General features: G+C 36.4%; 2 protein-coding genes across 2 annotated transcripts; one reads left to right on the top strand and one right to left on the bottom strand.

Annotated features, from left to right (window-relative positions):
• Positions 1-9506: 9506 nt before the first annotated feature.
• Positions 9507-34553, bottom strand: psmb2 (proteasome 20S subunit beta 2). Its single transcript, XM_062028854.1, has 6 exons — positions 34308-34553; positions 30975-31097; positions 29043-29113; positions 11572-11734; positions 11430-11479; positions 9507-9719 (listed from the first exon to the last, which is right to left on the bottom strand). Exons 1-6 carry the CDS (start codon positions 34396-34398, stop codon positions 9621-9623), a joined length of 597 nt encoding a protein of 198 aa, XP_061884838.1. The 5' UTR covers positions 34399-34553; the 3' UTR covers positions 9507-9620.
• Positions 34554-37104: 2551 nt separating this feature from the next.
• On the top strand, positions 37105-38282 carry cdca5 (cell division cycle associated 5). The gene has a single exon (XM_062028856.1). The coding sequence runs from the start codon at positions 37274-37276 to the stop codon at positions 37982-37984; it is 711 nt and encodes a 236-aa protein (XP_061884840.1). The 5' UTR covers positions 37105-37273; the 3' UTR covers positions 37985-38282.
• The last annotated feature ends 33807 nt before the right edge of the window (positions 38283-72089 follow it).

Below are 72089 nucleotides of genomic sequence, written 5' to 3' on the forward strand. Positions count from 1 at the left end.
ATGATCTCTGACACAACATATAGACCAAAAATAAACGTCCACTGGAGTGGACATTAGTGATCTGTTTTGTATCTCGGACACAACATTTCGACCAAAAATAAATGTCCACTGCAGTGGACATTAGTGATCTGTTTTGTATCTCTGACACATTTCGATCAAAAATAAACGTCCACTTGAGTGGACATTAGTGATCTGTTTTGTATCTCTGACACAACATATAGACCAAAAATAAACGTCCACTGGAGTGGACATTAGTGATCTGTTTTGTATCTCGGACACAACATTTCGACCAAAAATAAACGTCCACTTGAGTGGACATTTGTGTTCTGTTTTGTATCTCTGACACAACAAATAGACCAAAAATAAACGTCCACTGCAGTGGACATTAGTGATCTGTTTTGTATCTCTGACACAACATATAGACCAAAAATAAACGTCCACTGCAGTGGACATTAGTGATCTGTCTTGTATCTCTGACACATTTCGATCAAAAATAAACGTCCACTGGAGTGGACATTAGTGATCTGTTTTGTATCTCTGACACATTTCGATCAAAAATAAACGTCCACTTGAGTGGACATTAGTGATCTATTTTGTATCTCGGACACAACATTTCGACCAAAAATAAACGTCCACTTGAGTGGACATTTGTGTTCTGTTTTGTATCTCTGACACAAAAAATAGACCAAAAATAAACGTCCACTGCAGTGGACATTAGTGATCTGTTTTGTATCTCTGACACAACATATAGACCAAAAATAAACGTCCACTGCAGTGGACATTAGTGATCTGTCTTGTATCTCTGACACATTTCGATCAAAAATAAACGTCCACTGGAGTGGACATTTGTGATCTGTTTTGTATCTCTGACACATTTCGAAAAAAAATAAACGTCCACTGGAGTGGACATTAGTGATCTGTTTTGTATCTCGGACACAACATTTCGATCAAAAATAAACGTCCACTGGAGTGGACATTAGTGATCTGTTTGATATCTCGGACACAACATATAGACCAAAAATAAACGTCCACTGCAGTGGACATTTGTGTTCTGTTTTGTATCTCTGACACAACATATAGACCAAAAATAAACATCCACTGGAGTGGACATTAGTGATCTGTTTTGTATCTCTGACACAACATTTCGACCAAAAATAAACGTCCACTGCAGTGGACATTAGTGATCTGTTTTGTATCTCTGACACATTTCGATCAAAAATAAACGTCCACTGGAGTGGACATTAGTGATCTGTTTTGTATCTCGGACACAACATTTCGATCAAAAATAAACGTCCACTGGAGTGGACATTAGTGATCCGTTTTGTATCTCAGACACAACATATAGACCAAAAATAAACGTCCACTTGAGTGGACATTTGTGTTCTGTTTTGTGAAGTGGCGGAGGATGACACTGCATGTCACAACGGAACTGAAGGCGGATGAAGGCTGCAACAGAGGGTGGTCTCCAGTTGTCATGGATCCATGCCACTGGATCAAGGCCCCTCTCTGCCAAGGACCGTGTGGTGGCTGCAGGCGCATCAGTCTCCCCACGCTAAAAGACGTCACGCGCAGGCGTCCTCCCGAATGGGAATCCATCCATTCTGAGGACAGTCATACTCGACTACGAGTGACTGCCGATGATGATGATGATCTCTGACACAACATATAGACCAAAAATAAACGTCCACTGGAGTGGACATTAGTGATCTGTTTTGTATCTCGGACACAACATTTCGACCAAAAATAAATGTCCACTGCAGTGGACATTAGTGATCTGTTTTGTATCTCTGACACATTTCGATCAAAAATAAACGTCCACTTGAGTGGACATTAGTGATCTGTTTTGTATCTCTGACACAACATATAGACCAAAAATAAACGTCCACTGGAGTGGACATTAGTGATCTGTTTTGTATCTCGGACACAACATTTCGACCAAAAATAAACGTCCACTTGAGTGGACATTTGTGTTCTGTTTTGTATCTCTGACACAACAAATAGACCAAAAATAAACGTCCACTGCAGTGGACATTAGTGATCTGTTTTGTATCTCTGACACAACATATAGACCAAAAATAAACGTCCACTGCAGTGGACATTAGTGATCTGTCTTGTATCTCTGACACATTTCGATCAAAAATAAACGTCCACTGGAGTGGACATTAGTGATCTGTTTTGTATCTCTGACACATTTCGATCAAAAATAAACGTCCACTTGAGTGGACATTAGTGATCTATTTTGTATCTCGGACACAACATTTCGACCAAAAATAAACGTCCACTTGAGTGGACATTTGTGTTCTGTTTTGTATCTCTGACACAAAAAATAGACCAAAAATAAACGTCCACTGCAGTGGACATTAGTGATCTGTTTTGTATCTCTGACACAACATATAGACCAAAAATAAACGTCCACTGCAGTGGACATTAGTGATCTGTCTTGTATCTCTGACACATTTCGATCAAAAATAAACGTCCACTGGAGTGGACATTTGTGATCTGTTTTGTATCTCTGACACATTTCGAAAAAAAATAAACGTCCACTGGAGTGGACATTAGTGATCTGTTTTGTATCTCGGACACAACATTTCGATCAAAAATAAACGTCCACTGGAGTGGACATTAGTGATCTGTTTGATATCTCGGACACAACATATAGACCAAAAATAAACGTCCACTGCAGTGGACATTTGTGTTCTGTTTTGTATCTCTGACACAACATATAGACCAAAAATAAACGTCCACTGGAGTGGACATTAGTGATCTGTTTTGTATCTCTGACACAACATTTCGACCAAAAATAAACGTCCACTGCAGTGGACATTAGTGATCTGTTTTGTATCTCTGACACATTTCGATCAAAAATAAACGTCCACTGGAGTGGACATTAGTGATCTGTTTTGTATCTCGGACACAACATATAGACCAAAAATAAACGTCCACTGCAGTGGACATTAGTGATCTGTTTTGTATCTCTGACACAACATATAGACCAAAAATAAACGTCCACTGCAGTGGACATTAGTAATCTGTTTTGTATCTCTGACACAACATATAGACCAAAAATAAATGTCAACTGCAGTGGACATTAGTGATCTGTTTTGTATCTCTGACACATTTCGATCAAAAATAAACGTCCACTGGAGTGGACATTAGTGATCTGTTTTGTATCTCGGACACAACATTTCGATCAAAAATAAACGTCCACTGGAGTGGACATTAGTGATCCGTTTTGTATCTCAGACACAACATATAGACCAAAAATAAACGTCCACTTGAGTGGACATTTGTGTTCTGTTTTGTGAAGTGGCGGAGGATGACACTGCATGTCACAACGGCACTGAAGGCGGATGAAGGCTGCAACAGAGGGTGGTCTCCAGTTGTCATGGATCCATGCCACTGGATCAAGGCCCCTCTCTGCCAAGGACCGTGTGGTGGCTGCAGGCGCATCAGTCTCCCCACGCTAAAAGACGTCACGCGCAGGCGTCCTCCCGAATGGGAATCCATCCATTCTGAGGACAGTCATACTCGACTACGAGTGACTGCCGATGATGATGATGATCTCTGACACAACATATAGACCAAAAATAAACGTCCACTGGAGTGGACATTAGTGATCTGTTTTGTATCTCGGACACAACATTTCGACCAAAAATAAATGTCCACTGCAGTGGACATTAGTGATCTGTTTTGTATCTCTGACACATTTCGATCAAAAATAAACGTCCACTTGAGTGGACATTAGTGATCTGTTTTGTATCTCTGACACAACATATAGACCAAAAATAAACGTCCACTGGAGTGGACATTAGTGATCTGTTTTGTATCTCGGACACAACATTTCGACCAAAAATAAACGTCCACTTGAGTGGACATTTGTGTTCTGTTTTGTATCTCTGACACAACAAATAGACCAAAAATAAACGTCCACTGCAGTGGACATTAGTGATCTGTTTTGTATCTCTGACACAACATATAGACCAAAAATAAACGTCCACTGCAGTGGACATTAGTGATCTGTCTTGTATCTCTGACACATTTCGATCAAAAATAAACGTCCACTTGAGTGGACATTAGTGATCTATTTTGTATCTCGGACACAACATTTCGACCAAAAATAAACGTCCACTTGAGTGGACATTTGTGTTCTGTTTTGTATCTCTGACACAAAAAATAGACCAAAAATAAACGTCCACTGCAGTGGACATTAGTGATCTGTTTTGTATCTCTGACACAACATATAGACCAAAAATAAACGTCCACTGCAGTGGACATTAGTGATCTGTCTTGTATCTCTGACACATTTCGATCAAAAATAAACGTCCACTTGAGTGGACATTAGTGATCTGTTTTGTATCTCTGACACAACATATAGACCAAAAATAAACGTCCACTGGAGTGGACATTAGTGATCTGTTTTGTATCTCGGACACAACATTTCAACCAAAAATAAACGTCCACTTGAGTGGACATTTGTGTTCTGTTCTGTATCTCTGACACAACAAATAGACCAAAAATAAACGTCCACTGCAGTGGACATTAGTGATCTGTTTTGTATCTCTGACACAACATATAGACCAAAAATAAACGTCCACTGCAGTGGACATTAGTGATCTGTCTTGTATCTCGGACACATTTCGATCAAAAATAAACGTCCACTGGAGTGGACATTAGTGATCTGTTTTGTATCTCTGACACATTTCGATCAAAAATAAACGTCCACTTGAGTGGACATTAGTGATCTGTTTTGTATCTCGGACACAACATTTCGACCAAAAATAAACGTCCACTTGAGTGGACATTTGTGTTCTGTTTTGTATCTCTGACACAACAAATAGACCAAAAATAAACGTCCACTGCAGTGGACATTAGTGATCTGTTTTGTATCTCTGACACAACATATAGACCAAAAATAAACGTCCACTGCAGTGGACATTAGTGATCTGTCTTGAATCTCTGACACATTTCGATCAAAAATAAACGTCCACTGGAGTGGACATTTGTGATCTGTTTTGTATCTCTGACACATTTCGATCAAAAATAAACGTCCACTGGAGTGGACATTAGTGATCTGTTTTGTATCTCGGACACAACATTTCGATCAAAAATAAACGTCCACTGGAGTGGACATTAGTGATCTGTTTTATATCTCGGACACAACATATAGACCAAAAATAAACGTCCACTGCAGTGGACATTAGTGATCTGTTTTGTATCTCTGACACAACATATAGACCAAAAATAAATGTCCACTGCAGTGGACATTAGTGATCTGTTTTGTATCTCTGACACATTTCGATCAAAAATAAACGTCCACTGGAGTGGACATTAGTGATCTGTTTTGTATCTCGGACACAACATTTCGATCAAAAATAAACGTCCACTGGAGTGGACATTAGTGATCTGTTTTGTATCTCGGACACAACATATAGACCAAAAATAAACGTCCACTTGAGTGGACATTTGTGTTCTGTTTTGTATCTCTGACACAACATATAGACCAAAAATAAACGTCCACTGGAGTGGACATTAGTGATCTGTTTTGTATCTCTGACACAACATTTCGACCAAAAATAAACGTCCACTGGAGTGGACATTAGTGATCTGTTTTGTATCTCGGACACAACATTTCGACCAAAAATAAACGTCCACTGGAGTGGACATTAGTGATCTGTTTTGTATCTCGGACACAACATTTCGACCAAAAATAAACGTCCACTTGAGTGGACATTTGTGTTCTGTTTTGTATCTCTGACACAACAAATAGACCAAAAATAAACGTCCACTGCGGTGGACATTAGTGATCTGTCTTGTATCTCTGACACAACATATAGACCAAAAATAAACGTCCACTGCAGTGGACATTAGTGATCTGTTTTGTATCTCTGACACATTTCAATCAAAAATAAAGGTCCACTGGAGTGGTCATTAGTGATCTGTTTTGTATCTCGGACACAACATTTCGATCAAATATAAACGTCCACTTGAGTGGACATTTGCGTTCTGTTTTGTATCTCTGACACAACAAATAGACAAAAAAATAAACGTCCACTGCGGTGGACATTAGTGATCTGTTTTGTATCTCTGACACAACACATAGACCAAAAATAAACGTCCACTGCGGTGGACATTAGTGATCTGTTTTGTATCTCTGACACAACATATAGACCAAAAATAAACGTCCAATGCAGTGGACATTAGTGATCTGTTTTGTATCTCTGACACATTTCAATCAAAAATAAACGTCCACTGGAGTGGACATTAGTGATCTGTTTTGTATCGATCTGTTTTGTATCTCTGACACAACAAATAGACCAAAAATAAACGTCCACTTGAGTGGACATTTGTGATCTGTTTTGTATCTCTGACAAAACAAATAGACCAAAAATAAACGTCCACTGGAGTGGACATTTGTGATCTGTTTTGTATTTCTGACAACATTTTTTTAACCAAAAACAAGCGTCCACTGCAGTGGACATTATTGTTCTGTTTTGTATTTCTGACACAAGAAATAGACTCAAAACAAGCGTCCACTACTGTGGACATTTGTTGTCTGTTGTGTATTTCTGATAAAAGAAATTGACCAAAAACAAGCATACACAAAACAAATAGACCAAAAATAAACATCCACTGCAGTGGACATTAGTGATCTGTTTTGTATCTCTGACACAATATATAGACCAAAAATAAACGTCCACTGCAGTGGACATGTGTGGTCTGTTTTGTATTTCTGACAAAAGAAATTGACCAAAAACAAGCGTCCACTGCAGTGGATATTTGTGGTCTGTTTTGTATTTCTGACAAATAGACAAAAAACATTCGGCCACTGCAGTGGACATTTGTCAATTGTTTTGTATCTCTGACCAAAAAGAAATGTCCACTGCAGTGGACATTTGTTGTCTGTTTTGTATTTCTGACCAAACAAATTGACCAAAAACAAGCGTCCACTGCAGTGGACAGTAGTGTTCTGTTTTGTATTTCTGACAAAACCAATAGACCAAAAACATTCGGCCACTGCAGTGGACATTAGTGAATCGTTTTGTATCTCTGACCAAAAAATAGACCAAAATCAAACGGCCACTGCAGTGAACACTTGTCATCAGTTTTGTATTTCTGACAAAAGAAATTGACCAAAAACAAGCATCCAATGCAGTGGACATTTGTGAATCATTCTGTATCTCTGACCAAAATGAAACGTTAATAAACACTGATTACGTTATCAAATAAACCTTTCAATGAAATCCTATTTGTTACATTTATTTGTAAAAATTTAAGCATTATCGATCTAGGCGTTAACAGTGTTAATGAAACAAAATGTTAGTGATGGGAAAATGCTGTCTCCGTGAGTGTGTGGCACACTCATTAACTGTATTGACACTGTTTTGCTGTTTCCCCAACAGCCAATTAGTCTCTCTATTTGTCTTTCAAATAAAATGACCAAATATGTATACATATTTTCAGAAAAATGCATCAGCGCTTCAGTATCGTCCTGAATATTAGGCGACCTCTTAAAAAAATGCAATGTTTTCAATAAGAGCGAGATAAATGTTAAGATATGCATCCTGATCCAACTGTTTCACTTTTGATATGACACCAATTTTGAAGCCTCGAGTATTGGCCGATACCAATATTGATACGATACCGGCATGAATCAAACATACTTTTATTTTGTAGCGTGAAACACCAGAAAAAGCTACATCCGTCATGACCTGTCACATCAGGTCATGTCTTGTTTTGTGTGGGTTGTAATTTTCCTATGTTAAACTCTATTTCTGTTTCAGCGCTCCATCTGTTGTTTACACTCTGGTTACTCGGGCGCTGATTCATTTCATATGCCTCTGATTAGTGATCGGGGAGGCTCACCTGCTCTTGATCGCTAATCTGAGAGCTTTAAACTTAAGTTGCTAACTCAGTTTTTCCGTGCGCTTGCTGGCGGCACATTATATTTGTTTCTGCCTTGTACATGGAAGTAAAAGACTCTTACCTGCAGAGCTGCTGCCTCTTCCTGTCTTTCGTATCCTGGGAATGCAACCGGGACCTAACAGAATCAACCTGCCAGAATGAGTGTATCTTGCAGAGGAAGAGAAAGCGCTGAAAAAGAAATAGAATTCAAACAAAGGAAAACTATAACCAACACAAAACAAGACTATTGCAGATATGATATAAAAACAACTATTAACATACTGGAATTGATTTATGCTATCTTTAAAAGTTGAAGAGGATTGATATTTCTAGTAGACGCAGTCATTTATCAAGTAAGCTAAATGATGCGGACACGTTTGTTACCGCATACTTCCTAATACAATAACATCCTTGAGTGCAGACTTCTCCACTGCATTCCACATCCTGGCTGACAAACTGCCAGCTCTCTTTCATCTGGATGACCAGCTGATCCTGTGGATAATAGAATTTTTAACCAACAGATCACGGAGAGTTCTGGTCAATACCACCTTCTCGGACCTCCAACACACCTCAACCGGCTCCCCTCAGGGCTGCGTTCTCTCACCTCTGCTTTCTGCAGAACCACACGACCTAACCTATGATACAGTTCTCTTGTCTTTGCTATGAAGATTTGCATACACTTTTTTTTGTTGTTGTTTCTTTTACTTGTGCACAGGGTTGTACGGTATACCGGTACTAGTGTTGTCTTGCGGTACTAATGAATCAAAAATGGTACTATACTCTGTAAAGTACCGGTTTGCCATATTTTTTTGTTTTACAGGCATGGTGGCGAGTCGTCGTCACATTGTGACATTGCTGGCTTTACGAGCAGAGGAGCATGTTCGGCAGCGCACAATCACAGAGTACTTACAAGCAGACAGTGTGTAGACAGAAAAGGGAGAATGGACCCATTTTGGCTTAAAAACTAACGATAAAGGTGACGCTATAACACTGAAACGCCATCAGGAAGAGGTGTTTTAAGACATGGCTAGCGAGCTAGCGGCTAACGCCCAGTCGCAGTCTGCAGTGTTTTAGCTACTTCTAAATCACTAATCCTCATCCAAGCTGGATGAGGAATAGCTAAACATGCTTCACTACACACCGTAGCTCAATGGCGTCACAATGTAAACAAACGCCATTGATGGATCTACACCTGACATCCACTGTAATGATACCAAGTACAAGAGCGTATATGGTCGATACTACTATGATAAAAGACAAGTTGTCTAGTACGTTCACTATTTTATTTAAGGACAAAATTGTTTTCTTCGATTGCAATAAGAAACATGCTTAATGTACCCTAACATTTTTTGTTAAAATAAAGTAAATAACGCCATTTTTTGTGGTGCCCTTTATTTAGAAAAGTATCGAAAAGTATCGAAACACATTTTGGTATGGAGACAACCCTACTTGTGCACAAGCATGAACAACTGTCCATGGCGCACACACGCACAGTGACGGACTCCAAGTGCAAAAGTACACAGCCAGGAGCGTGTTCTCCTTCCATGTTGCAGATGAGTAAACGAGAGAGCGAGCAGAAAAGCACCACAGGGACAAAGAGCGTATATATCTCAACTGCGCGTCACTTTTTATTGGAACAGAAAGAACAAGGAGGTCAGCGGTAGGAAAAAAAAAAAAAAAAAAAAGATTGTGAGTGCCGGTAGCTAAGCGGGGAACGGTCACTTGTTGGGAGTGAGCTTCTCCAGGTCATGGATGCCCTCCTTGTCAATCAAACGGACGCTGAAGGAGGGAAGGTTCAGGATGAAGCGCGTGTTCAGCTGGAGGAGAAAAATCACAACTTGAGACATGAGGGACAAACAGTACAAATAGAATAACCCCACCAAAAACAGCAATTAGTGGCTATGTTGACCTCTATCTTGCATGAGGACGTTAGTTGTTGCTATGAATATGTTTTGCTTATTTAATAAATTACAACCCCTTGAGACTTGGGATAAACTATATTTGTTTCATATATTAACAATGGCCTGGAAACATTTGTTTAGACTATAAACTGTTATTTCCAGTTAATAGCAGAGAACCAGTCAAGGTCAGCACCTCTCAGACGCCGACATAAGCGATTGTCGACAACACGGAAATCAAAACTAGCTTGGATTATCACATTTCATTGTTCATTTCGCCACAGACAAAGAAAATGGCCTATAAATGGCCTGTATTTGTTGACCATTTTTGCATTCTTATTTTGATTCTTCTGTTTTAATGTGATATTTTATACTCCTATTTAACAGAGCTAGCTACTGCGATAATTCAGTTGTATTGCCAACATTAACAATGGCAGCTAACAATCTAAATAAAAAAATGTAAATTAATTGAGTGAAATTGTGTTAGTTAAGGTTGAATCTGTTGACAAATACAATTATATAACTATATAATAATAAATAACAATTGTGTCAGAAATAAATGAATACAAACTTAAGGAGTTTTGTGATTTCTAAATGAGTGCAAAACACAGGGGGTTAAATCACCAAAAATGATTCCAGGGCGCGGCCACCGCTGCTGCTGCTGCCCACTGCTCCCCTCACCCCCCAGGGGGTGATCAAGGGTGATGGGTCAAATGCAGAGAATAATTTCACCACACCTAGTGTGTGCGTGTGACAACCATTGGTACTTTAACTTTTAACTTTAACGGGGCCAGGGACAGTGTGCGTGTGGGTTGGCAGGGCGGCTGCATGTGAGGACAGTTAGCGAGTTGTTGTTTTGGCTTTGTTATTAAATAGAAAGTTCATCCATCACCCCCTTCTTATGTTTCTTTGATATACAGGACTGTATAGCACTTTGTATTGTGTTCAAAGTGTACAAAATATGGACTTTTGGTGAAACTGGAACTTATTATTCATGTTTACATTGTTTCTTATTTGCTTCAATATAGAATAGAATAGAATAGAAAGTACTTTATTGATCCCTGGGGGAAATTCAGCACCACAGTTCGCTCACAATAGACAATAATAATAATAATATAAATAATATAATATACTGTATATAATATATTATATATATATAATATAAATATATTCTACATATACTCTACATTTATACAATATACAAACTTTTCTATTTACGAACCCTGTTAAAGACCCAGTTAAAGTTCATAAATTGAGGTTCCTTTGTACTACCATGCTTTTGTTTTGAATCTTATTTTGCACTGGACAGGAAGTCACTGTGTGCACGTTTTAATGCTGTGTAACTTGACAGTAGTTGCACTTACTGGTGTCTTGAAGCAGGCATTTTCTTTAATAATTGAAAAAGAAAATGGTGGCTTCACTGTATATGAATATCCTTTTCACAACCAATGTCTGCAGAGGAAATTTTTTTGTCAGAGTTCCTCATTTTGTTATGTTAATATTTAAATTTTCCTGAAGGAATCAATAAAGTACTATCTATCTATGTGCAAAAACTGTCCATCGCAGAAAACACTGGCTTTCATGACGTTATTCAGAATCTTAAGCAGATGAACAAAAACTGTGACTAACTTCGTTAATGCACTTCTTCAGGATCTCCACTGCTTCATCTCTGGTCAGATCTGGAAAAGAAACAAGGTCAAGATGATGCCTCATGGAGAGACGACCACAAATGTTTTGCAGTGAGCGTGGGTGAATTATGTGGAAGGCAGACCTGGTCTGTAGTGGCGGTCGAGGATGGTGAGCGTGAGGAAGGCCCCGTAGCCGTGGGCGGCGAAGGGTGCCTTGGCCAGCGAGGACAGGTAGTCCATGTAGTACAGACCCGGACCGTCTGCGTCGTCGTAGCCCGCCAGCAACAGATTGACGTTATATGGCGTCTGCAGGGAGATGAGATGGGAGTGTGAGGGTTATGGCGGCTATAGCGACGGATAAAAACAATGTAAGAAACCATCATGCAGCAAACAAGGGAGATGAACTGCGGTCGAGGTTTGTTTCAGACAAAAATAGCCTTGTTATGCAAAACCCATGTCCACTGCAGAGGATGCTCGTCCTCAGGAGGTTCCACTGTAATATCATACTTTTTCGCATCGATGCGTCACATCATCAAGCAACTTGAGGGTACAAATCCAGGTTCTGCCATCCTTGTCACTGCCGTCCTGTCCTTGTTCAAGACACTTCACCCAATGGATGCTTGGTGGTGGTCGGAGAGGCCGTTGGCGCAACTGACAGCCATGTTTCCGTCAGTCTACTACAGGGCAGCTGTGGCTGCATATATCGCTTACCAATATCTAACGGTGAATGTGGAGTTCTCAGTGTAAGGCGCTTTGAGTCACGAGAAAAATCTAACCCCGTTATTATTTAGCTAGTAAAATACAACAAGTATATAAACAGTATTTTTTTTATTTGAAATCTCGTCTTTATTTAAAAGTTTGGACATTTAAATAAAGATCATTTACAATCAGGGTGATTTTGTTATTTAGTATACAACAAATAGGCCTATATATGTACAGTGCAGGCCAAAAGTTTGGACACACCTTTTCACTCAATGCAATTTCTTTATTTTAATGATTATTTACATTGTAGATTGTCACTGAAGGCATCAAAACTATGAATGAACACATGTGGAGTTACGTACTTAACATCTTTTTAAAAAAGCCTTTTTTTTAGAAATATGTGTGCTAGTTCTAGCTATTAGGCTATTCTAGTTTTTATTTTATTTTTATTAATGCACTGTAGCACTTGGGGGTTGTTTGCTCAATGTAAAGTGCTTTAACAAATAAAATCTATTATTATTATTATTATTAACAAAAAAAGGAGCAAAGGGTGGCTATTTTGAAGCAACTAGAATATAAAATCTGTTTTCAGTTATTTCACCTTTTATTGTTAAGTACATGTGTTCATTCATAGTTTTGATGCCTTCAGTGACAATCTACAATGTAAATAGTAGAGCTGCAACAACTAATCGATTAAAATCGATTATAAAAATAGCTGCCGATTAATTTAGTCATCGATTTGTTGGATCTAGGCTATGCGCATGCGCAGAGGCTTTAAAAAAAAAAAAAAAGTATATATATTTATTTTTATTTTTTTAAAATAAATCTTTATTTATGAACTGCAACATTTACAAACAGCTGAGAAACAATAATCAAAATAAGTATGGTGCCAGTATGCTGTTTTTTTTCAATAAAATACGGGAAAGGATAGAAATGTAGTTTGTCTCTTTTATCCGATTATTAATCGATTAATCGAAGTAATAATCAACAGATTAATCGATTATCAAATTAATCGTTAGTTGCAGCCCTAGCCCTAGCTGCAACTAACGATTATTTTGATAATCGATTAATCTGTCGATTGTTACTTCGATTAATCGATTAATAATCGGATAAAAGAGACAAACTACATTTCTATCCTTTCCAGTATTTTATTGGGGAAAAAAACACAGCATACTGGCACCATACTTATTTTTATTATTGTTTCTCAGCTGTTTGTACATGTTGCAGTTTATATATAAAGGTTCATAGAAAAAAATTAAAAAACATTTTTAAATAAATAAATTGCCTCTGCGCTTGCGCATGGCATAGATCCAACGAATCGATGACTAAATTAATCGCCAACTATTTTTATAATCGATTTTAATCGATTAGTTGTTGCAGCCCTAGTAAATAGTCATGAAAAAAAAAGAAAATGCATTGAATGAGAAGGTGTGTCCAAACTTTTGGCCTGTAATGTATGTTACGGAAGTATTATTTTATTTTGAAGCTTACTTCACACTGAACAGGAAGTCACTGTTAATTCTGTGGAACTAGACAGTAGTGGCTGATGCCTTTTCACACTGCTCAGCAATGAGGAAGTTAACACACGTCAACATAAACAGACCCAATCTTTTTTTAAATGACACCCCAAATGTTTTGTCGACTATGTACTGTATCTCCATGTTTGGGGAACAACTTGCAGCGAATAAGTCACATTCGAAGGAGCTATTAGCGATATAACTTGTCCTCTTCATGGTCCGACAATGTAAGCTACGCCCCACTAATACACAAAGCAAAAGGATAACGCAGCAAAAAAATAAAGTTATGTTATTTCACTCACCAGTTTAACAGCAATATAGCAACCGTTTTTAAATCTCTTTTTGAGACAGGCTCCCAAATCAAATGTTGTAATGCGCCATTAGTAGATAAATGCAGTGTAACGACGGTGAAAGAGGGTCACAGGGCAAAGGTGTGTATGATAGGGGGGTTAGTCACTTGCAGTGTGACATCTGCAGGAAGTCAGCACCCCCGTTGACTTTCCTTCATGGCGCCCTCCCTCCATCTTCATTTCTTTTCTCCCTCTCTCTCTCTCCACTCTCGCCGCCTTCACCCCGTGCCCCCGAGTAACGCCAGGGCTCATTAAAAACTTCTAAAGTCGTTTCTCTTGCAGCTCACCCCCCACCCCATCTTTAGAAATTACATCTTCCACGCTCGCAGCCTCTTCTCTCCCTCCAGTACACTAATTTATCTCCTTCTCAATTAAAAGAAACACAATTTGGAGGCCTTCAAAACAACCCCGAGCCTAAGTGCTTGACAGACAAAGACTTTGCAGAGTTTTTGATTAGAACCCAACAGGAAAAGAAGTCCATTATTACATTGCAGCAAGGCAACAATGATTCATATGGCGGCAGGCTGGTTGTGATCTCCACACCTGCCCTGCCATTTCAATTTACCTCACATTTGACCTGCTTATTTCTCAGACTTGTGTTGGCGTTATATTTGCCACGAGGGAGATGATTGCTATATCCCCTGTGGGGAGGGCTTTAGTGTGAGTGTTAACGATGGCCTCACTAGAAAGCAGAGAGTTGGTGCACAGCAGGCACAACTGAATATCATGTGTGAGTGTGTGTTTGTGCATGTACTTTTACTCCTCTGTGAGCCTGCCAACGCCCCAGTGGCATCACCCCCACCCACCAGACACCTGCCTCACTGGTTACAAGGTAACAATAATACGGACCTGGCATCAAAATAACCTTCCCATGTCACCTCGTATAGGCACCTTGTTAACCCCGCCACCTGAACTCACACCTAGATTCACATTAACAAACAATATGCATCATCTTTATCATCTACTCCCGACTCACGTGCATACGCACACTTTTACGACGCACAACGACAAACAAAAGGCTGAAAGTTCTATGAAACAGGAAAAAAAGAGACAGCATCCTGTTTGGCTTTTGTACTGTGCAAGAATCTTGATCAGGCCCACTTTAGCTGATTCAATCTGCTTCAGTTTGGTGCAGACCAGGGGCCGTATTTATCAAGCTTCTTAGAATTACTCCTAAGAAGTCTGCTAAGAGTTGACTTATGAGTAAAGAAATTCTTCGCTGAAAGCTGCACTTAAAAGTTAGTTATCAAGCGTCTTACTCACACTTTCAGCGAAGTGTAGGACTGAATCTTAAGTGTCACACTCAGAGCTGAATTACGACATTACTATGTGCCGTAAACGGAATTTTAGGTGACGTCATTTCTGTGTCCATAGAAATGACCAATCACGGAAGGGAATCCATTGTCTAAGAATAAAGAAATATCTTAGAAATATTTAAGTGGACAATGGTAGTGTATATTTTGACAATAAACTACAAAATAATACAAAACAAAAAAACAATATTGGCAATGAATCAAAAATAAACGTTTGCTTTTCTTTCCTTTTTCTTTTCCAATTCAGATATCGAAGCATTGTGATGACCTTTAGTTCTGCTGTGAAAGCTCTGCTGCATGATGTTGCTGATGAGATGACGCCCCTTATTAAATCTGTGACAAAAATAATACCCGCTCTGTCTAAACGATACCGTTTGATCAGCTGCTCGTCATCAAACAAAGCCAGGACATCCTTCCGCTCTCTGAACGTTCGCTCACATCTCTCTCGCCTCAGTGCCATCCCCCGCTGGCAACTCCTAACCACTCAGGACACCTCTGAAGGTCTCTTAAATATCGTGGAGAGTAGGAGTGATTCTTAGACTTAAGAAAGTTGATAAATAGCTTTTATTCTTAAGTTTGAGAGTAGGACTAAATTTCGCAAATTCTCAGGACTTAAGTGTAAAATGGCACTCTAAGACGCTGGATAAATACGGCCCCAGATACTCAAATCGCTTTGCCAAGTTGGCAACACAATCGGTCATGTTTTTTGAGGATTTCTTTCTTTAATTCAATTAAAGGCCTACTGAAATGAATTTTTTTTATTTAAACGGGGATAGCAGATCTATTCTATGTGTCATACTTGATCATTTCGCGATATTGCCATATTTTTGCTGAAAGGATTTAGTATAGAACAACGACGATAAAGATTGCAACTTTTGGTATCTGATAAAAAAAAGGCTTGCACCTACCGGAAGTAGCGTGACGTAGTCAGTTGAACATATACGCAAAGTTCCCTATTGTTTACAATGATGGCCGCATGAAGTGAGAGAGATTCGGACCGAGAAAGCGACAATTTCCCCATTAATTTGAGCGAGGATGAAAGATTTGTGGATGAGTAAAGTGCAAGTGAAGGACTAGTGGGGAGTTGAAGCTATTCAGATAGGGAAGATGCTGTGAGAGCCGAGGGTGACCTGATATTCAGCTGGGAATGACTACAACAGTAAATAAACACAAGACATATATATACTCTATTAGCCACAACACAACCAGGCTTATATTTAATATGCCACAAATTAATCCTGCATAAAAACACCTGCGTGTTTGTTATGCTAGCTCCTAGCTCCTCTGCTAGCTCCTAGCTCCATAGAACACGCCAATACAATTCAAACACCTGATCAACACACACAATCACTCAGCCCAAAAGACAGTTTACCTAACCCAAGGTTCATAAAGCTTATATATTTTTAAAAAGTTACGTACGTGACGCGCACATACGGTCAAGTTATCGAATGTTTAGCAGCCAAGGCTGCATACTCACGGTACCTGATATTCAGCTGGGAATGACTACAACAGTAAATAAACACAAGACATATATATACTCTATTAGCCACAACACAACCAGGCTTATATTTAATATGCCACAAATTAATCCTGCATAATAACACCTGCGTGTTTGTTATGCTAGCTCCTAGCTCCTCTGCTAGCTCCTAGCTCCATAGAACACGCCAATACAATTCAAACACCTGATCAACACACACAATCACTCAGCCCAAAAGACCGTTCACCTAACCCAAGGTTCATAAAGCTTATATATTTTTAAAAAGTTACGTACGTGACGCGCACGTCCGGTACGGTACGTGTTATGCTAGCTCCTAGCTCCTCTGCTAGCTCCTAGCTCCATAGAACACGCCAATACAATTCAAACACATGATCAACACACACAATCACTCAGCCCAAAAGACCGTTCACCTAACCCAAGGTTCATAAAGCTTATATATTTTAAAAAAGTTACGTACATACGCAAAAAAAAGCCAAAGCTGCATACTCACAGTAGCACGTCTGCGTCTTTGTCATCCAAATCAAAGTAATCCTGGTAAGAGTCTGTGTTGTCCCAGTTCTCTACAGGCGTCTGTGTATCCAAATCAAATGTCCTCCTGGTTAGAGTCTCTGTTATCCGAGTTCTTCCATCTTGACTGCATCTTTCGGGAATGTAAACAAAGAAGCGCCGGCTGTGTACTGTTGTGGCTGACTACGTTCGAAAAATACGTCCATTTCGCACCGACAACTTTCTTCTTTGCTTGCTTGGCTTCCTTCTCCATAATGCAATGAACATGATTGAAACAGATTCACGAACACAGATGTCCAGAATACTGTGGAATTATGAAATGAAAACAGAGCTATTTCGTATTGGCTTCAATGTGGAAGGCATACCCGTGTTCGCCGGGCTACGTCACGCGCATACGTCATCCGCAGAGGCGTTTCGAACCGGAAGTTTAGCGGCAAATTTAAAATGTCACTTTATAAGTTAACCCGGCCGTATTGGCATGTGTTATAATGTTAAGATTTCATCATTGATATATAAACTATCAGACTGCGTGGTCGGTAGTAGTGGGTTTCAGTAGGCCTTTAATATTAGTCACTTTTTCTTATCCCTGTCCTTCACATTCACTTTCTTCCTTCCCATGATTGGAAAAACAATCCATCCCTAGCTATGAGGTAATGTTAGCGAGTAAAACCAGTTTTGGTCGGATCTTTAGGGGTTCCCTCTGGTGGCATTTGCTACGCCAACTAATAGTGGAGATGCTTGTAACTCAAATGTTTGCTTGCAATTTAAAGCATAACAATAACAATTATTATCTCAAAACGCTTAAATTGGGGGACTCTTAATGGGGAACTGCACTTTTTTGGAATGTTGCCTATTGTTCACAATCATTATGAAAGACATGACAACGGATGTATTTTTTTGTAATGTATTTTAACCTAAAGGAGCCATATGTAATAATTTCACGCCAAATCATCATTAAATGGCCCCGATATGTTAAAAGGCATTAATAAATCATGTTCTTTTCAAATGCCTCTGTAGTTTCCTAATGAAGCCTTAGCTTGACAATCCTCTACTTTCTCCTGTTCCGCTTGCTGCGGCAACAACAAACAAAACTCCAGACGCTCCTCTTCGTTTTGTGTCGTTTACTTGTCAACTTAATCATTCAAAAACGTCAAACAATAACGATGTGGGAACAAATGAATGGCAAAATAAAGCGAGTGTGTTACAGTAAGAAAGTAAGAGTAAGGTCCAAAAACTGTGCGGCTCGATTCCACCATACCTGACTGCCATTACCCATAATACATTGCGTCCAAGCCATATTACCACACAGATCCTTCCGCCATATATGCAATTAAACAGTTACATAATCTTCACTGTATTAAAGCAGTATAAAATTGTATGTCATCAAATTATTCGGACAAATGTAATAATTACAAATAAAGTGTACCTTATAATTATTCTAAGCATGCAATATATACATTTTCGTATTATTTAAATTAAGTAAATAGTCCCCTTTTGTCTGAATAAACGTAAAGTTAAAGTTAAAGTTAAAGTGCCAATAATTGTCACACACAAGCAGGGAGGTAATGGGTCCCATTTTTATAGTCTTTGGTATGACTCGGCCGGGGTTTGAACTCACAACCTACCGATCTCTAAGCACCTTCCATAAAATGTAAATGAACTTAAATAGCATTTAGGCTCCTACAGCCTCTATAACTGATAACAGTAGTAGGATATGCTCATTTCAAAATTAGATTTACATCCTCGAAATCGTGTTAATGTTTTCATTTCGATGTCCCGCCCTCTACTGTTTGACCAATTAGAAAGTCCGTGAGCGTGTCACATCCAGGTTGCCAGTTACCTTCGTCTAGCTTATTGCCACTGGTAAAGGTAAGAAACATGTCAGACCATAGTAAATCTAAAAGGCGTTGTTACGATTCTCAACTTATCCACGACAAAACCAGGAACAAAACGAGGATTTGTATCGCGGATGCCTTTGAAAGATGGAGACGATTGAAGGCGGAGAAGATTTTTCATCTGACGCCAAACTTGCTAATTTCCTCCTTGATAGGTAAGTAAGGCATTTACGTTTTCTTATTACTTGTAATAAATGGAATTGGACATTTCGTATGTAAACTATATTGTCCAATACAGTCTATGATCTTGTCTAACACAACTAGTACGTTCATGCACCGAATGCTTAGCATGCTAGCCCGGTCAATGACACATCGACATATAGGCTAACGGGGAAATATAAACCCATTAGCCTGTATGTCGATGTGTATTCGAACTGACAGGGCAAAATATATTTTCGACAAATAAAACCTGTGTGGATATGGGTAGTGTCGGTGCCTATTTCGTTCCCAATATGCTGATACGCCAAGGAAATGGGTTGCAACATTAGCACAGCTGTCATCATGGCAATGTGAAACGTATGATACTGTCCCACTGTGTAGCTTTTCAACTTACGTTTCCACTGATAAAAGTTGGTTGTTTCATTTTTACATGCATTTCTTGAAGAAAATATAACCACACAACCTTGTGCAAGGGTGGGAAAAGATGACCACCACCAACAGGATACAGCGGTTTGCACGACGACATCCTTTTCAAGCAGTATTTGCAAATACTACAATATATTCGGCATGAAAACAAAGCTCCGGAAGGCAGCGGATTATACGGCCCGTCAGCTTTGAACTTTTTGTTTCTTTCTGCACCGAATCCTCATTACTGATGCAGCATCGTCAAGGCCTCAGGTGATCATGTGTTCTGCCAATTTTATTTGTCTCCCTCCTTGCGCTCTAAAGCTTGGAGTCAATGCAGTACTCTGGAGGTTAATAACGCAGCCCAGTTGTTTTCCTGGGCGGCGGGTTAGTAAGCACACTTCAATATGAACAGTCTCCGGCTTCCTCGGCTCAGACATGCTCTGCTGACTAGAGTTAACTACACCTCCCGAAGGTCGGCAGCCACTGGAGTATGACATCTTTCAGACTATAAAACTCATCTGTAATTCATCCTGCGGGAAAAGGAACGTAGGAATTAACAATATAGCTCTGATTAATTTATCAGCCAGTAGTTTTTAACCTAAGGGTTTGGGCACGCTGGCAGTGCGGGATCATTTTTAGGAGGGGGAGCGGCACTTAAAAGATGACAAGGATTGAGGAGAAACAATTGGGATAAAAAACAAATCATTATCTTGATGAATCCTTCTTTTTGGCTTGGCCTTGATATTTAATCAAATTAATTAAAACCAATTGCAACATATCTGGCACAGTTACCCAGACAACTGAACAAAAGCTTAGGACTACAGGCATTTTACATAAATAGATATTTTACGATGTTTTGTTGTGGGAACGGTCTTAAACTCAAGGATAGATTAGTACATTAGATGATGCACATGTATAAAGAAGTCCTAAAATATTACAGTTCATTTGAGGTTTTTTTATGTTCTCAACTTCTAAACTGGATTAGTCTGGATAAGTCATCAACAGATTGATGAGCCAAAATTAGACCAAAAAGAAATCTGATCATGAAATTGTGTTCTAAAATTGAAAGACCGCATACTGAAATGGACTGAAGGAGAACAGGAAAAAAGGCTGTTTATACAACATCATTTGCAACTCTTGGGGTCTGATGAGTGTGAGCGCAAACATAGCTGGAGGAAGGTGTGGGATGCGGATCGGAGAAAAAAAAAGTGCAGGTTTTCCGCACTCTTGAGAACGAAACATTGATAAATCCCAATTTAACAAAGCCAACGCCGTAACCAAGAGGCACAATAATAAAGATTTCCTTGCAGCGTATGACAAATATGCATAAAAATGTATTTCTCCTACAACATTTGCAACTGAATAAAAACGATCTGGGTCCAGTAGGTGTGTGCAAAATATTTGAGGCTTGTTTTGTGAGCTTTTGGCATTTCCACAATGATGTTAAAAACATTTTATTGCATTTCCATTGTAAAATGTCCCAAAATATCTAAATTGCATGGTTCTAGGGCTGCAACTAACAACTACTTTGATAGTTGACTAATCATTCACTATCTCAAATATGATTTGACTAATGAGTTTATAAAGCGTATACCTATTCAGTGGCTCTTATTTAGCCATGGGCTTTTTAAATCTAGTTTGAGATATGGGTCAGCATGTGAAATAATGAAAATGACTACTTCATAGAAAATATTCATGAACCCTGTTGTTTATTAGTTTGCTACAAAAATAAACTATTAAAACTTTTGTCCATAAAAAATAAAAGGACTATAATTTTTAAATGTAAAAAAAGGAAAGTCAAAATAGCAGCAAAATATACATAAAAACACCACTAAAGCTATCTGGCTTCTTAAAAAAGAAAAGAGCAATTGTGTGACAATAAGATATGTTTAGAAAGTTTATAGACCAAGTTTAAGCAGGCGGACTTGGGCTTGAGTTAGTTTAAGCTATTTTTCTACACAACTGCGTCTCTTTGTTAGGCAACTCGGTAACAAGCTCACTATCTTACAGAGGAGAATCGGAGACCACATCCTCCAGATGTCCGACACAACACCGCTTTAATGCTCCCGCATCATAGACGTACTGTCATGAAAAGCAAGGTCGCTTTGCAAATGAAGCCAGTTATTTAAAGTATATTTGACTTGTTTGAGTTTAAATGTTCCCATTCTTTCTATGTTTTCACTTGCCATGTTGTTGGGAGTGGCCGCAGCTTCTTTTTTTCCCCCTGTTGCTTGCCGGTCACCGCTCGCACTGACTCGCGCATGTTTGTTTTCGTTCTGACAAACACGAGCGATGTCACCAACACTTATCCTGTAATTGTTCTACATTTCAGTGTTCATTTCTTTAAAGGTCAGTACCCAGCAGGTTTATTTTCTCCGTTTAATTTATTAGCAAGTTTATTGCGTACACACAAGCATTGTACGACTTAGGGGTGAAATGGGTCACAAAATCTACTGTAAAGCTCTTAATACGATTTTGTGCCAGGTTTTCCGGTACATTTTTGTTCTTTTTATTTATATTTATTTATTTTATTTTTTTAATTCGGAAAAAAAAAAAAATATATATATATATATATATATATATATATATATATATATATATATATATATATATAAAGAGAAAACCTTGTTTGACAGCTTTGTGTTTCAGTTGACAAAGCATGTTTTTTTAGTATCGAAATGTCCGTTTTTTCTCATTACATTATGTTTTTGCTCTTTCTTTTCACTTTTTGACTTAAAACACTGTTGCCCAGTTTTTCAAGTCAAAGCATAATAATGTTGTAACATCATAATGTACCAATAACAGCTTTAAGATGACATGCTTTAAAGGGTCTGTTTGGAATTTTCTCAGCCTGTGACATTTTTTGCATCGATGACATCAGCGGATTATCCATACTGTATTTAGTATAAATTTACTTTGAGTGCTTAGCACAAGTCCACCATTGTAGTCATTAAGCTCCTTATTTTTCCTCTATCCTCTTGTTGCGGGGCAGACTGGCTCGTACAGGCACATGCATCCTGCGCTGCTGCCATTTCCAATACAAAGTAGCATATAGTTCTAACTTATATCGGTCAGTAGACTCACTACGGAAGCACTAAAAACTACAACATGAGTGACGGGAGAAGATGCTGTCCAGGTGGAGGTACGTCATTAAGACCGCCCACAAAACGGCTCATCATGAAGAGACGGTGAAAATCCCGGCTTGAAGACTATCTGTAAAACATAATTTATGCTAAATATTGACCAAAGAACCACCATCACATTTTATGTAGACCACAAGGAAATATTTTAAATGTTGAAAAAAAATCATGATATGACATCTTTAAAGTATAAGACAGCACTTAGGTCACATGAGTTAAGTGCAATGGTGAGTTGTTGTTTTTTTTAGCAATTTGTAATTTTCTTAAGTTATTTTTCATGCCGCTCATCAAATGATGGTAGCCCTCTTAACAGTGCTATCAACATGCATCCTGACTGATACAATTACATGTTCACACTTCACCTTGTGATTGGATCTCACTTCGCAGCTCTATTATGCAAATAAAAACAAAGCCGAGGCGACAATGCACATGCACCTGTGCCCAGTAATTAAGATAAGAAGCCAAGAATAAAAAATAAAGACTCACACAAAATAGTTGGACCAGTTGACAATTCTTCTTCTGGAAACCAGGCTAAGATGTAGAAGTTTGGATTGATATAATAAAAAGACAGATCCCCTCTTTGCTGTAATGGACATGGTGGTACATATTGATTTGGATGTTTTTTTAATGCAGCATTTTCAATCCACTTAACATTGTCTAGTACAGGGGTATCCAAACTTTTTCCACTGAGGGCCGCACATGGCAAAATTAAAACATGTGGGGGCCGTTTTGATATTTTTCATTTTCAAACCATGACAAAATATATGGATTTTTTTTTTTTTACCTTTAGGTGTCCCGGGGACCATAAAGGGTCTCCGTCATTACCATGTTAAAAATAAGTCAAATTATTATTATTATTATTATTTTTTAATGCTTAAAGTAAATCTCTATATCAACTTCAGGTTGATATAAAGTTAAAAAAAAAAGAAGATTTTATGCCTTTTCAGTCAAAGACAACTTTGTTTTTTTATAGTAAAACTGAAATATGCAGTATTTCCCCCATTGCCCAAAACATTCAGAAAGCAATGTTTGATCTGAATTAATTAGAGCCTTAAAAAGATCAATAATGCAGGACACCATTGATTTAAATGTATTATTATTTCTGAGTAATCACAGTGAAAAATAAATAAAATCCCAATAAATATCTTTGGGATCCAAAAGGTCCCTCACTCATAAAGTGATACATTTTTATTATTATTTGTTTTACTGTCAACACTTAAGTTATGAGATCAACTTCAGATATATCGGTCGATTTTACGTTTGAACTATTATTTTGTTTGTTTTATGCACTTTTATCAAAGAAAACGTTTTTATATGGCAACCACACAATATATGCAATATTTTCCACATTAAACATTTTAAAGTGAAATATTTGAAGTAATTGGAGCCTTGAATAGGTCAATAATTCATTATAACATTGATTTTTTTTTTTAAACCTTTTTTTTTTTTTGAGCAATGGCAATAAAAGCAAAATAAAGAAAGACAAAAGAAAAACAAACAGCCTGCATGGCAGCAATGTGTCAACATTGCAACTTTTCCTCGTTAGATTTCACCTCATTCCACTTTTTTAATGTTTTATTTTTATTTTTGCAATAGCCGCAAATGGCCCCCGGGCCACACTTTGGACACCCCTGGTCTAGTACAACTTATTAGGCAAAACTGGTTTACAGTGATCGTAACGGCAGCCTGCACATGTGAATGTCAAGTCATGTGTACATTCAATCCTACTTGTTCTCACACTCAGTCAGTGCAGTGTGGTCTACTGGGTATTCTTGTGCCCCCCAGGGATTCCCACAGTCTCTCCACACCTCCCTCCTCCCACTTCTCCACCCCTATCCCCGCCTCAATGTGTCCCACATTCCCTTCCCTGCCACACTAATTGTTTTTTGTAATTATTTTCACCCTTCTGCTATTGTAAAAGGAAGCAGCTGCAATACTCTTAACAAATTAGTGCGAGAGTCATGATGCATCGTTATGACGAGACATCTGCAAATGATCCTATGAGAGTCTAATTTCTTGGCCTAAATATTAAGCTAAAAGCCTCAGTGTTTTTCAGAACTAAGAACATCTACTTAGGTGTTTCTTAAAAGGGGACAGGCTTCTTTTAAATCAGTCAAAATTCATCTTCTTGCTGAGTACAAATGTTTTGATGTAATGATGGATGTGGTTAATGACCACTGAACTACCCATCTAATCACCAAGATTAAACATTTTCTCAACATTCAAGATGAGCATTACTTAGATTTGAATAAACAACCCTACCTTTGATTTTATGCTCCATTGCATTAGTAGTGTGCGTTGTTGAGGATTACAAATAAAACAAATGCAAAAAAATATATACTTAATGGCTAAATTTGTTGTTCAGTAGTTTAAGTGTAAACACTCTTTTGTACACTCAATAAAATATCTACAAAGTCTTTGTTTATAATTTAATTTCCAGTGTATCGACCAGATGTATCACCTGTATCAGGTTGTTCATGTGTGAACCTCATCTTGGCATTCCAGGATTAGTTTTTGACAAAAACCCTAAAAAAAAAAGGTATACCCAAAGCTGCAATTGAACTATTCAGAGTAGAGAGGTTTATTTGAACTCTTTTGTAAGCTATCAAAATGAATGTTCAACACTGACAGAAACTGTATTAGTGCTACTGACTGACTGGAATAGGTGTTTGAATACACTTTAAAAAAGGATTTTTGGGGGAGGTTTGCCTTATATTTTTACCAAAAAATGTGTTCAGTAGTATGCACTGGAAGGCCACATCTTGAGTCCTACTAATCTACTCCCCATTTCAAATTTGACAATGATACAACAAAAATGTTGTCCTTTACACAGTTTTTTCTTAAGCTAGTATCAGACATTCCAGAGGTTTTCCATTCGGTCACTTGGTCAAAGTCTTCACCAACTCTATGCAAAGCTACAAGGATTTCTGACATCGGATTTTGTCTTTCAACACACTTTTTTCATTATTGTTCGTAAAATGAAGTGGCTAATGCAGCCTCGCTAACCAAATTTACGATCAACAATATGTGAAAAATATGTGCCTCAGACAAAAGTTTTCAGATTGTGCAACAGCGCTTGTGTCTTTTTGGACTAAGTCTGGGTGTGGACTAACTGTTCTCAATCACTCTCATTTGTTGAACTTTAACGTGCATCTGCTATGCTAGGAAGCTCTGAAGGTGAGTTGCATTCATGCTAATATTTGTGACTAGTCCAACTATTGTGTTGACGGAGTTGTAACAGTATCCTTGACTGGTGTAGATCAGTCAAATCTCAACAAAATAAGCTGTCTATGGTGTATTACAAATAAGGGTGGCATAATATTCCTGTTTTATCATGAATGTAGTAGACGGCCCGCTGACAAAAGGGGTTGAGTAATGCCAGGTGAGACGTGATTAATCACGACTGTACCATAGTTTGGCCAATAAACTGTAGGTAAGGGATGTTCCGATCAGGGTTTTATGCTGCCGATTCCGAGGTTGGCCAATACCAATCACATCACGTAATTTTTGAAAATGTGTTTATGGTGAGTGCTATTGAGAGTCTAACAATATCAACACAATATTTCAACCAGTTCCTTTTTTTTTTTTTTTCATGACGCACAATTGTATGAACAAAACAAAGTCAATAGTACACAACAACTAAACAAAAGCAAAAACTGCTACCTACAATTTATTTAGAATAGAATAGAAAGTACTTTATTGATCCCTGGGGGAAATTAAATTTAAATGATTTGTTTGCCCTCCTGTGTCCAGGAAATTAGACTGTAAATATTAACAAAAACTACAAAAATTTGATTTTTGTGCAAATAAAAATATTGATCTAATAACTCTGGTGTCGATCATATACTGATCCTTCTCTTGGCAGCAACACCACCGATTTATGGATCGATTCACTCTTACCTTATGTGTACGACATCAATATAATACAATAGTTACTGTAATATTATCCTCTGTAGACTCTTAATTAAGTCTACTTGTTAATTTCCTGTTAATAGCTGCTTGCTTACTGCTGCAACATGGTTACATCTAGGGATGATGTTTGATAAGAAATTATCGAGTTCGAGTCTATTATCGAATCCTCTTATCGAACCGATTCCTTATCGATTCTCTTATCGAGTCCAGATAGGTTGTTGTATATGGAAATAAACACACAATATTTGGTTTAACAAAAGCTCACTTTTATTATATAAGAAAACAATTTAATCTAATAAATAAATAAATATTGACTGTTACCCCCCTAAAAAAATAAAATAAAATAAATAAACATTGACTGTTGTTACCCAAAGTATATTAAGTGGGATTTTTCAGAAAAACAAATATATACAGTAACACAAAAACAACCTGTCTCTGTGATCACTATAGGTGTATAAATAATAATATAGTGTTAAATAAAATCAGTGCCTTGGGCACAAAACTGGAAATAATACAGCTCTCCAAAAAGTGCAATTCTGCTGCTATTTGACATAACTGTTTATGATGCTTTGACATTTTTGCACTTTAAAGAAAGAAAGAAAATTCTATGAAGAGAAAAGTTGTTTGCAAATGTGGTTACCATGCTAAAAAATGAAAAGTTAAAGCTAAAAAAAGAAATACACTTTATTGAGTTAACATTATTTCTTTATAGGGGGAAAGATGTTACGAGCTAGGGAATATAACAACTACACTACCCATCATGCAACGGGAGTGACGAGCATGCGCGGTAGCCCCGAAAAGTGTTGTTGCATGTCGTCACCCGTGAAAGTAAACGTCAAGAACTCAGCAAACACGCCTCGTCTGCATTATTTATAATTAGACAGACAACACATATACAGTGTGAAAAACAAAAGTTAAAAAAGGGAGATGTGTTGTATATATATGTATGTGCTGCGGTTGCTTTAAGAATGTTGCGCCAGCTGCCGTAAAGGAGGTGCGTTGCTAGCCTGGTTGCTATGTTTCCGGTGGGTCGTAAAAGTGTTCTTCATGAGTTTGTACCCTGCTCAAATCTCTCATTAAAGTTATTCATTGGATTATACCTTTTGTTTTGAACTTTATTACACCTTGGAGCGCTTTTTCCCGTCCATTGTTTTCCTGCTTTCGCTATCTGCGCCTAATGACTGAGCTACGTGACTGATTTATTGTGATGTCACACGGAGCATTTCTGGTCGGGACGGGATTTGTTCCGAGGGATTCGAATAAAGAAGCAACTCTTTTTCTTTACTATAGTGGTCTCGATAACGGGTACCGGTTCTCAAAAAGGGATTCGAGTCCGAGGACTCGGTTATTTTCTTATCGAACAACCGGGAAAACCGGTTTCGAGTATCATCCCTAGTTACATCGACACTTCTGAAAGCTTATTCAGCACTTACTTCTTATTTCAAGCTAGCTTAGCGGCTAGCTTGCCTATTAGCATGCTTGCTCCTGGCTTACTCTCAAGTGTGTAATGTGTTTAGCCTTGTCCTCCAGTGACAATCTTACCTAAGCTAATAATAAACGCAGTTCATTTGCCGCAATGGAGGGGATGATTATTAACTTAAGGGAGCAGCAGTTAGCGGCTAGCCACTTCGGTCAGCCGAGGGACCAAAAATAAAGTATCACCTGGATTTTTTGATTGGCATAATCAGAAAATTGGTCAGTAGTGATAAGTGTAGCTATTTTTAACTGTAAGTCGCCCCTAAAACATGCATGTAATCTTGAACAAAGACATTTATACGATACCGAAGTAACAATTTACATAAAATGGGTTTGTTACAGTCTGGTAAAAAGTGTGTGTTACGTCTTACAGGTCGTTTTTACTTATACTTTTAACAATTTTTCCAACTTTGTAGAATACTTGTGTTGATGTCCTACTGAGAGCCAGCGTCCTCTGCAGTGGATATTTGTGTTTTGCAAAACAGGTTCATTTATTTTCTTTGAAATCTGTAACTCTGTAAAAATAAATAGACTATCTACTATGATAGAGGCTATATATTGCATTTCTTTTTAGACAAAAACTGGGATATGGCTTTCCGGTAAACAAGAAGACCATGCGGATAGTTCACATTCAGAAAGGAAATCTACAATTCTCCTCACAAATACTAAAACCAGGCAGTAATGTGACAAACAATATATGATTGAAGTTTAGCATTGTGATGTGTGAGTATGTTTACCCTGCTTCGAAGGTAGTCTGCAAGGTTCTTTCTCGTGAAGTTTGCTGCTGCTGCTGGACTGAGTTCATAGCCTGCCAAACAATGAATAAAAAAGACATTTAGCAATTTTCTTAATTAGAATCCTCATAGTGTGACAATGTGTTATAAACTAAGGCTGCAGCTAACGATTATTTTTCTATCGATTAATCTATAGATTTTTTTTTTTCGATTAATCGGTTAATCTATAGATTATTTTTTCGATTCATCTATAGATTATTTTTCCTTTTACCGATTATTTTTTATTTTATATTATTTAAAATGAAGATGAAAAAATAAAAGTAGGCCAGTTTTTTCAAAAGGCATGGCTTTTATTTACAAAAAAAAAAAGTATGGCCACTCAGTCAACATTGACAACAACATGACAAAATATTCTGTAACAATGTTAACATTTAAAACTTTTAACATTTAACAAAATTAAAAGTAGCTTATTTGCTTTTTAATGTGCAAATATAAAAGTAAACATCCAGTGAAAATCTTAATATTCTGCAGTAGTATAAGCATTTCAAAAGTAAAAGTATTGCTTATTTTGCTTTAAAATGTGCAAAAATAAAGATAAACATCCAATACAAAAAAGTGCAAAACGAAATATTCTGTAACAACAGTGTAAACATTTCAACAAAAGTGAAAGTATTGCTTATTTGCTCAAATGTGCAAAAATAAAGATAAACATCCAATACAAAAAAGTGCCAATCTAAATATTCTGGAGCACTGTAAACATTAAGTATTGCTTTTAAAATGTGCAAAATAAACATCCAGTCCAACACAGTACACAATAACCAATTCTACTCATTCCAGTGAGTGACTAACAGTTGTAATGAAGAAAGGTTAGCATGTCTACTTGCTTTGCTTCTTTTCTTGTTTACAATATTCCCAGCAGTTGAAAATAGGCGCTCAGAAGGGGTCGATGTGGCTGGAACTGAGAGGTAATTAGCCTTCACCTCAAACCAGGACTGCGAGCGAGCTGAGCTGCAGTTTAAGTTTCTAGTAGGTCAACGGGCTCATAGTGATGTTACTAGTAGTTGACTGGGAGGTGTTTATTATCATTTGGGGAGAGTCCGCTGCCTGATGCTCACCTGCTAAACACCTATCTGCTCGACGCTGAAGCGCTGACTACATGCGCTATGAATACGCACTGCTGATTGGCTGATAATGCTTCGTGTGTACCAATCAGATGGTTGTGTGGGTGGGACAATGCTGCGTGTGTACCAATCAGATGGTTGTATGGGTGGGACAATGCTGCGTGCTGAGACAGAGGCAGAGGAGCAAAGCAACTTGTTAAGACTTTAGCAGCTAAAGTTAGCTTTAGCTTAGAAACTCGTTCGGTACACCCCCGTACCGAACAGAAAGCCCCGTACCGAAACGGTTCAATACAAAACACATACCGTTACACCCCTAGCAGATACAAATGACACATTCATGTTTTTGTGTAATGATGACAACGTATGCTCACGCGGACGATTGACTAGTTGATGGTTTTCTTTTCAAATGTTCGTTCATAGCCGTTGTGCTGCTATGATAGGCCATTTCCGCTCGACACAGTGTGCATACAACAACATTATTAGGCTGTGTATTGAAATACTCCCACACTTTTGACGACTTTTGGCGTGCGTTTTTCCCCTCGCTCGCACAGTCTGCTTTGCGCTCCGCCATGACGGTAGTGTGACGTAAATATGCGACGCGTCGACGCACAAAAACGGCGTCGACGTATTTACATAACCGATGACGTCGACTACGTCGACGCGTCGTTTCAGCCTTATTATGAACTATGATTTGTTTCAGGAATGATATTACCCATCATGAGTTGTTGAAACAGTTAAGTGGTTAAGCTTGTTGATACCAAAATATGTCCAAACTGACATAAATGTAGACTAACAAATAATTGAATGCGCTCACCGTTTCTCATTTTGTAGAGCTGAACGTTCTTCTGAATGTACTCCGCAAACTGGACTGTGTCTCCCGACTCTCCCACACACAGTAACAGAATCTTCTCACTCAGTTTGAACATCTTGTCGTAGTCTGAAACACATTCAAAAGTGAGTTGATAAAGTGAGCGTTCAGCCATCAAAAAGTCAACCGCAGAAAAGCAATGACTTGATAAGGGTAAAGGTTTAAGTTTATTTCAAACATGTATACAGATAGAAGTGATTCATCATATAATCTACATTTTATAATTTCTCTTTACAACACGTTTGAAAAGGAAGTAGGAGAAAGTAAAACTTATTCAATCCTACCCCTTTTAAGAATTCATAGTAATTACTAAAACATTTGTTCACTTTCTGTACTCATCTTGTAACACAATTTACATCAATGACTTCTAAATACAACTGATCCTCTTAATAGTTAAGACAGTTTTAACTGGCACTAAAAAACATGAACACATTACCCCCATTTTAGAATCCCTTCACTGGCTCCCAGTTCATTTTAGAATTAATTTTAAAATATTGTTGTCTATTTTTAAATCTCTTAATGGATTATCGCTACAATATATGTCAGACCTTTTTAAAAATGTACACCCCCACAAGGTCTCTGAGGTCAGCTGATCAGTTTCTTCTTGTCGTCCCAAAAACCCGTTTAAAATCCAGAGGTGATCGTGCATTTTCTGCTGTGGCTCCAAAACTTTGGAACAATATCCCTCTTGCTATTCGGACGACTCCCTCTTTAAATCACGTTTTAAAACATATGTTTACTCTTTGGCTTTTAAACCAGCATGAGAGTTGTGTGATTTTAGTCTATTTTATTTTCTCTGATGTATTTTATGTATTTACTCTTTTAATAGTTAAATGTTTTATATTACTGACTCTTCTAGTATGTATGTCTTAACTTCTGTGCAGCACTTTGTGAAACTTATATTGTTTTTTTAAATGTGCTATACAAATAAAGTGGATTGGAGTTATGATTCACTTGATGAGATGTATAATATGTCATTTTGAACAAAGTTGAAAATGTTTATCAAAAGTATTCTTCCTTGTACTTTGCAAACATTTATAGTTTGATAAGTTACTTCAACTGGATCATATTTGTGTGATTTATTTGCTTAATCCATTCCAAAATACAAATTCCACATATTGATATGCTATAGGTTTTAAGTGTTATAAGTGCATACAAATGTTTAAAGTTAGATGTTCTTCTAATGATCCAGTTTAAGAGGCTGTTCAAACTAAAAGTATTTACAAAGCACAATAAAGAAGAATTTTAATAAACATCTTGAACTTTATTGATCTCATATGTGAATCATAACCGATTTAAATAATTATTATAATTATTAATAATAATTATTATCTATCATATCTAGTTACAGAGTGAACATACAGGACAGGCCAAAAGTTTGGACATTTAATGGGTTTTCTTTATTTTCATGACTCTGTGGGCTCTGTACCGAGGATTTCGTTGTGGCTTGTGCAGCCCTTTGAGACACTTGTGATTTAGGGCTATATAAATAAACATTGATTGATGATTGATTGATGACTATTTACATTGTAGATTGTCACTTAAGGCATCAAAACTATGAATGAACACATGTAGATTTATGTACTTAACAAAAACAGGTGAAATAACTGAAAATATGTTTTATATTCTAGTTTCTTCAAAATAGCCACCCTTTGCTCGGATTACTTTTTCGCACACTCTTGGCATTCTCTCGATGAGCTTCAAGAGGTAGTCACCTGGAATGGTTTTCACTTCACAGGTGTCATAGTTTTGATGCCTTCCGTGACAATATACAATGTAAATAGTCATGAATATAAAGAAAACGCATAGAAATGAGACTGTGTCCAAACTTTTGGTCTGTACTGTATGTGTTAGTCAATTGTGATGAATATGAAAGGGGTATGATTAAGTAAGCATAGCTTCTTCCTACTCCTTTTCGAACTTGTGAAGAAAAATGTAAATTAAATGATATGATACACTTATATGAAAATTACATATTATCTAATGTGAATCATAACCGATTTAACTAATTATAAAGCCAACTGCTGTATTTCATTGATGTAAATTGTGTTAAAAATGAAGTTACAGAGTGAACATACAGTACAGGCCAAAAGTTTGGACACACCTTCTCATTTAATGTGTTTTCTTTATTTTCATGACTATTTACATTGTAGATTGTCACTGAAGGCATCAAAACTATGAATGAACTTATGCAGATTTATGTACTTAACAAAAAACAGATGAAATAACTGAAAATATGTTTCATACTTAGTTTCTTCAAAATAGCCACCCTTTTCTCGGATTACTTTTTCGCACACTCTTGGCATTCTCTCGATGAGCTTCAAGAGGTAGTCACCTGAAATGGTTTTCACTTCACAGGTGTCATAGTTTTGATGCCTTCAGTGACAATCTACAATTATTTTAGATATTTTTTTGTAGATAGTAAGATTTTTTTCTAAATAATCTTACTCATCTCACCATATGAAATGCAACTTACTTCACCGAGTATTATTTATTTATTTATTTTTATTGTGATTACTTATGGAGTATATTATGAATACATTGAGAACAGGAAGTGAACAAAAGTTTTAGCAACTGTTATGTAAAAGAAAAGGGGTAGGATTAAATAAACTCCGCTTCTTCCTATTCCTTTTCGAACATGTTGAAAAGAGAAACTGGAAATTGTTATGTATCATGTTGTATGCTTGCATGTTCGAAATAAACTCAAACTCAACAACGTAAATGGTCATGAAAATAAAGAAAACGCATAGAAATGAGAAGGTGTCCAAACTTTTGGCCTGTACTTTATATGTTAGTAAATTTCTATGAATATGAAAGGGGTAGGATTAAGTAAGCTCAGCTTCTTCCTACTCCTTTTCGAACATGTTGTAAAGAGAAATGTAAATTAAATGATATGATGCGTCACTTTGAAACGAACTAACCATAACCATTTTCACTTTCGCTATTCGTTTTTTTATACTTGGGTGTTTAACTACTTAGACACTAGCCTAGCGCTGACGACAATTAAATATGCAGATAACACAAAATGCTATTTTAAAAAGAGAAACTCAACCCACTTGTCATTTTTAAGCGGTGTTTAGCTTAGCTAACCAGCTAAAGACATTCGGCATTTGACAACTTTGAGAAGAAACCGAAGCCCGCATTATGACTTACATATTTATAACAGTCCATACAGATATTAGTTAATTAAAGTTTTCTTTTAAAGTCACTATTTTAGAATATGACCAAGACGGCGGCTTTAGCCAGTGCTAAATGCTAAGCTAACACATTGTCACTTGCCTTGTTTCATCTGAATGATGCTGTTGGCTGCAACATTATCCGCAGCCACCACAACAAAATCCTGTCCTTGTATGCCGATTAAATATTCCATTCCCTCCAACAAGTGCAACTTCGATGGCTAAAAAAAAAAAGGTATGCAAACAGCGTTACTCTTCGTAGCTTGGTCAGATTACACAGCAAAAGTTGCAAGTCGTCGGCGCCTGATTATTACGTCACCGGAAACGGAGCGACGTTTTTCGTGTGCGACTTTTTCCTGACGTGTGTCAACGATACTGTGGACTGAACGTAATAATAAGCTTTTTATTCACATACAGCAAAAGTTGCAACATTAATATTTAGTATTACGTTGAATATTAAACATTAATATTCATATAATATATTAACTCCATGCAGAGTTAAATTGGGATTATTGCTCTCTGTGCAATAATCCCCTCTTGTGCTTTAAAGTTGTGTGAATTTTCTTCCAAGCTTTTGTGGCTCAACGAATGAATGTTATACTTTTTATCTTTACTGTCTTCAAACTGTGGCAAATATTCTTCACGTCTTTGCAAATTCCATCCATTCATTTTTTACTGCGAATGCAGCTGGAGCCTATCTCAGCTGCATTCGAGCGGAAGGCGGGGTACACCCTGGACAAGTCGCCCCCTCATCGCAGGGCCAACACAGATAGACAGACAACATCCACACACACATTCAAAGACTAGGGCCAAGTTAGTGTTGCCAATCAACCTATCCCTAAGAACATAACCTAAATAATAATAATAATAATAAAAAAATAAAAATAAAATGTATTTTCATAAATGTTTCATTTTGCATGAGTGAAACTAAAAAAAAAAAGAAGCAAAAGTTTTATTTTTTTGAATTTTATAAACCTTTATTTATAAATGTCAACATTTACACACAGTTGAGAAATAATAATCAAAGTAAGTACAAAAACAGTACAAAACAGCGCCAGGGGGTTGTAAATTTAAAGTAACTAAAATAGAATGCATATATATATATATATATATATATATATATATATATATATATATATATATATATATATATATATATATATATATATATATATATATATACAACAAACAAAGTGCAAAGCCATATAGGCTCTCTCAATTTCAGTAAATAACTTAAATTTGGGAAAACAGTACAAAACAGCGCCAGGGGGTTGTAAATTTAAAGTAACTAAAATAGAACGCAATATATATATATATATATATATATATATATATATATATATATATATATATATATATATATATATATATATATATATATATATATATATATATATATATATATATATATATATATATATATATATATATATATATATATATATATATATATATATATATATATATATATATACAACAAACAAAGTGCAAAGCCATATAGGCTCTCTCAATTTCAGTAAATAACTTAAATTTGGGAAAACAGTACAAAACAGCGCCAGGGGGTTGTAAATTTAAAGTAACTAAAATAGAACGCAATATATATATATATATATATATATATATATATATATATATATATATATATATATATATATATATATATATATATATATATATATATATATATACAACACACAAAGTGCAAAGCCATAGGCTCTCTCAATTTCAGTAAATAACTTAAATTTGGGAAAAGAAGCAAACTATTTTTTTATTTCTTTTATCTAAACCTTTATTTATAAATTTCAACATTTACAAACAGTTGAAAATAATAATCAAAGTAAGTACAAAAAAAGTACAAAACAGTACAAAAACAGTCTAAAACAGCACCAGGGGGTTGTAAATTTAAAGTAACTAAAATAGAATGCAATATATATATATATATATATATATATATATATATATATATATATATATATATATATATATATATATATATATATATATATATATATATATAAACAAACAAAGTGCAAAGTCATAGGCTCACTCAATTTCAGTAAATACCTTAAATTTGGGAAAAGAAGCAAAGTTTATATATATATATATATATATATATATATATATATATATATATATATATATATATATATATATATATATATATATATATATATATATATATATATATATATATATAAACCTTTATTTACAAATTCAACATTTACAAACAGTTGAAAATAATACCAAAGTAAGTACAAAAAAAGTACAAAACAGTACAAAAACAGCGCCAGGGGGTTGTAAATTCAAAGTAACTCAAATAGAATGCAATATATATATATATATAATAAACAAAATGCAAAGCCATAGGCTCACTCAATCTCAGTAAATAACTTGAATTTGGGAAAAGAAGCAAAAGTTTTTTTTTTATGTAAACCTTTATTTCATGCCACTATGATACAACATATGTGTTATAATCCTTGAACAAAGTAAGAGTGAAACTCAGGTGAATAATCACTGAATGGAGAACTGGGGGTGGGATTAAATAAATTATCTTCTTCCCACTCCCTTTCAGGCAAAACTGGACAATCATGCATTACATACTATACATTACCTTTTGGACTATATTAATTAATATTATTATGTGTTGTCAACTTTGTACTTTTTTATGTTATTGCCTGAAATAAATAAATAAATTTCAACATTTACAAACAGTTGAAAATAATAATCAAAGTAAGTACAAAAAAAGTACAAAACAGCGCCAGGGGGTTGTAAATTCAAAAATCTCAGTAAATAACTTAAATTTGGAGCACAGCATCATCGTTTTCACAGCTTTTTGGTTGTTAGAGGTAGAGAGTGTTTTAACGTAGAGTTCTAAAAGAAGCAAAAGTTGCAAGTCGTCGGCACCTGATTAACACGTCACCGGAAACGGCGCAACGCATTTCCTGTGCGACTCGGGCGGGCAATTTGAGCGGCCTTTCTCTGACGTGTGTCAAGGATACTGTGGACTGGACGTAATAATAAGCGTTTTTATTCACATTTTACAAACATTTTAAACGACTGGAAGGCGGTATGAAGGGACGAACACCTCCCAGCCAGAAAAAAACGACGGACGCCGTTTGCTTGAATGGCTCTTTTCAGCAAAGACGCTCCCCGCGGTTGACTTCTCCTTTGGTAAATACTAACAGCAACATGGCGCCCGGGAGCGTCGCTGTTAAGCGTTCGATCACCGTCAGGAAAATAGTAGCAAGGAAAACCACGGCCGCGTCCGAGCAAGACAAAGAAAACACACCGGTTCTTGCCCCGGTCTGCAAGCGGCCCTCTGGGGCAAAGAAGCAGGCCGCCATGCCGTCACCGATCCTCCCTCCGGCATCGCCACCCGCCCGGCCTCGGCCCCAGGAGGCTCCAGAAGACGCGGTGTGGTCGCAGAAAGTACGCCGCTCCTACTCCCGGCTGAGCGGCAAGTCCTTCAACAGCCCCAATTCCCGGGAAACTCTTTTCGGCTTTGATAAGATGCAGACGCCGGAAGTGGGACGAAGTGTCGGGCGAACCATATTAGGCCTGGAGGTCTCCAGCAGCTCATACTCGTCTATGATGGACGCCGAGGACCGCGATCCCGATTTGGCCGAGCCGGACGCCAACATCCCCGGGGTGGCTTTGGTCAAGCAGAAGAGGAACCGGAGGAAGATGAAGAAGATGGATGTAAAGGAGCTGGACACGCTCGCTGACCAGATGAACGCCGAGTTTGAGAAGGCGGAGGAGTTTGAGCTGGTGGTGGAGTAAATACAGACTGAGACTGAGGAACACTGGACGTTATTTTAAAACGTTTTGTTTTTTAATTTCATTTCTATGTTTAAATATTCCCCTGCTGTTTCCTGTTATTAGGACTGGCCATTGTTGTAATATAAGTGAGTCAATGCCATAATATGTTATGTCAAGCTGATTAGATCTAAATAGATGTTGACATTTGGACATTTTTTGCTGAAATAATGTTTTTCACTTTTAGTCATAATGTTGAATTTATTGTCTTCAAACTCACTTGTTACATAATAACTGTATATAATAAATTGGTAGGATAATGTTTGAAGTCATTATTCATTGTATAATTTTTTTTTCATTTTCATTCATTTATTTAAGGCAATGACATAAAAAAAACTACAAGGTAGACAACACGTAATAATAGAAATTAATATAAGGTGGCACAGGGGTTAGTGCTTGTGCCTCACAATACAAAGGTCCTGAGTTCAATCCCGGGCTCGGGATCATTCTGTGTGGAGTTTGCATGTTCTCCCCGTGACTCCGGCTTCCTCCCACCGCTAAAAACATGCACCTGGGGATAGGTTGATTGGCAACACTAAATTGGCCCTAGCGTGTGAATGTTGTCTATCTGTGTTGGCCCTGTGATGAGATGGCGACTTGTCCAGGGTGTACCCTGGCCTCCGTCCGAATGCAGCTGAGATAGGCCCCAGCGACCCCAAAAGGGACAAGCGGTAGAAAATGGATGGATGGATAATGCAAAAGGTAATGTAAACATGATGGCCCAGTTTTGCCTGAAAGGGAGTGGGAAGAAGATAATTTATTTAATCCCACCCCCAGTTCATCCATTCAGTGATTAATACATTGAGTTTCACTCTTACTTTGTTCAAGGATTATAATACAAATGTTGTATCATGGTGGCATTACCACAGGTAACAATAATTTGTATCAACTATGTAGGAAGAATGAATACACCAACAATGGTAGTAGACAACATAGCAACAAAGGTAATAGACAACACAGCAATAATGGTAAGGAAACATTGAGCACATGTTTCAGACAGAGTACAACAGCAGGTCAAATTAAAGACCCTCATCTCTATTTTTGAACCAGACCCCATGTTTGTATAATAGTTTAAATCGATTAATAGTTTGGCATTGCTTGAGTTGTAAGTCCAGTTTGTTCCATAGTTTTACTCCGCATACAGACACACAAAAACGTTTATGAGTGGTTTGAGCTCTCGGCAATGAGAAATATCCAAAGCCTCTCAAGTTATGAGCCTGCACTCGTCTTATAAAAAAAAGTTGTAGATTAGGCGGCATTAATTTGTTAAATGCTTTATATAAGATTATTGCTGTATTATATTTAACAAAGTCATCAGAACAATGCATAAATTAAGTGTACAAAGTGCAGCCCAGGGAGCCATTTTTGCCCCGGAAGTGGGTTTTTTGGGCCCTCTGCATACAGTATATCTAGAGCAGTGGTTTTTTCGCTAAGTACCACCTCAAAAAACCCTAGTCTCTACAGGTCCTGTCATAATGACTCACGTTAAAATAAAGTGGAGATAGTCTCCAGCACCCCCGAAAGGGACAAGCGGTAGAAAATGGATGGATGGAGTCCCCATGTTGAATTTATTGTCTTCACACTCACTTGTTGCATAATAACTGAAATACTATATGTAGAATATTGGTATGATAAAGTTTGAAGGCATTATTCATTGTATCATGAGAATAATAAAACACGTGGTCCTCTTCTGCATAAATAAAGTGTACAAAGTGCAGCCCGGGAGCCATTTTTGCACCGGAAGTGGGGTTTATTTGGCCCTCGGCATATATCTAGAACAGTGGTTAACAAACTTTTTTCACTAAGTACCACCTCAAAAAACCCTAGTCTCTCCAGGTCCTGTCATAATGACTCACGTTAAAATAAAGTGGAGATAGTCTCCAGCACCCCCCGCGGCACCGAAAGGGACAAGCGGTATAAAATGGATGGATGGAGTCCCCATGTTGAATTTATTGTCTTCACACTCACTTGTTGCATAATAACTGTAAAATACTATATATAATAAATTGGTAGGATCATGTTTGAAGTCATTATTCATTGTACCATCAGAATAATGGAACACGTGGTCCTCTTCTGCATAAATTAAGTCAGTGTTTTTCAACCTTTTTTGAGCCAAGGAACATTTTTTCATTGAAAAAATCCAGAGGCACACCACTAGCAGAAAACATTAAAAAAAAATGAATCTCAGCAGCTGATATTGACTGTAAAAAGTCGTTCTCGCAATTGTTGGATATAAATTCAAACCATAACCAAGCATGCATCACTGTAGCTCTTGTCTCAAAGTAGGTGTACTGTCACCACCTGTCACATCACCCCCTGATTTATTTGGAGTTTTTTTGCTGTTTTCATGTGTTTTAGTTCTTGTCTTCAAAGTTCTACAATTTCCTCTTTTTCACCTGATTGCAATCGCTCCAACTTCAAACTGTTCAGCCTATTCGGGAATCGTGGAATTTCCATTGACAAATTCAAAGAATTCCCAAATTTCTCAGAATTCCAGGTTTTCCGGGACATTTTTCCCATTTAAAATGAATTGGCCATTTTTCAAATTTCCACTATTTCCAAATTTTTCAACCTATTCAAACCATTCTACCTTCAACACATTCCACCATCCTGAAAATTCAAACCATCATTTTTCCAAGTTCAAAAAAATTCCAGGATTTTCCAGAATTCCTGGTTTTCCAAAGCCCTATTTCCACCCTTTTTTCTGACGACTACTCCTCACACATTTTTCAACCCACTTCAACCGTTCCACTGTCCAAACATTCCTCTTAATCAGGACAAAAAACAAGGTTGTTTTTTGAACTGGAAACATTTTTGGTATTCCCAAAATTCCAGGAAATCTATAATTCCATTTCTTAATTCAACACGTTACTACTTAAACATTTCTCGACCGATTTGAAACATTTCAACACCAACAATTAAGACCATTCAAGTATTTTAACATTTTCCCAAAAATTCCCGTTTTCCCGAAATTCCCACATTTTTTGGATATTCCCATTTAAATCAATGGGACATTCTTCAAAGTTTCAAAGTTCAAAGTCCAACATTTTTCATCTGATTCAAACCATTCCAACTCCATAATATTCAGCCTGTTCAAAATTGTGTGGTCCCCTTCAACAATTTAAAACAATTCCCGGATTTCTAAGAATTCCCAGTTTTCAGGGACATTTTTCCCATTCAAAATAAATTGGCCATTTTTTAAAATTTCCAAATTTTTCAACCGATTCAAACCATTCCACCTTCCACATATTCCACCATCCTGGAAATTCAAACTACCCTTTTTCCAAGTTCCAAAAAATTCCAGGATTTTCCAGTATTCCTAGTTTTTCAAAGCCCTATTTCCAACCTCTTTTCTGGCGACTACTCCTCCCACATTTTTTCAAACCACTTCAACACCAACCATTTCAACTCATTCAGACCATTCAAGTCTTTTAAAATTTTTCAAAAATTGCAGCTTTTCCCGAAATTCACAGTTTTTTGGGAAATTTCCATTTTAATTAATGGGATATTCTTCAAAGTTCCACAACTCCCTTATTTTTCATCTGATTCCAACTTTTCCCACTCCGAAATATTCAGCCTGTTCAAAATTGTGTGCTCTACTTCAACAATTTTTAAAAATTCCCAGATTTATAAGAATTCCCAGTTTTCAGGAACATTTTCATCCCCAAAATTCCAGGATTTTCCAGAATTCCTGGTTTTCCAAAGCCCTATTTCCAAACTTTATTGTGGCAACTACTCCTCCCACATTTTTCAACCCACTTCAACCGTTTTACTGTCAAAACATTACTCTTAATCAGGACAAAACACAAAATAATTTTTTAAACTGGAAAAATTACAGATTTTCCCCAAATTCCAGGAATTCCGTAATACCATTTCTCAATTCAACATGTTACTTCTTCAACATTTCTCAACCGACTCATTCAGACCATTAAAGTATTTTAACATTTTCCCAAAAATTCCCGCTTTTCCTGAAATTCCCAAATTTTGGGGAAATTCCCATTGAAATTAATGGGACATTCTTCCAAGTTCCACAATTCCCTTATTTTTCATCTGATTCAAACCGTTCCAACTCCAAAATATTCAGTCTGTTCAAAATTGCGTGCTCTACTTCAACAATTTGAAAAAAAATCCCGGATTTCTAAGAATTCCCAGTTTTCAGGGACATTTTCCGCCTTCGAAATGAATTGTCCATTTTTTAAACTTCCACAATTCCCACATTTTTCAACCTATTCAAACCATTCCACCTTCAACACATTCCACCATCCTGGAAATTCAAACTTCCCTTTTTCCAAGCTCAAAAAAATTCCCGTATTTTCCAGAATTCCTGGTTTTCCAAAGCCCTATTTCCACCCTTTTTTCTGGCGACTACTCCTTCCACATTTTTCAACCCACTTCAACTGTTCCAATGTTAAAACATTCCTCTTAATCAGGAAAAAACACAAAGTTGTTTTTTGAACTGGAAAAATTCCCGGTTTTCACCAAATTCCAGGAATTCCGTAATACCATTTCTCATGTTACTACTTCAAAATTTCTCGATCGATTTGAAAAATTTCAACACCAACCATTTCAACTCATTCAGAACATTAACATTTTCCCCAAAATTACCGCTTTTCCCAAAATTCCCAAATTTTTTGGAAATTCCCATTGAAATGAATGGGACATTCTTCAAAGTTCCACAATTCCCACATTTTTCATCTGATTCAAACCGTTCCAACTCCAAAATTGCGTGCTCTACTTAAATTTTTTTTTACAATTCCCAGATTTCTAAGAATTCCCAGTTTCCAGGGACATTTTCCCCATTCAAAATGAATCGTCCATTTTTTAAACTTCCACAATTCCCACATTTTTCAACCTATTCAAACCATTCCAACATCAACACATTCCACTCATCCAACTAACACTTTCCCAACTTCCAAACCAAATTCCGTTTTTCCTGGAAATTCACACTCTTTAACATTCAAACCATTCCAACATTCAAACTATTCTTACATCCATACTACATTCTGTCAGCGTTTCAGTTCAACTTCAGCATTGGAGCATTCACACACAATTCCTTCAGGAATTGCCTCATCTAATTTAAATTAACAGCAGTTTATGCATAATTTAAACATACACGCCAGCATAGATTATTTGAATCATGGTTATTTCATATGGAAAATATGTTTACTATAGTATAGATCAAATCAATCCCTTGTGTCTAAATTATAGCATGTCCAGCTGAGACTTGTTAGACAAATGGAGCACATTCCATCTCGCTGCAATGGTCTCCGGTGATTATGTCAGTGAGCCATCAGTCTGCATTTAACGAGGGGCGAGCAGGTAAAACATGGCCTCTCGAGGCTTTTAAACGTCTGAACGGAGGCGTTGTGTAATTTGCTCTAACGCGGAGAGACGCGATCTGTCAACATCTGCCTTTTTAAACGAGCGGCTAGGTGTCTTATGTGCACGCCTCATTGTTTTTCAGTCACAATGCTTTTAGCTTGACAAGCCAATAGGCTTCTGTGGGAGTAACAGGACTGAAAGTAACAGTGAGTGAGTTTTTTAGCGTAGAATTAGTAAATGTATAAATTATTGCCACATGTCATTTATGATAACAGCATGTTGACCCTAAGCACATTACAGTAATTCCACATTTTCAGAGGGGGTAACAGGACTGAGAGTAACAGGTGTGAGTTTTTAGCATTAAAAATAATAATAAATGAAATATAGCCACATGCATTATTCATGCTAATATCATGTTGACACCAAGCACATCACAGTGATTCAACACAAAATGTGTTGTAGAAACCAACAAACAACATCAAAAACAATGCAAGTAACAGGATTGAGATGAGAGTTTGAGTAAACAAGTAGAGAAAAATAAATGAGTGAACTTACTTTTTGGTCTTCCCATGGCCTACAGATGTAACTTCATATGGACCGTTTCACATTTTTCAGAGGAGGCAACAGAACTGATAGTAACAGGAGTGAGTTTTTAGTGTGGCCGTAGAATGATCAAATACATGAAATATTGTCACATGGCATTTGTGCTAACAGAATGTTTACATTAAGCCTATTTGACAAAAAATTTACCGTACAAAATAACAAATAACATAATAAAAAAAAACCCGCAACATAAGTAACAGGACTGAGTTGAGATTTTAATATACAGAAATATAAACGAGTGAACTTACTTTTGTCCTTCCCATGGCCTGCAGAAGTTCTGAATGATGCAACTTCCTGTAGATTACTCTACATTTTCCACAGGGGGTAACAGGATTTAAAGTAACAGGAGTGAGTTTTTAGCGTAGAATGAAAAAAATACATGAAATATAGCCACATGACATAATAGCATGTTGACACTGAGCATATTACAGTTATTCCACAGTTTCACACAGGGGCTAACAGGACTGAAAGTAACAGGTGTGAGTTTTTAGCGTAAAATAAAAAAAGAAGGAATATAGCCACAAGCGTTAACTTATGCTAATATCATGTTGACACCAAGCACATCCCAGTGATTCAACACAAAATGTTTTGTGGAAACAAACAAACAACATCAAAAACAATGTAAGTAACAGGATTGAGATGAGAGTTTGAGATACAAGTACAGAAAAATAAATGAGTGAACTTACTTTTTGGTTTTCCCATGGCCTACAAAGAATCTGAATGATGTAACTTCATATGGACCATTTCACATTTTTCAGAAGAGGTAACAGGACTGAAAGTAACAGGAATTAGTTTTTAGTGTAGCCGTAGAATGATTAAATACATTAAATATTGTCACAGAATGTTTACATGAAGCACATTTGACAAAAAAATGTACTGTAGAACTAAGCAAATAACATCAAAAACGCAACATAAGTAACAGGACTGAGTTGAGATTTTATTATACAGAAAAATGAATGAGTCAACTTACTTTTGCCCTTCCCATGGCCTGCAGAAGTTCTGAATGCTCGGGAACCAAACCCAGGACCTTCGTATTGTAAGGAACGTGCACTAACCCCTGTTCCACCGTGCTGTGGCTAGAAATAGCTCTTTCAGTCAAATTAGAACTGCCCTGACATTCATTAATTGACATTTTACATGCGCCTATTCATGCAAAACGGGGCCCTGACCTCACTCCCCGACACCTTAAGAGTTATGCTGGACAAAAGCCTGGCTTTTAGCCTGCTGGCTAAAATAAATAAAAAAATTTAAAAAACGCATGTAAAAAAATAAATAAAATAATTATATATATATATATATATATATATATATATATATATATATATATATATATATATATATATATATATATATATATATATATATATATATACAGTCGCGATCAAAAGTTTACATACACTTGTAAAGAACATAATGTCATGGCTGTTTTAAGTTTCGAATACTTTCTCCAACTCTTATTTTTTTGTGATAGAGTGATTGGAGCACATACTTGTTGGTCACAAAAAACATTCATGAAGTTTGGTTCTTTTATGAATTTATTATGGGTCTACTGAAAATGTGAGCAAATGTGCTGGGTCAAAAGTATACATACAGCAATGTTAATATTTGCTTACATGTCCCTTGGCAAGTTTCACTGCAATAAGGCACTTTTGGTAGCCTTCCACAAGCTTCTGCTTGAATTGTTGACCACTCCTCTTGACAAAATTGGTGCAGTTCAGCTAAATGTGTTGGTTTTCTGACATGGACTTGTTTCTTCAGCATTGTCTTTGGGAAGGCCATTCTAAAACCTTCATTCTAGCCTGATTTAGCCATTCCTTTACCACTTTTGACGTGTGTTTGGGGTCATTGTCCTGTTGGAAACTGTATATAAATATATATATATATATATATATATATATATATATATATATATATATATATATATATATATATATATATATATATATATATGTATATATATATATACATATATATATATATATATATATATATATATATATATATATATATATATATATATATATATATATATATATATATATATATATATATATATATATATATATATATATATATATATATATATATATATATATATATATATATATATATATATATATATATATATATATACAGTCTTCAAGAGGTGAAATGGTTTTCACTTCACAGGTGTGCTTGAAGCTCATCGAGAGAAAGCCAAGAATGTGCGAAAAAGTAATCAGAGCAAAAGGTGGCTATTTTGATGAAACTAGAATATAAAACATGATTTCAGTTATTTCACCTTATTTTGTTAAGTACATAACTCCACATGTGTTCATTCATAGTTTTGATGCCTTCAGTGACAATCTACAATGTAAATAGTCATGGAAATAAAGAAAACACATTGAATGAGGAGGAGGTGTGTCCAAACTTTTGGCCTGTACTTTATATACAGTATAAATACACATTTACTATATATGTGAAGTGAAGTGAATTATATTTATATAGCGCTTTTCTCTAGTGACTCAAAGCGCTTTACATAGTGAAACCTAATATCTAAGTTACATTTAAACCAGTGTGGGTGACACTGGGAGCATGTGGGTAAAGTGCCTTGCCCATGGACACAACGGCAGTGACTAGGATGGCGGAAGCGGGGATCGAACCTGGAACCCTCAAGTTGCTGGCACGGCCACCTTACCAACCGAACTATACCGATATATATATATATATATATATATATATATATATATATATATATATATATATATATATATATATATATATATATATTTACGTTAGGTCAGGAAAAAACACAAGAGGTTATATCATATCATCCCTACAAGCCTGTTTTGCAAGTTTCTCTGCTCGTCAGGGGATTTTATTGAAATGTCAATAAAACACAATAGTTTTATTGAAATGTTAATAAGCACATGTCAGCATACACAAATGGGCACAATGCATTATTGTACTGATTATTAAACACTACACTGTAAGATATGTAGTCGAGGTTTCTGTGGTTTATCTGTTATACAGTGCTCAATATCGGGGTAGAGCAGAATATACGTTAGGTCAGGAAAAAACACAGAGGCTATTTCATCCCTACAAGCCTGTTTCATATTTTCTTCTGGGAAAATCCCTTGAAGAGCAGGGAAACCTGCAAAACAGGCTTGTAGGGATGAAATGGCCTCTGTGTTTTTTTCTGACCTAAAGAATATATATATATATATATATATATATATATATATATATATATATATATATATATATATATATATATATATATATATATATATATATATATATATATATATATATATATATATATATATATATGTATATATATATATATATATATATATATATATATATATATATATATATATATATATATATATATATATATATATATATATATATATATAATTAATTTGAAAAAAAAGCGTACTGGTTATACACGCCGCTGATATACTTTGTGAGAGGGGAGCGTGTCAATCCTCCATTTATGATCCCTCCGTACATACGTTTATTGTGCAAGTGCTGTCAAAGGGAGTTCCCATAATTGCAGTTTAATATCACAATTAGCATTATGAAGTCATGAGAACGCATGGAGGCGCTCCTCCCGTGACGCGGCATCCTGTCTCGTCAGCTGACAGCAGGTATGAACGCTGACAGCCTTCGCAAGCGTGAGAAATAGTGAGCGCGTTTCTGCAAGCCGGCGACTAAATCCACAGTTTGCTGTTAAAAAGGCGCATCTCCTCAGGTGTCGTGCACGTGGTGTCTGTATCTTGCCAGACCGAGGCCTTCTTCTTATATTTTTTAACAACCCATGTGCCGTCAACCATACTGTTTTTTTATTGACTTATCTCTCAATATAGACGTGTTTTTCCTCTTTCCATCCGTCTCCTTCTCCCCCCTCCCTGCCTTTCCCCCTTCCCGTTTCACTCACGGCAGTTGTCGCCGGTTCAGCTTGACTGCTTCGTTAGGGCTCATCATTTGCATTCAGATTAATTATCTAATTACCGACAAATGTCCGGCGGCCAGCCCGCGCTCGGGCTCGTCATCTCGCAGCCTGTAATTATTTTAATCATTTACTTTCATCTGGAGCGTGGCTGCCACACTCCTGTGTTTAGAGGCCATTCTTAATTACCCTGCCAAGACGCTGGTTTTCATGGGAGAGAGTGTGTGTGTGTGTGTGTTCTTGTATTTTACCTCTTCTTGAGACATCAACAAGGAAAAGCACCATCCAAATGAGTAGCGGTGAACAAGTCAGGACCAAAATCATGGTCCCAATACGGAAAACCATTGCATCTAATAGAGAGCCAAATACTGGAGTCCGTGAACATTGCTCCAAAGTCAGGATTTTTTGTTGATTTATTGTGCATACAAAAGTAAACATTGACAGGTGCAAAGGAGTTTTAAAAGTGCAAAAAATTCAACAAAAAAATGTAACTGAAAGCTTACCTGTTTTATATGTACATAGTATGTATATATTATTAATGTTGTAAATACAAATCTTTAAATATCTAGAAAGGGTGGTCATTTTTCCGCGGTCTCAAGAAGGTAAGAAATACAAGAATATGTGTGTGTGTAAGTGTGTGTGTGTTCTTGTACTTCCACACTTCTTGAGACTAAGTGCCATCCATATGAGTAGCGGTGAACAAGTTAGGACCAAAATCATGGTCCCAATACGGAAAACCATTGCATCTAATAGAGAGCCAAATACTAGAGTCCGTGAACATTGTTCCAAAGTCAGGATTTTTTTGTTGATTTCATGTGAATACAAAAGTAAACATTGACAGGTGCAAATTTGTTGTAAAAGTGCAAAAATTCAACAAAAAAATTTAACTAAAAGCTTAACTTTTTTATATTTAAATAGTATTATGTATATATTATTAATGTTGTAAATACAAATCTTTATATATCTAGAAAGGGTGGTCCTAAGGATGTAGGCGTTTTTCGGAGATCTCAAGAAGGTAAGAAATACAAGAATGTGTGTGTGTGTGTGTGTGTGTGTGTGTGTGTGTGTGTGTGTGTGTGTGTGTGTGTGTGTGTGTGTGTGTGTGTGTGTTCTTGTATTTCTCCTCTTCTTGAGACATCAACAAGGAAAAGTACCTTCCATATGAGAAGCGGTGAACAAGTTAGGACCAAAATCATGGTCCCAATATGGAAAACCATTGCATCTAATAGAGAGCCAAATACTAGAGTCCGTGAACATTGCTCCAAAGTCATGATTTTTTGTTGATTTAATATGCATACAAAAGTAAACATTGACAGGTGCAAAGGAGTTTTAGAAGACATACATATTATTAGTATTTGTTATTAACTTAGTTACAATGTATTTATTAACAAGTGTGTGTAGTAAATTGAAATGCGCCCCTTTTGGCAAAAAAGTTTTTAAAAAAATAAATAAATATGTATATAAAGACATACTGTATTAACTTGAAGTAAATAATGAAGATTAAAAACCAATTACAAACAAAAAATTCCACAAAAAAAAAAAAAAAGAACTAAAAGCAGTCTTTTTCTCACAATGTGTCGACTTTTTTCTTATAAAATTGGGAGCAATTTCTCACATTCTTTATGTTTCTGTAATATTACTAAAATATTCTCTCGTAAAATGATTACTTTTTAAATGCAAAATGGTGACATTTGTCATATAAAATTCTGACCTTTATCACAATATTGCCAATTGTTTTGTTGTTCTTGTAAAACAGTGACATTTTTTTGAGTAAAATGATGACTTGTGTCGTAATTTTGCCGAGTGAAATTCAGATTGTTATTATAACATTGCCAACATTTTACAGTTTTCTTGGTGACTTTGGTCGAGTAAAATTACGACTCTTTTCATAAAATTGCCAACATTTCGAGCTTTTCTTCTAAAATTGCAACTGCTATTGAGTACAATTCCAACTTTTATCATAATATTGCACACATGTTCAGTTTTTCTTGTAAAATTTTGACTTGCCTTGAGTAAAATGGCGACTTCTATTATAATACTGCCAAAGTTCTAAGTTTTTCTGGTGAAATTGTGACCTTTTTCTCGTGAAATTCCAACAAATTTTTCACAACAACTTTTTAAAATATTTGTGTGTGGGTGTGTGTGTGTGTGTGTGTGTGTGTGTGTTCTTGTATTTCTACCCTTCTTGAGACATCAACAAGGAAAAGTACCTTCCATATGAGGTCCGGTGAACAAGTGATGACATAAATCCTGGTCCCAATACAGAAAACCATTGCATCTAATAGAGAATGTCTCAATTGCACCACTGGTGGTGAAATCTATCAAAATGAGGGTGGTCCCAAAAAGGAGGGATTTTTCAAATTAACTGTGTCGGTTTTAAAAGTGCTCCCCCTCTGGTCAACATACGAAATAACAAGTGTGTGTAAAAATTTGAAGTGTTCCCCCTCTATGTAACAACAAGTGTGTGTAAGAAATTGAAAAAATACATTTAAAAAATAAATAAATATGTATATAAAGACATACTGTAATAACTTGAAGTAAATAATGAAGATTAAAAAACAATTACAAAAATAATAATAATAATAAATTAACTAAAAGCAGTCTTTTTCTCACAATGTGTCAACTTTTTTCTTATAAAATTGGCAACAATTTCTCAAATTATTACTTTTTAAAAGTAAAATGGTGACATTTGTCATATAAAATTCTGACTTTTATCACAATTTTGCCAATTGTTTTGTTGTTCTTGTAAAACAGTGACATTTTTTTGAGTAAAATCACGACTTTTGTCATAATTTTGCAGAGTGAAATATAGATTATTATAACATTGCAAAACATTTGACAGTTTTCTTACAAAATGGTGACTTTTTTCGAGTAAAATTACGGCTCTTTTCATAAAATTTACAACATTTTGAGCTTTTCTTCTAAAATTGCGACTGTTATCGAGTACAATTCCAACTTTTATCATAACATTGCACAAATGTTCAGTTTTTCTTGTAAAATTTGGACTTGCGTGGAGTAAAATGACGACTTTTATTATAACACTGCCAAAATTCTAAGTTGGTTTCTTTAAATTGTGACCTTTTTCTTGTGAAACTCCAACTCATTTTTCACAACAAGCTTTTTTATATTTGCATAGTTTGTATATATTATTAATGTTGTGAATACAAATCTTTATGTATCTAGAAAGGGTAGTCCTAAAGAGGTAGGCATTATTCTGAGGTCTCAAGAAGGTCCGAAATACAAAAATGTGTGTGTGTGTGTGTGTGAGGCTTTGAAAGCACAGAGGAAGCGCTCTACTCTCTTTCTCATCACCCAACCAACTAACTTCCTCCTCCACACCCCCCATTGTACTTCCTCTCCCCCCTTTTCCCCCCTTTATCTGCAGCTCACACAGGAATAGCCTGTGGGCTACACACGCACACGCACGCCAGAATCATGCACCCTATTTGTGGCACTATATCTGCCTGCAAAATCTATACTTGTCTCAGCTCTTTTCCCTTCCATCCACGCGTTGCTGCACCTGCAACGTCTCCCTCTCTCTCCTCACACTTTTTTGGACGGCCGAGGTCGCAAAGGGTCAACCCCCCGCCCCCTCCATCCCGTGGCTGGACCGCTTCTTAATGATGCTGCCGCCTCCTCCAGCCCCGCAGCCACACACCCTGACTGCCCCGGTTAAGGATACAGCCATGAGAGTGCGAGGGAACGCCATGCACAAAGCGCCGTAATTGCCCTCTTGAATATTTAAGTCACTCGGGATGAAAGTTTTAATGAAAAGATGATTATCTACCAGTTTTATCGCACACACTGTTTCATGTTTCATTTATGCTCCATCCCGGCCGCTTATACAGTCCGCCTTGGCAGTCGTGGCGGCGGGAAGGATTTTGTTTTTTTGGTCATATATGTTCCTACATACCTGGTAATTGATGCCTGTACTAATTTAAAATGTGCTAATAAATGTTAAATGTTAAAAAAAAAAAACATTTTTTATTTTCAACATTGACCTGTGTTGTCCAATTATCTTGTTTTCTTCCACTTTTCGGTCTCATTTTCAAGTTCTGTACTGTTTTATATTGCAGACTTTGCATGCAATTGCAATCCCCGGATGCCCCCATATATGGGCCAGGTGCGCCCCCTATAGGGCCGGCAAAAAACACCTCTTTCTCAGCTGTGGTCCGTTATGGGTCGCAGCTTTAGCCGGTTGCACTACACTTTTTCACCACTTGTGGCAGTGATGACAATCTCAACCAAGCAGAAGAAGTCTGGAGCTAAAGTCCGAAAAATGTTTCTCAAGTGCAAAAATTACGACTAAAGCGGTGAAGCTGTATTTTCATTTGCACTTAAATTTTATTGACAGTTTATTAAAGAGACATACATAATTTTAGTATTCATTATTAACTTAGTTAGAATGTAACTGTATGTAAAAAAACAAAAAATTAATTCTCTGTTATGAGTTCAAGTGGTAAAAAATGGATGGATGGATGGAGGTTCTGAATCTGAATTGATACATATCTGGTAATTGATGCCTATACCAATTTAAAATGTGCTAATAAATGTTAAATGTTAAAAAAAAAATCACATTTTTATATTAAACATTCAACATTGACCTTTGTTGTCCAATTATCTTGTTTTCTTGCACTTTTTGGTCTCATTTGCAAGTACTAAACTGTTTTATATAGCAGACTTTGCATGCAGTTGCAATTCCTAGATGCCAAATGGCAGTAGTCTTTCTCAGCTGTGGTCCGTATTGGTCGCAGCAATAGCCGGTTGCACTACACCTTTCCACCACTTGTGGCAGTAATGACAATCTCAAACAAACCGAGGAAGTCTGGAGCTAAAGTCCGAAAATTTTCTCAAGTGCAAAAATTACGACTAAAGCGGTGAAGCTGTATTTTCATTTGCACTTAAATTATATTGACAGTTTATTAAAGAGACATACATAATTTTATTATTCGTTATTAACTTAGTTAGAATGTAACTGTATGTAAAAAAAACAAAAAATTAATTCTCTGTTATGAGTCCAAGTGGTAGAAAATGGATGGATGGATGGAGGTTCTGAATCTGAATTAATACATACCTGGTAATTGATGCCTATACCAATTTAAAATGTGCTAATAAATGTTAAATGTTTAAAAAAAAATCACATTTTTATATTAAACATTCAACATTGAACTGTGTTGTCCAATTATCTTGTTCTCTTACACTTTTCGGTCTAATTTGCAAGTACTAAACTGTTTTATATAGCAGACTTTGCATGCAGTTGCAATTCCTAGATGCCAAATAGCAGTAGTCTTTCTCAGCTGTGGTCCGTATTGGTCGCAGCAATAGCCAGTTGCACTACACCTTTCCACCACTTGTGGCAGTAATGACAATCTCAAACAAACCGAGGAAGTCTGGAGCTAAAGTCCGAAAATTTTCTCAAGTGCAAAAATTACGACTAAAGCGGTGAAGCTGTATTTTCATTTGCACTTAAATTATATTGACAGTTTATTAAAGAGACATACATAATTTTATTATTCGTTATTAACTTAGTTAGAATGTAACTGTATGTAAAAAAAACAAAAAATTAATTCTCTGTTATGAGTCCAAGTGGTAGAAAATGGATGGATGGATGGATAGAGGTTCTGAATCTGAATTAATACATACCTGGTAATTGATGCCTATACCAATTTAAAATGTGCTAATAAATGTTAAATGTTTAAAAAAAATCAAAAACATTTCTCAAGTGCAAAAATTACGACTAAAGCGGTGAAGCTGTATTTTCATTTGCACTTGAATTTTATTGACAGTTTATTAAAGAGACATACATATTATTAGTATTCATTATTAACTTAGTTAGAAATAAGAATAAACCTAAAATATAGTTGCACTATAGGAGTAACAGCTTAATTTAAATAATCATATTTTATGATAACCTCTAATTTCAGGAAGAAGGAACAGGCAACACATGCTATGTTTACATTGTCCAAGGTAGTTTCAATTAATACTTTATTAAATATGCAATCAGATTAATTTTCACAACACTTTGCTTAATTTAGAATATTTTACACCTAATTTGACCGTGCATTTTGTTTCCTAAAAAAAAGAAAATGCATGGATGGATTAAAAAAAAAAAAAATCTGTATTCATTTCTTAAAATGATTTTGTAAAAAGTATGTACACTGCAAAAACTGAATTCTAAGTAAGATGAAATATCTCAAATAAGGGTGATATTTGCTTATTTTCTGTCTGATAAGATAATTCTCCTCACTAAGCAGATTTTATGTTAGAGTGTTTTACTTGTTTTAAGTGTTTTGGTCCTAAATGACCTCAGTAAGATATTACAGCTTGTTGCTGAGATTTGATGACCTATATTGAGTAAAACATGCTTGAAACTAGAATATCAACTGTTGCAAAGCTGTGTCATCAACACTCACAAGTATAAAACTACTTTTTTAAAGTAATAATTTATTTAAAAAATCATGACGCCGAGCGCATATCATTATGTCAAGATAATGGCACTAGCATTTACTTCATTTAAGAATATTTTTCAACATATTGAGCAAAAAGGTCTCTTTTTTTTTCCACCAAGAAAAGTGCACTTGTTATTAGTGAGAATATACTTATTTTAAGGTATTTTTGGGTTCATTGAGGTTAGCTAATTTTACTTGTTTTGGAAAGTCTTGACAAGCCAAATTTTCTTGTTCTATTGGCAGATAATTTTGCTTAGTTCAAATAAAATACCCCTCATTTTTGTATTTTTTTTTCTTGTTTTTCAACACTGACTTTTTGCAGTGTACACATTTATGCAAATTGGTGCATGTATTTTAACCAGTAGGTCATGCATATGCATATTGAAATCGTAATAGTGTCGAGTAAAAGCATCAGATGGTAAATTAACACGCTGATTTCAGACAACGCTCAAAGACAGTTGGATAAAAGAGCAAAAAAAGGACACCCATTTCCTCGCAGGATAAACAGACGGCTGTTTGTTATTCATCCTCATCGTACATAATGGTGGAGCCATTAATCCCCTTTTTGCTGAAAGACGGCGTGAAAAAGCGGCGTTGCGCACGGCGCTGACATGTAACAGTTTTGCCAAATCCCCAGTGGAATAGGTGGGACTCGAGTGGGGTTGGGGTGGTGGATTAAGTGAGGACCCGCACATAGCCTTAGGCCACAGTTGGGAATGGGAGAGATTAGACACCGAGGTATGGCGCCGATAGGCCCTTCTGGTGGGTCAACACGCGCGGCGACCGTCCTCTTTCGGGCCGTACAATGCACGCACTTGATTGTCAGCGCATGACAATAAAAGATAAGGGACGGCATGAAAGGCCGCATGACCTGAGATTAGTCTGGGGAATTTGCATGCCGATTGATTTTTTGGCAAAGTTGCACACATAAATTCATGAGTTTGCATTATTAAACAGCTCGGTCTGCAGGACACCATATGTCAACACTGTAGCTTTCACACACAAAAAAAACCCTGAATATTTGTGAAAACTGGTAAGAATCTGACCCCAGGTGAACACTTTCTCTCAGAAAATGTGAAAAAAGGTGATCTTTTCAAAGGTTTATTGAGGCGATAACACCATTGATAATAGGACTTTTGTTCATAACAAAGTGGTCCCTCATTTATTGCTGTTAGTCGGTTCCAATAAATGAATTTAGGCAAAGTACACTGCAAAAAGTCAGTGTTCAAAAACAAGAAGAAAAAAAATACAAAAATGAGGGGTATTTTTTTTAGAACTAGAACATTCGGCTTGTCAAGACTTTCCAAAACAAGTAAAATTAGCTAACCTCAATGAACCCAAAATACCTTAAAATAAGTATATTCTCACTAATAACAAGTGCACTTTTCTTGGTAGAAAAAAAAAATAAGACCCCTTAGCTCAATATGTTGAAAAATAGTCTTAAATGAAGTAAATGCTAGTGCCATTATCTTGACATAATGATATGCGCTCGGCATCATGATTTATTTTTTTTTCATGCTTGAAGTAAGAAATTATTACTTTGAAAAAGTAGTTTTATACTTGTGAGTGTTGATGACACAGCTTTGCAACAGTTGATATTCTAGTTTCAAGCATGTTTTACTCAATATAGGTCATCAAATCTCAGCAACAAGCTGTAATATCTTACTGAGATCATTTAGGACCAAAACCCTTAAAACAAATAAAACACTCTAACATAAAATCTGCTTAGTGAGAAGTAGAGATGTTCGATAATATCGGCCGATAAATGCTTTAAAAATGTAAAACTGTAAATTATCGGTATCAGGTTTTTATTATCGGTATCGGTATTTTTTATTTTATTTTTTATTTTTTATTAAATCAACATAAAAAACACCAGATACACTTACAATTAGTGCACCAACCCAAAAAACCTCCCTCCCCCATTCACATTCACATTCACTCATTCACACAAAAGGGTTGTTTCGTTCTGTTATTAATATTCTGGTTCCTACATTATATGTCAATACAGTCTGCAAGGGATACAGTCCGTAAGCGCACATGACTGGTCCACTAATAGTACTAACTTTTAACAGTTAATTTTACTCATTTTCATTAATTACTAGTTTCTATGTAACTGTTTTTATATTGTTTTAGTTTCTTTTTTATTCAAGACATTTTTATTTATTTATCTTATTTTATTTTATAATTTTTAAAAAAAAGGACCTTATCTTCACCATACCTGGTTGTCCAAATTAGGCATAATAATGTGTTAATTCCACGACAGTATACATCGGTATCGGTTGATATCGGTATCGGTAATTAAGAGTTGGACAATATCAGAATATCGGATATCGGCAAAAAAGCCATTATCGGACATCCCTAGTGAGAACAATTATCTTATCAGACATAAAATAAGCAAATATCACCCTTATTTGAGATATTTCATCTTACTTAGATTTCAGTTTTTGCAGTGTTCCATTAATTATGATTGGCATTTTAATACTATTTCATTATTGTTTTCTACACTGACAGATTTCAAACAAAAAGTCACACTTTAGGTCCCAAGGCAAAATACGGCCATGTTTGCCAAACCTATAAAAATACTATTTCTTTAAACCAGGCCCAAATTTAGAGAAAAAAAATGTGTCTGGGGGGCCGGTATATCTTTTTTTAGTAACACTAATACAAAACCTCACAATAATGTCTGAATGCTAAAAACGTTATGACAGACCGCCTTAAAAAACGGAATGGAATTTGAATTTTTTTTTTACTGAATGAGACACCCAGAATGTACATGAAAATAAAGAATGTGGGATTTACAATATTAACTATGAACGATAAAACACTGAATATTGACAACATATGAACGTCGCACCCCATCTGCTTAGTGAGAAGAATTATCTTATCAGACAGAAAATAAGCAAATATCACCCTTATTTGAGATATTTCATCTTACTTAGATTTCAGTTTTTGCAGTGTAAGACTCATTATATTTTCATAGCTACACTGCAAAAACTGAAATCTAAGTTAGATGAAATATCTCAAATAAGGGTGATATTTGCTTATTTTTTGTCTGATAAGATAATTCTTCTCACTAAGCAGATTTTATGTTAGAGTGTTTTACTTGTTTTAAGTGTTTTGGTCCTAAATGATCTCAGTAAGATATTACAGCTTGTTGCTGAGATTTGATGACCTATATTGAGTAAAACATGCTTGAAACTAGAATATCAACTGTTGCAAAGCTGTGCCATCAACACTCACAAGTATAAAACTACTTTTTTAAAGTAATCATTTCTTACTTCAAGCATGAAAAAAAAAATCATGATGCCGAGCACATATCATTATGTCAAGATAATGGCACTAGCATTTACTTAATTTAAGAATATTTTTCAACATATTGAGCAAAAATTTCTCTTTTTTTTCTACCAAGAAAAGTGCACTTGTTATTAGTGAGAATATACTTATTTTAAGGTATTTTTTGGGTTCATTGAGGTTAGCTAATTTTACTTGTTTTGGAAAGTCTTGACAAGCCAAATTTTCTTGTTCTATTGGCAGATAATTTTGCTTAGTTCAAATAAAATACCCCAAATTTTTATATATATTTTTTCTTGTTTTTGAACACTGACTTTTTGCAGTGTAGAGCATGAAAACCTGTTTAGTACCTTCTCAATACATGTTCAACATTATGAGACATGAAACATCACTCTTTACATCAATTTGGGCAATTATTTTGACTCAGGGGGCCAAATTTAGAGCAAAAAATGTGTCTGGGGGGCCAGTATATCTATTTTTAGGAACAATAATACAAAACCTCACAATAATGTCTGATTGAATGCTAAAAACGTTATGACAGACCGCCCTAAAAAACTTTTAGAATTGTAAATGTTTTTACTGAATGAGACACCCAGAATGTACATGAAAATAAAGAATGTGGGGTTTACAATATTAACTATGAAGGATAAAACACTGAATATTGACAACATATGAACGTCACACCCCCTCTGCATCCACATATTTTACAATCAAGCGAAACGCAACAAAAATGCAACAAACACAGCAAAATATGAACGTGAAGGGTAAAAAACCCCCACCTACTATCCGATATATCTCATATATCACTAAGCTTTAGAACTTTGTTGTAAAAATCTCCTTCCACGTCTGTCCCTGACACCCACATTTCAGGCTGGCCACTCTGTGGAAATGCTCCCCACCCACACTGCTTGGTGCCTCGTCTAAGCTACTGTGACTTAGATTACCATAGTAACTAATTAGATTACCATAGTAACTAGTATATCATGCAAAAGTGCAGATTCCAACCATTGAAATACTTTGTATAGTTCAAGACTTACGCTCATTTCCATCTTAAAGATCTAAACAAATTACAAAACCCCCAAACCAGTGAAGTTGTCACGTTGTGTAAATGGTGAATAAAAACAGAATACAATGATTTGCAAATCCTTTTCAACTTGTATTCAATTGAATAGACTGCAAAGATAAGATATTTAAAGTTGGAACTGGTAAAGTTTGTTATTTTTTGCAAATATTAGCTCATTTGGAATTTGATGCCTGCAACATGTTTCAAAAAAAGCTGGCACAAGTGGCAAAAAAGACGGAGAAAGTTGAGGAATGCCTCATCAAACACTTATTTGGAACATCCCACAGGTGAACAGGCTAATTGGGAACAGGTGGGTGCCATGATTGGGTATAAAAGCAGCTTCCATGAAATGCTCAGTCATTCACCAACAAGGATGGGGCGAGGGTCACCACTTTGTCAACAAATGCGTGAGCAAATTGTTTAAGAACAACATTTCTCAACCAGCTATTGCAAGGAATTTATGGATTCCACCATCTACGGTCCGTAATATCGTCAAAAAGTTCAGAGAATCTGGAGAAATCACTGCACGGAAGCGGCAAGGCTGAAAACCAACATTGAATGCCCGTGACATCAGTGTGTAAAGGATATCACCACATGGGCTCAGGAACATTTCAGAAAACCACTGTCAGTAACTACAGTTGGTCGCTACATCTGTATGTGCAAGTTAAAACTCTACTATGCAAAGCCAAAGCCATTTATCAACAACACCCAGAAACGCCGCCGGCTTCGCTGGGCCCCGAGCTCATCTAGGATGGACTGATGCAAAGTGGAAAAGTGTTCTGTGGTCTGACGAGTACACATTTCAAGTTGTTTTTGGAAACTGTCGACGTCGTGTCGAAACGAACCATCCGGATTGTTATAGGCGCAAACTTCAAAAGCCTAAATTTACGTTCTTTTAATCCAATACAGTGATGCTGGTGAGGCTGAGCCAATCAGTGGCCACGATACTGAACAGTGTACTCTGATTGATTTGTTTTCCTCTACTGGGCAATACTACTGTACTATTGATATGTGTAGTCTATTAAGACATTTTTATGCACAAAAAAATGGTAGACTATGCTTAAAAAATATATATATATGTGGAAGGAGATGTGGCCTGCTGGAGCAAAGGTCACCGCCTCTGTCCATGGTGCTGAGGACAGAGCACCATCAGACGGGGGGGCGCGGCACTGCTGACGGCGAGACACGGCTGGCAGGTGATTAGATTTCACAGGTGGTACGTGTTAATCTAATCAATCTGTTGTTTTTAACAGTAAGCAGCCGGGAGCAGGAGAGGAGAGAGGATACGGACGTGACTGAAAAGTCACGTTCTTGGGGAGAAAGACTTTTTATAAAGCCTATGTACATTAAAACCTTTGTTAAAAACTGCACGCTTGGCTCTTGTGCCGTGTCTACAGTGGAACTACTAGGAAGAAACTACAACAATATATATATATGTATATATATATATATATATATATATATGTATGTGTGGGAAAAAATCACAAGACTATTTGATCTCTACAGGCCTGTTTCATGAGGTGTTCCCTCAATCATCAGGAGATTTTAAAATCTCCTGAACCATCTTGTGATTTTTTCCCACACATACATATTACGCTCTACCACGGTATCGAGCACTATTTTTTTTTTTTTTTTTTTGATAATCTAATTAAGACATATATATATATATATATATATATATATATATATATATATATATATATATATATATATATATATATATATATATATATATATATATATATATACATATACATACATATATATATATATATATATACATACATACATACATACATACATACATACATACATACATACATACATACATACATACATACATACATACATACATACATACATACATACATACATACATACATACATATATATATATATATATACATATATATATACATATATATATACATATATATATACATATATATATATATATATATATATATATATATATATATATATATATACATATATATACATATATATATATACATATATATATATACATATATATATACATATATATATATATATACATATATATATATATATATATATATATATATATATATATATATATATATATATATATATATATATATATATATATATATATATATATATATATATATATAGCCGGAATATTTGAATCACGATGTGTCGAAAAGGCAACAGTTAGGTCACCATAAATCACGTCTGATCGACCCTCAAGTAGGGCTGGGCGATACTGAAAATGTTGGTAACGATCCGATACCAAGTAAATATCGTGGTACCTCGGTTTTGGTCGTAATCGGTCTCAAAAGGTTGATACAGACAACTAATTCATACGAAAAAGGGAATGCATTTAACAGAGAATAAATCATGTGAAATATATATCAATGATGAATGAAATGGAATAAATGAACATTTGTGGCACTCGCAACTTTTTTCGGCCCTGTGGCGCTTTATTTTGCAGGAGTACTCAATAAATAAAGCTCAGACTGAGGATTCTTTGTTTGGGCGTGATCATTTGTGGGCAAACAGATTAGAAATATATAACACAAATGTTTTTATGACTGAAATGTAGTTGGGAGCCATTTTAAACTACAAGACAATAAGGACAAAATAATATAACAAAATAAATGAATAATCCTTTGGCTCATTTCTGGAGTTTGTAAACAATAACAACAGGAAAATATCATCAATTTAACATCAACAACACCCACAGATAATTGTGACAGAGAGAGAACTGAAAATGATGAATCTCATCACGCCAGCTAGTGTGGCTGTGCGATAGTACGTTGTGTAAAGCTCACTTCCTGGCGCCATAAGAGCTGCGCTAGACCATGAGCTTGTTGACTCCGGTGCGGATAGCGACTGTTATGCCGTGACCTGGACGAGAGCGAGGTTTTACGGGGGTGAGTGTAATGGATGGCTGCTAGTGTGGCTGTGCGACAGTAGGCTGTGTTAACCTCACTTCACGACGCCTTAAGAGCTGCGCCGGGCAACGACGTAATTTAGTCCGGCGCGGATGACGACGACACTGTCGTGACTTGGATGAAAGGGTCCCTCGTAGGGCTGTAAGATAGTAAGTTGTGTCAACCTCACTTTTTGGTGCCTTAAGAACTGCGCTAGACAATGAGCTCATTGGCTCGGGGGCGGAGGAGGACTGTTATGCTGTGACTTGGATGAGAGTGTGTTTTCATGGGCGTGGCCACAAGTATGGCTGTAAGATAGTACCATGTGTAAACCTTACTTTTTGGTTCCTTAAGAACTGCGCTAGACAATGAGCTCCTTGGCTCGCGGGCAGATGACGACCATTATGGCGTGACCTGGTTGAGGGTGAGGTTTCATGAGGGTGGCTGCCAGTAGGGCTGTAAGCTAGTACCTTACTTTTCAGCTCCTTAAGAACTGCGCTAGACAATGAGCTCGTTGGCTCGGGTGCGGAGGACGACTGTTATGCTGTGACTTGGATGAGAGTGTGTTTTCATGGGCGTGGCCACAAGTATGGCTGTAAGATAGTGCGTAGTGTAAACCTTACTTTTTGGTTCCTTAAGGATTGGTGCTAGTAGGGCTGTGAGATAGTATGTTGTGTAAACCTCACTTTTTAGCGTTTTAAGAACTGCGCTAGACAATGAGCTTATTGGCTCAGATGTGGATGACGACTATTATGTCGTGACCCAGGAGGGGAGTGAGGTTTTATGGAGCTAACTGCCAGTAGGGCTGTAAGATCGTACATTTTGCAAACCTCACTACCCAGTGCCTTAGGAGTTGTGCTAGACAATGAGCTCCTTTGCTTGGGTGTAGATGACGACTATTCTGGTTTGACCTGGTTGAGAGTGATGTTTTATGAGGGTGGCTGCTACTTTGGCTATAAGATAGTACGTTGTGTAAACCTCACTTTTCATCGTTTTAAGAACTGCGCTGGACAATGAGCTCATTGTCTCGGGTGTGGATGACGACTATTATGGCGTGACCTGGATGAGAATGACATTTTATAGGGCTGACCTCAAGTAGGGCTGTAAGATTGTACATTTTGTAAACCTCACTTGCTGGCGCCTTGCGAGCTGTGCTAGACAATGAGCTCCTTTTCTTGGGTGCGGATGATTACTATGATGCCGTGACCCAGATAAGAGTGAGGTTGTATGCGGGCGAACAGAGTATGTTGCATGAACCTCACTTCCCGGTGCCTTAGGAGCTGTGCTAGACAATGAGCTCCTTTGCTCGGCTGTAGATGACAACTATTATGGTTTGACCTGGTTGAGAGTGATGTTTTATGAGGGTGGCTGCTACAATGGCTATAAGATAGAACGTTGCGTAAACCTCACTTTTCATCGTTTTAAGAACTGCGCTAGACAATGAGCTCATTGTCTCGGGTGTGGATGACGACTATTATGGCGTGACCTGGATGAGAATGACATTTTATAGGGCTGACCTCAAGTAGGGCTGTAAGATTGTACATTTTGTAAACCTCACTTGCTGGCGTCTTGCGAGCTGTGCTAGACAATGAGCTCCTTTTCTTGGGTGCGGATGATTACTATGATGCCGTGACCCAGATAAGAGTGAGGTTTTATGCGGGCGAACAGAGTATGTTGCATGAACCTCACTTCTCGGTGCCTTAGGAGCTGTGCTAGACAATGAGCTCCTTTGCTCGGCTGTAGATGACAACTATTATGGTTTGACCTGGTCGAGAGTGATGTTTTATGAGGGTGGCTGCTACAATGGCTATAAGATAGAACGTTGCGTAAACCTCACTTTTCATCGTTTTAAGAACTGCGCTAGACAATGAGCTCATTGCCTCGGGTGTGGATGACGACTATTATGGTGTGACCTGGATGAGAATTACATTTTATAGGGCTGACCTCAAGTAGGGCTGTAAGATTGTACATTTTGTAAACCTCACTTGCTGGCGCCTTGCGAGCTGTGCTAGACAATGAGCTCCTTTGCTTGGGTGTGGATGATTACTATGATACCGTGACCCGGATGAGAGCGAGGTTTTATGCGGGCGAGCAGAGTACGTTGCGTGAACCTCACTTCCCGGCGCCTTAGGAGCTGTGCTAGACAATGAGCTCCTTTGCTCGGGTGTAGATGACGACTATTATGGCTTGACCTGATTGAGAGTGATGTTTTATGAGGGTGGCTGCTACTTTGGCTCTAAGATAGTACGTTGTGTAAACCTCACTTTTTATCGTTTTAAGAACTGCGCTAGATAATGAGCTCATTGCTTCGGGTGTGGATGACGACTGTTATGGCGCGACCTGGATGAGAATGACATTTTATGGGGCTGACCGCAAGTAGGGCTGTAAGATAGTATGTTTTGTAAACCTTACTTGCTGGCGCTTTACAAGCTGTACTAGACAATGAGCTTCTTTACTTGGGTGCGGATGCCGTGACCCAGATGAGAGCGAAGTTTTATGCAGGCGAGCAGAGTACATTGCGTGAACCTCACTTCCCGGCGCCTTAGGAGCTGTGCTAGACAATGAGCTCCTTTGCTTGGGTGTAGATGACGACTATTATGGTTCGACCTGGTTGAGAGTGATGTTTTATGAGGGTGGCTGCTACTTTGGCTATAAGATAGTACGTTGTGTCAACCTCACTTTTCATCGTTTTAAGAACTGCGCTAGACAATGAGCTCATTGGCTCGAGTGTGGATGACGACTATTATGCCGTGACCCAGATGAGAGTGAGGTTTTATGCGGGTGAGCAGAGTACGTTGCGTGAACCTCACTTCCCGGCGCCCTAAGAGATGCGCTACACAATGAGCACATTTGACAACTCTCGTTGCGTAGAGTTGTACTAGACAACGAGCTGGTCTTTTAGCTCACTGCATAGCGCTGCTTGATCTATCTCAGTGTTTGTGGTTATACTGACCACTAACACACTATTTCACTACCACCATATGATATCGACGGCATCCCTACTTGGATCGACCCCGACCGAGCAAGATCGCGGGATAAACAACAGTGCGATATCGCTCAATCCCCAATTTCACAGCACTCAGGTGGGCACGACCCGCTCTGTACGCGGCCTTTGTGGACAAAGTGTCACCGTTTAGCCGCGTCTTTGCGGCCGGGACCAGGGGAGGGGGCGACCCCCGGTCAGCCAGGGGGGTCCGAGTTGGGGGTTGGAGGAAGGAGACAAAAGAAAAAGAGCAAGTTAAATGGAAGTGACAACGTGCAAACATTCCTGCCGGCAGCTGCGTGGTATTCTCTGCGCGCACGCACACACACACACACACGCACATACACACGCACACACACACACACACGCACACACACGCACACACACACACACACACATTTTTGTATTTCTGACCTTCTTGAGACCCCCGAAAAATTCCTACCTCTGTAGGACCACCCTTTCTAGATATATAACTATATGTATTTACAACATGAATAATATATACATACTATGCAAATATAAAAAAGCTTGTTGTGAAAAATGAGTTGGAATTTCACAAGAAAAAGGTCACAATTTCACAAGAAAAACATAGCATTTTGGCAGTGTTATAATAAAAGTCGTCATTTTACTCAATGCAAGTCAAAATTTTACAAGGAAAACTGAACATTTGTGCAATATTACTATAAAAGTTGGAATTTTACTCAATAACAGTCGCCATTTTACAAGAAAAGCTTAACATTTTGTCAGTTTTATGAAAAGAGTCGTAATTTTACTCGACGAAATTCACAATTTTATAAGAACGTTTTAAAAAATGTTAGCAATATTATAATAATCGGGATTTTACTACTCAAAAAGATGTCATTATTTTACAAGGACAACTAAAAAAAATTGCCAATAATGTGCTAAAAGTCAGAATTTTATATGGCAAACGTCACCATTTTGCATTAAAAAGTAATAATTTTACATAAAAACGTGATGATTTTACAAGAAAATATTGCAATATTACAGAAACAGAAAGAATATGAGAAATTGTTCCCAATTTTATAAGAAAGAAGTCGAAAACATTGTGAGAAAAAGACCAATTTTAGGTAAAAAAAAAAAAAAAAAAAATTTTTTGTTTGTAATTGGTTTTCAATCTTCATTATTTACTTCAAGTTATTACAGTTTGTCTCTGTATACATATTTATTTATTTATTTATTTTGTATCAATTTTGGCCAAATGGGGCACATTTCAATTTCTTACACACACTTGTTATTTCATATGTTGACCAGAGGGGGAGCACTTCAAATTTTTACACACACTTGTTATTTCATATGTTGACCAGAGGGGGAGCACTTTTAAAAGCGACACACAGTCAATTTGAAAAATCCCTCCTTTTTAGGACCACCCTTTCTAGATATGTAAATATTTGTATTTACAACATTAATAATATATACATACTATGCAAATATAAAAAAGCTTGTTGTGAAAAATTAGCTAGAATTTCACAAGAATTTTTTTTTGGCAGTATTATAATTTAATAAAATATATATATAAGGCGTAATTTTACTCAACGCAAGTCAAAATTTTACAAGGAAAACTGAACATTTGTGCAATATTACTATAAAAGTTGGAATTTTACTCAATAACAGTCGCCATTTTACAAGAAAAGCTTAACATTTTTGGCAATTTTATGAAAAGAGTCGTCATTTTACTCGACGAAATTCACAATTTTATAGGAACGTTTTTAAAAATGTCAGCAACATTATAATAATCGGGATTTTACTTCTCAAAAAAATTTCATTATTTTACAAGAACGACAAAAAAAATTGGCAATAATGTGCTAAAAGTCTGAATTTTTTATATGACAAATGTCACTATTTTGCATTAAAAAGTATAATTATACATAAAAACTTAAAAATGTTTCGAGAAAATATTGCAATATTACAGAAACAATGAGAAATTGTTCCCAATTTTATAAGAAAGAAGTCGACACATTGTGAGAAAAAGACAAATTTTAGGTTAAAAAAAAATGTTTTGTTTTTTTTGTTGTAATTGGTTTTTAATCTTCATTATTTACTTCAAGTTATTACAGTTTGTCTCTCTCTATATATATATATATATATATATATATATATATATATATATATATATATATATATATATATATATATATATATATATATATATATATATATATATATATATATATATATATTTTAAATTAATTTTGGCCAAAGGGGGCACATTTCTATTTCTTACACACACTTGTTATTTCATATGTTGACCAGTGGGGGAAAACTTGTATTTTATTTATTTTTATAAATTTTGGCCAAAGGGGGCACATTTCAATTTCTTACACACACTTGTTATTTCATATATTGACCAGAGGGGGAGCACTTGTATTTTTTTTTTTTATATATAAATTTTGGCCAAAGGGGGCACATTTAAATTTCTTACACATACTTGTTATTTCATATGTTGACCAGAGGGGGAGCACTTTTAAAAGCGACACAAAGTCAATTTGACAAATCCCTCCTTTTTGAGACCACCCTCATTTTGATAGATTTCACCACCAGGGGTGCAAACGAGATCTCTATTTTTTTGTTTTTTTGAAACGTGCTTAAGGCCGATGACAAACAAGTCAAGGACCACACCACTTTGGGCAACCCAGCTGTAGAAGCTAACTGTTAATGGCCACCATAGTCTTAGTACCGTAGTGTATTTGTTCATCCTATGGTCACATATGGGACGCGGGGTTGTCTTCAGTCAGCACCGGAAGTCGTAAAATCAGCCGTTCACCTGGCGGGTTTTTTTCGGGGATGAATAGGGAAGTCCTTCCTTAGCTTGTATGATCATATATTGCTGCTTTTGCACTTGTCAATGTTTACTTTTGTATGCACATTAAGTCAACAACAAAAAAAAATCCTGACTTTGGAGCAATGTTCACGGACTCTAGTATTTGGCTCTCTATTAGATGCAATGGTTTTCCGTATTGGGACCATGGTTTCGGTCCTAACTTTTTCACTGGTCCTTGTTGATGTCTCAAGAAGGGTAGAAATACAAGAACACACACACACACACACACATGTATACACACACACACACACACACGAGGCCACCAGACCCCGGTGACCCCCCCCACACACGCCCACTCCTCGTGCCTGGCACACGCACCTGCCGCTCCCAGCCGTGCTTTCACTTGACAAGCACATAATCTATGGGCGGGTCCCGGGCCCTGCTCCGCTCAATGCGCTCTTGAGAAAACCCCTTATGCGTGAAAAAGACCCCTTTTGGTCCCGCTTTTGTCCGACGCTGTTTTTATGGGGCAACATTGAGCATGATGAGGTTGGGGGGATTTTTCACACCACTCCATAGAAGAGCATAATCCTTTCAGCCGGGAGCCCAATCAAAAACTTTAACCTGCTGTTTTCATATTTATTAGCTGGTTAAAGCAGGCGAGGCAGCTGAGCCGCCTCACACACACACACACACGCACACACACACACACACACACACACACACACACACACACACACACACTTATAATAGACCCTGTTGTTTAGCTAACTTAATCAATGGACAGAGTCAAGTGGCTGAGGTCACAAAGGTTGTTTTTTTTGTTCACTTCAACATCTTATTGATATCATCACACCATTTAGCCATCCAATTCCCGGAAAATACGGGGTTAAAGGTCATCAAATGTACAAGTTTATAATCGTGTCAATATCCATCCGATACAGAGTTACTACATGGAGAGTATCGGACATTTTTCAAGCTTACTTATGATTTTTGCCTTCTGTTTTTTTTTTTTTAAATCAATCAAATGTTATTTATCCCAGCAGGCACAAGACAATGTCACTATTTTGCATTAAAAAGTATAATTTTACGTAAAAACTTAAAAATGTTACGAGAAAATATTGCAATATCACAGAAACAATGAGAAATTGTTCCCAATTTTATAAGAAAGAAGTCGACACATTGTGAGAAAAAGACTAATTTTAGGTTTTTGGTTGTAATTGGTTTTTAATCTTCATTATTTACTTTAAGTTATTACAGTTTGTCTCTATATACATATATATATACACTACCGTTCAAAAGTTTGGGGTCACCCAAACAATTTTGTGGAATAGCCTTCATTTCTAAGAACAAGAATAGACTGTCGAGTTTCAGATGAAAGTTATTTTTTTCTGGCCATTTTGTGCGTTTAATTGACCCCACAAATGTGATGCTCCAGAAACTCAATCTGCTCAAAGAAAGGTCAGTTTTGTAGCTTCTGTAACGAGCTGAACTGTTTTCAGATGTGTGAACATAATTGTATAAGGGTTTTCTGATTGCACAAGGGCTTTCTAATCTTTAAAACTGACTTTGAAACAACGTTGCAAAATAGTTGTATTTGTATATTGAGACAACGTTGATGTCTGACGTTTGATCCACGTTGTTGGTTGGGAAATGACCAAATTCCAAAGGTAAAATAAACGTCATAACTTGACATTGAATGAATGTTGTCAAAAAGCATGTTGATTTAACGTTGTATTTATGTTGTAGATGATTGGTTGGAAAAATGACTAAATTTCAATGGTCAAATCAACGTCAGAAGTTGACATTGAATGAACATTGTCAAAAAGCATGTTGTTTCAACGTCGTATTTGTGTTGTAGAATATCGGTTGGAAAAATGACCAAATTTCAATGGTGAAATCAACGTCAGAACCCAACATTGATTAAACGTCGTCAAAAAGCATGTTGTTTCAACGTTGTTTTTGTGTTGTAGAATATTGGTTAGAAATTGACCAAAATTTAAAGAACAAATCAACGTCACAATCAATACAATTTGAATACAATTTGTCAAAAAGCATGTTGTTTCAACGTTGTATTTGTGTTGTAGAATATCGGTTGGAAAATGACCAAAATTCAATGGTTAAATCGAGCTCAGAACCTGTCATTGAATAAACGTCGTCAAAAAGCATGTTGTTCGAACGTTATATTTGTTTTGTAGAATATCGGTTGGAAAATGACCAAAATTTAATGGTCAAATAAACGTCATAACCTGACATTGAATGAACGTCGTCAAAAAGCATGTTGTTTTAACGTTGTATTTGTGTTATAGATGATTGGTTGGAAAAATGACCAAATTTCAATGGTCAAATCGACGTCAGATCCTGACATTGAATAAACGTTGTCAAAAAGCATGTTGTTTCAACGTTGTTTTTGTGTTGTAGAATATTGGTTGGAAAAATTACCAAAATTCAATGGTCAAATCAAGCTCAGAACTTGTCATTGAATAAACGTCGTCAAAAAGTATGTTGTTCGAACGTTGTATTTGTGTTGTAGAATATCGGTTGAAAAATGACCAAAATTCAATGGTCAAATCAACGTCAAAACCTGACATTGAATAAACGTTGTCAAAAAGCATGTTGATTTAACGTTGTATTTGTGTTGTAGATGATTGGTTGGAAAAATTACCAAATTTCAATGGTCAAATCAACGTCAGAACCCAATATTGATTAAACGTTGTCAAAAGGCATGTTGTTTCAACGTTGTAGTTGTGTTGTAGAATATTGGTGAGAAAATGACCAAAATTTAAAGAACAAATCAACGTCACAATATGACATTATAAATAAATAATGATAAATGGGTTATACTTGTATAGCGCTTTTCTACCTTCAAGGTACTCAAAGCGCTATGACACTATTTCCACATTCACTCATTCACACACACATTCACACACTGATGGCGGGAGCTGCCATGCATGGCGCTAACCAGCAGCCATCAGGAGCAAGGGTGAAGTGTCTTGCCCAAGGACACAACGGACGTGACTAGGATGGTAGAAGGTGGGGATTGAACCCCAGTAACCAGCAATCGGAGATAAAATGTGTCAAAAAGCATGTTGTTTCAACGTTGTATTTGTGTTGTAGAATATCGGTTGGAAAATGACCAAAATTCAATGGTCAAATTGAGCTCAGAACCTGTCATTGAATAAACGTTGTCAAAAAGCATGTTGTTCGAACGTTGTATTTGTGTTGTAGAATATCGGTTGGAAAATGACCAAAATTCAATGGTTAAATAAACGTCATAACCTGACATTGAATGAACGTTGTCAAAAAGCATGTTGATTTAACGTTGTATTTGTGTTGTAAATGATTGGTTGGAAAAATGACCAAATTTCAATGGTCAAATCAACGTCAGAACCCAACATTGATTAAACGTTGTCAAAAACCATGTTGTTTCAACGTTGTTTTTGTGTTGTAGAATATCGGTTGGAAAATGACCAAAATTCAATGGTTAAATCGAGCTCAGAACCTGTCATTGAATAAACAAAGTCAAAAAGCATGTTGTTCGAACATTGTATTTGTTTTGTAGAATATTGGTTGGAAAATGACCAAAATTTAATGGTCAAATAAACGTCAGAACCCAATATTGATTAAACGTCGTCAAAGGGCATGTTGTTTCAACGTTGTTTTTGTGTTGTAGAATATTGTTTGGAAAATGACCAAAATTCAAAGGTCAAATCAACGTCACAATCTGACATTGAATAAATGTTGTCAAAAAGCATGTTGTTTCAACGTTGTATTTGTGTTGTAGAATATTGTTTAGAAAATGACCAAAATTTAAAGAACAAATCAACGTCACAATCAGACATTGAATAAAATTTGTCAAAAAGCATGTTGTTTCAACATTGTATTTGTGTTGTAGAATATTGGTTGGAAAATGACCAAATTTCAATGGTCGAATCAACGTCAGAACCCAATATTGATTAAACGTTGTCTAAAAGTATGTTGTTTCAACGTTGTATTTGTGTTGAAGAATATTGGTTGGAAAATGACCAAAATTTAAAGAACAAATCAATTTCACAATCTGACATTGAATAAAATTGGTCAAAAAGCATGTTGTTTCAATGTTGTTTTTGTGTTGGATCCACGTTGTTGGTTGGGAAATGACCAAATTCCAAAGGTAAAATAAACGTCATAACTTGACATTGAATGAACGTTGTCAAAAAGCATGCTTATTTAACGTTGTATTTGTGTTCTAGAATATTGGTTGGAAAATGACCAAAATTCAATGGTCATATCAAGCTCAGAACTTGTCATTGAATAAACGTTGTCAAAAAGCATGTTGTTCGAACGTTGTATTTGTGTTGTAGAATATCGGTTGGAAAATCACCAAAATTGAATGGTCAAATAAACGTCATAACCTGACGTTGAATGAACGTTGTCAAAAAGCATGTTGTTTTAACGTTGTATTTGTGTTATAGATGATTGGTTGGAAAAATTACCAAATTTCAATGGTCAAATCAACGTCACAATCTGACATTGAATAAACATCGTCAAAAAGCATGTTGTTTCAACGTTGTATTTGTGTTGTAGAATATCGGTTGGGAAATGACCAAAATTCAATGGTCAAATAAACGTCATAACCTGACATTGAATGAATGTTGTCAAAAAGCATGTTGTTTTAACGTTGTATTTGTGTTATAGATGATTGGTTGGAAAAATTACCAAATTTCAATGGTCAAATCAACGTC

Source organism: Entelurus aequoreus, linkage group LG20, assembly GCF_033978785.1.
Source record: "Entelurus aequoreus isolate RoL-2023_Sb linkage group LG20, RoL_Eaeq_v1.1, whole genome shotgun sequence".
Taxonomy (NCBI): Eukaryota; Metazoa; Chordata; class Actinopteri; order Syngnathiformes; family Syngnathidae; genus Entelurus; species Entelurus aequoreus.

Coding starts and splice junctions, on each gene's coding strand:
- psmb2 (XM_062028854.1), bottom strand. CDS start 34,398: ATGGAATATTTAATCGGCATACAAGGACAGGATTTTGTTGTGGTGGCT. Junction 31,098..34,307: donor CATCATTCAGATGAAACAAG/GCAAGTGACAAT, acceptor AATGTGTTTCAG/ACTACGACAAGATGTTCAAA. Junction 9,720..11,429: donor TGAAGAAGTGCATTAACGAA/GTTAGTCACAGT, acceptor TTTCTCCTCCAG/CTGAACACGCGCTTCATCCT.
- cdca5 (XM_062028856.1), top strand. CDS start 37,274: ATGAAGGGACGAACACCTCCCAGCCAGAAAAAAACGACGGACGCCGTT.